Source organism: Passer domesticus, chromosome W (genome assembly GCF_036417665.1).
Source record: "Passer domesticus isolate bPasDom1 chromosome W, bPasDom1.hap1, whole genome shotgun sequence".
In the NCBI taxonomy this organism is placed as follows: domain Eukaryota; kingdom Metazoa; phylum Chordata; class Aves; order Passeriformes; family Passeridae; genus Passer; species Passer domesticus.
The window spans coordinates 43,368,566-43,440,654 of NC_087511.1; the positions used below are offsets into that span (position 1 = coordinate 43,368,566).

The 72,089-nt window shown below is 46.0% G+C and overlaps 1 protein-coding gene across 1 annotated transcript; it reads right to left on the reverse strand.

Moving 5' to 3' along the window:
• Positions 1–7,059: 7,059 nt before the first annotated feature.
• Positions 7,060–51,049, reverse strand: LOC135289060 (uncharacterized). The gene is made up of 3 exons (XM_064402428.1): positions 51,010–51,049; positions 44,368–46,148; positions 7,060–7,320 (listed from the first exon to the last, which is right to left on the reverse strand). Exons 1-3 carry the CDS (start codon positions 51,047–51,049, stop codon positions 7,060–7,062), a joined length of 2,082 nt encoding a protein of 693 aa, XP_064258498.1.
• Between the last annotated feature and the right edge of the window lie 21,040 nt (positions 51,050–72,089).

Consider the following 72,089-nt stretch of genomic DNA (forward strand, 5'->3'; position numbering starts at 1 on the left):
GCCATCTGTTGGGGGTTAGGCAGTTTTTCTTATCTCTTTCAAGAACAATGACACTGCCTGGAAGATAATCTCCTGCTAATGGGCTATATAATGTCCTGGCTTGTAAAATAAGCATGTATTCTTTTTTGCCATCTGTTGGGGGTTAGGCAGTTTTTCTTATCTCTTTCAAGAACAATGACACTGCCAGGAAGACAATGTCCTGCTAATGGCCTATTGAATTACTCACTGTGGCTGGTAAGATTAGTTACATCATCCCATTGGGAGATGCTCCACCCAGAGGGAGGAGCCAAGCATCCCTGCCACCATAAAACAAGCACTTCTGAGACCACAGACAGCCTTCTTCGCTGGATTTCCCAGAGGAATCAGGAACCAAGGCCCAGCTGCTCCTTCGCTGCATTTTCGGAAGGGATCTACACCCTTCTGCGGATCGCCGCTCCAGGAGGAGCAGCCACCTTTTGGCTGGACTGCTATCAGCACCCTGACTTCTCAGGGTGTCAGGTTTTTTTCTCACTCTGCCAGTGGTTGTTTTGCTTGTGTTAAATTACATTGTTATTTAGTTTTTTTCTTCCTAGTAAAGAACTGTTATTCCCGTTCCCATATCTTTGCCTGAGAGCCCTTTTTAATTCTGAAGTTGTGATAATTCGGAGGGAGGGGGTTTACCTTCTCCATTTCACAGGAGGCTTTTGCCTTCCTTCACAGGCTCCTGTCTTTTCAACCCAAGACAGACTTTGGCGCCCAACGTGGGGCTCGAGGGCATTGAGGAAAAAAAAGGGGATTAACAGTTCTTAGGTAGCTTAATTTGTAAGTACCACCATGTGGTCCAGTTTTCCCTGGTTTGGGTGGCATGTGGTCGCAAGTGTATACTTCCCATTTACAGGCCCTTATCTAAATATGGGTCCTATAACTAAGGCCACTGTGTCTGTTATCAAGTTTGTCCTCTGGGTGAAGGATTCATGGATCTTTAATTTCCTCTGGATGGCAGGTACATGGATTCAGAGCTATCACACACTAACTGCATGTTTTTGGAGTTACTTTAATAATGGTACCTACTGTGAGGAAATGACACGGGGGGAAACTTTCTCCCAACCTTTTAACCATCTTTTTGGGTCTGCACCACCAGTTTTCGAAGGGTTAAGATCCACTTTAAGTGCTAATGATATCATACAATGGGTGGTGTTGCTGATATGCCTGTTATGTTTAGCACTCAGAGATAAGAGAAGATTAACCTGGATAACTACCCTGACACCTACACCAGAGACTAGGGGTGCTGCTGCAGAGCCTGACACTACCCCAGAGACTGGAGATGCTGCTGCTCCAGAGCCTGCCCCTGCCCCACAGCCTGCCTCAGAAACGAACCACCCAGATTGGGTGAGGGTGCTGGTTAAGGAGATGCAGGAGATGCAAGAGATGCTGAAGGAGTGCATTTCACCAGCTGGTGAGAAGCCTGCCTTTTGCCTTGAAGAGGGACAGTCTAATAGTACAGCTGTGGAACCCACAAATGTTACAACTGTCCAGGTTCCAACTGAACCACAAAGGCAGTCACAGCCAGCAGCAGTTGCCCCGGTAGAAACAAGGAGGTCTAAGATGAAAGCAGAGCACCCAGATAGAGATAGGAATGGAGGAACCTCACAACCCACAGGGGAGCCAGAAGTTGCGATCATCACCGAGTCCCTGACGTACGAAAGTCTCCGTAATCTGCACAAAGACATTGTGCGACGAGGGCGTGAGGCTTATACTACTTGGCTACTCCGGGTCTGGGACCTTATGGGTACAGGCGTGCAGCTGGACGGTGGTGAGGCAAGGAACTTGGGACCCTTAATCCAGGACTCAGGTATGAATCAGATTTTTGTAAGGGAGCCAGGATCCCTTTCTCTCTGGGAGCGGCTTTTAATGAGTGTCAGAGAGAGGTTTGTCCACAGGGAGAGAATGCAGGAGCACCACCATAGAATGCGTTGGAAGACCCTGGAGGAAGGGATCCAACAGTTAAGGGAAGTGGCAGTATTAGAGGTACTCTTTGGGAGGGATGGACAACATAATAATGACCCCGACAAGGTCAGGTGCACAGGGCAAATGCTGTGGAGTCTGGCAAATCTGGGGCCATCTCAGTACATCACTTTCATTGCAACAATTGATGCTGACACTAACCGAGAGACAGTGGGCTCTGTTGCCAACAAACTTAGGAATTATGAGAGTATGATTAATGGCCCAATGCAGGCTCATATCTCAGCTGTGATTAAGGAGTTCAAAGAAGAGATGAGGAAGGAAATGAGGAAGGTTAATGCAGCACCCATACGAGTCACAGGCCCCAAAGTCAGAGCCCAACATTCCCCAGCTAGAGAGAGAGGGTACACCCCAAGGGCTAATCTGTGGTTCTTCCTGCGTGACCACGGGGAAGACATGGGGAGGTGGGATGGGAAACCCACTTCTGTCCTGGCAGCACGGGTCCGTCAACTCAAGGAGGGAAACTCTAACCGGGGGAGTTCCACCAAGGTGAAGGTAGCCTCAACCTCCCATGACCAAGCTTTTGGGTACGATCTGTCAGATCCCCTTGAAGGGACCTCTAGTATGTATACCCAGGAGAGGAATAATAACCAGTGTTAGAGGGGCCCTGCCTCTAGCCAGGGAGAGGCACGGGAAAACCGGATCTTCTGGACGGTGTGGATCCGATGGCCTGGCACATCAGAGCCACAAAAATACGATGTCCTAGTTGATACTGGTGCGCAGTGTACCCTGATACCATCGGGACATGTGGGGGCAGAGCCTGTTTCTATTGCTGGTGTGACAGGGGGATCACAGCAATTGACCCTGGTGGAAGCCGAGGTGAGCCTGACTGGGAAGGAGTGGCAGAAACATCCTATAGTGACTGGCCCAGAGGCCCCGTGTATTCTGGGCATAGACTTCCTCCGGAACGGCTATTACAAAGATCCAAAGGGACTCAGGTGGGCTTTTGGCATTGCTGCTGTAGAGGCAGGGGACATTAAGCAATTGAACACCTTGCCTGGACTGTCAGAAAACCCGTCTGCAGTAGGACTCCTGAGGGTGGAAGAGCAACTCGTGCCAATTGCGACCTCGACAGTGCACCGCCGGCAGTATCGGACGGATCGAGATGCCGTGATCCCCATCCACAGAATGATTCGAGAGCTGGAGAGCCAAGGGGTGGTCAGCAAAACCCACTCACCTTTCAACAGCCCCATCTGGCCTGTGCGCAAATCTGACGGAGAATGGAGATTGACTGTGGACTATCGTGCCTTGAATGAAGTGACTCCACCGCTGAGCGCCGCTGTACCGGATATGCTGGAACTCCAGTACGAGCTGGAGTCCAAGGCAGCGAAGTGGTATGCCACTATTGATATTGCTAATGCGTTTTTCTCCATTCCTCTGGCAGCAGAATGCAGGCCTCAGTTTGCTTTCACCTGGAGGGGCGTGCAGTACACCTGGAACCGACTGCCCCAGGGGTGGAAACACAGTCCCACTATCTGCCATGGACTGATCCAGACTGCACTAGAAAAGGGTGAGGCTCCAGAACACCTGCAGTACATCGATGACATCATTGTGTGGGGGAACACAGCGGCAGAAGTGTTTGAGAAAGGTAAGAGGATCATCCAGATACTGCTAGAATCTGGCTTCGCCATCAAGAAGAGCAAAGTCAAGGGACCTGCCCGAGAAATCCAGTTCCTGGGAGTGAAATGGCAAGACGGACGGCGCCAGATTCCCACTGAAGTCATTAACAAGATCACCGCTATGTCCCCACCAACCAGCAAGAAGGAAACACAAGCTTTCCTAGGTGCCATAGGTTTTTGGAGGATGCACATTCCCGAGTATAGCCAGATTGTGAGCCCTCTTTACCTGGTTACCCGCAAAAAGAACGATTTCCACTGGGGCCCTGAGCAGCAACAAGCCTTCACCCAGATCAAGCAGGAGATCGCTCATGCTGTAGCCCTTGGCCCAGTCAGAACGGGACCAGAAGTCAAAAATGTGCTCTACTCTGCAGCCGGGAACAATGGTTTGTCCTGGAGCCTTTGGCAGAAGGTGCCTGGTGAGACTCGAGGTCGACCATTGGGATTCTGGAGCCGAAGTTTCAAAGGGTCCGAGGCCAACTACACCCCAACAGAGAAGGAAATCTTGGCTGCCTATGAAGGAGTTCAAGCCGCCTCGGAGGTGATTGGCACGGAAGCACAACTCCTCCTGGCACCCCGACTACCAGTGCTGGGGTGGATGTTCAAAGGAAAGGTTCCTACTACCCACCACGCCACCGACGCCACATGGAGCAAGTGGATTGCCCTCATCACCCAGCGCGCCCGTATTGGAAACCTGAATCGCCCTGGGATTTTAGAGATAATTATGAACTGGCCAGAAGGTGAAAACTGTAGTCTCACTGACGATGAGGAGCAGGTACAAGCGACAAGAGCTGAAGAAGCTCCACCCTATAACCAACTACCAGCAGAGGAAACACGTTACGCTCTTTTCACTGACGGTTCTTGTCGCATCGTAGGGATGAACCGGAAGTGGAAAGCAGCCGTATGGAGCCCCACACGACAGGTTGCACAAGCTACCGAAGGAGAAGGTGGATCGAGCCAACTTGCTGAACTCAAGGCCGTTCAGCTGGCCCTGGACATTGCTGAAAGGGAGAGGTGGCCAAAGCTCTACCTTTATACTGATTCATGGATGGTAGCCAAGGCTCTATGGGGCTGGCTGGGAAGGTGGAGAAAAGCCAACTGGCAACGTAAAGGAAAACCAATCTGGGCTGCTGATATATGGAAAGACATTGCCTCTCGGGTGGAGAAACTAACGGTGAAAGTCCGTCATGTAGATGCCCATGTCCCCAAAAGTCGGGCTAATGAGGAACACCGAAACAACGAGCAGGTAGATCAGGCAGCGAGAATAGAAGTGTCAAAGATAGACTTAGATTGGCACCATAAGGGGGAGTTGTTCCTGGCTCGATGGGCTCACGATGCCTCGGGTCATCAGGGCAGAGATGCCACCTACAAGTGGGCACGAGACCGAGGGGTGGATCTAACCATGGACAGTATTTCTCAGGTTATCCACGACTGTGAGACGTGTGCTGCCATCAAACAGGCCAAGCGGGTGAAGCCCCTGTGGTATGGGGGGCGGTGGTCCAAGTACAAGTATGGGGAGGCCTGGCAGATTGACTACATCACACTGCCCCAGACACGCCAAGGCAAGCGCTACGTGCTGACCATGGTGGAAGCCACCACTGGATGGCTAGAGACCTACCCTGTACCTCATGCCACTGCCCGGAACACCATCTTAGGCCTGGAAAAGCAAGTCCTATGGAGACATGGCACACCTGAAAGGATTGAATCTGACAACTGCACCCATTTCAAGAACGGCCTTATCAACACCTGGGCCAGAGAACATGGTATCGAATGGATATATCATATCCCCTATCATGCTCCAGCTGCTGGCAAAGTTGAACGGTGCAACGGACTCCTTAAGACTACCCTGAAAGCACTTGGTGGGGGAACATTTAGAAACTGGGAAAATAACCTGGCAAAAGCAACCTGGATGGTCAACACCCGAGGGTCCATCAATCAAGCTGGCCCTGCCCAGTCTGAACCCTTGCACACAATAGATGGAGATAAAGTCCCTGTGGTACATATGAAGGGTATTTTAGGGAAAGTTGTCTGGATTAATCCCACCTCAGGCAGAGACAAACCCATCCATGGGATTGTTTTTGCTCAAGGACCTGGTTACACTTGGTGGGTAATGCAGAAAGATGGGGAAACCCGTTGTGTACCACAAGGAAACCTGGTCTTAAGTGAAAACTGAGTATAAGATTTCATTGTGACACAGATGGAAATAGAATAAGGGGTGGATAATGTCCTGGCTTGTAAAATAAGCATGTATTCTATTTTGCCATCTGTTGGGGGTTAGGCAGTTTTTCTTATCTCTTTCAGGAACAATGACACTGCCAGGAAGATAATCTCCTGCTAATGGGCTATATAATGTCCTGGCTTGTAAAATAAGCATGTATTCTTTTTTGCCATCTGTTGGGGGTTAGGCAGTTTTTCTTATCTCTTTCAAGAACAATGACACTGCCAGGAAGACAATGTCCTGCTAATGGGCTATTGAATCACTCACTGTGGCTGGTAAGATTAGTTACATCATCCCATTGGGAGATGCTCCACCCAGAGGGAGGAGCCAAGCATCCCTGCCACCATAAAACAAGCACTTCTGAGACCACAGACAGCCTTCTTCGCTGGATTTCCGAGAGGAATCAGGAACCGAGGCCCAGCTGCTCCTTCGCTGCATTTTCGGAAGGGATCTACACCCTTCTGCAGATCGCCGCTCCAGGAGGAGCAGCCACCATTTGGCTGGACTGCTATCAGCACCCTGACTTCTCAGGGTGTCAGGTTTTTCTCACTCTGCCAGTGGTTGTTTTGCTTGTGTTAAATTACATTGTTATTTAGTTTTTGGTTTTTTTTCTTCCAGTAAAGAACTGTTATTCCCGTTTCCCATATCTTTGCCTGAGAGCCTTTTTTAATTCTGAAGTTGTGATAATTCGGAGGGAGGGGGTTTACCTTCTCCATTTCACAGGAGGCTTTTGCCTTCCTTCACAGGCTCCTGTCTTTTCAACCCAAGACAGCAGACTGGCGGGGGACATGAGGACCCCCCGCGGAACCTATTTCTCATCTAGAGATTATGTTCCGCCAAAATATCCTCATCCCTATAACTCTGTGAGGCCGACGTCTCCTCCTCCTGCAAAACTGACACCACCAAGAGCCATAGCCACGGCTCAGCCATGCCCAGGGGATGGCCCCTCCCCGTTTGCACCGCTTTCGGCCCCTCCATCACCACTGACAGCACTGGAACTATCGCCGCCGCAGTCAGTGGATCGGTTTTCCTCTGCCCTGCGAAGAGTAGCTGGTGAGCCGCTGTGACAGCTACTGGTGATGCCCACTTCCATTTGGCAGGGAGCGGGGGGGGGTCTTGCACTGCCCCACAGGCCACTTGGCCCTGCCAGCTGGCCCTGCCTTCACCCCCCCTGCAAGTCGGGGACCAACTCTTTCATGGTCAGCAGGAGCTGCAGTTCCTGGCTCAAGATGCCCCCCCTACATCACTGGTGAGGGCAAAGCCATCTCCGCCGTCGACGGTCGCCACAGCCAGACTGGTCGCTCCATCGGCTCCCTTGTCATCAGCCACAGAGCCTGCGCAGATGTACTGGCCATGCCCATCGTCAGCGCCTGCCAGCGGGCATTTCTTCCAGCCAATGTCACATCCCCTGCTGGCTTCCCCCTCCTTTTCCATGGCGCTTGTGCAGACGACAGTGGCTGTGATCACCGCATCAGCAGTGTCTCTCTGAAAGGTAAATTGCACAACAGGAGCTGTGTTCCCTTTCTCCCCCCCACCTTTAGTTGTGGAACGACTGCCTTCTCCTCCTCCCTGTGTGGTGGCTAACTTGGTTGACTTAATGTCTTTTGCAGCTTTCCCATTGCAGCGCCCCTGGCCGCGACTGCACCGCCCGCCCCTGCACCTCCAGCCGTGCCATCCGCGTCTGGACCCCCAACCATGGCACAGCTGGTGGCCGGCTCCCCTGCATCTGAGCTTGTAACCAGCCCCTTGGCTTTGCAGTCTGCAGTCAGTCCCTCGACTTCAGAGCCTTCAGCCAACCCACCACCCCCTGCTGTCCCCTGGATGGGGACAGCAACAGCCATGAATGCAAATGGCCAGGCTACCAGTGTGGGCATGCCTTGACGGCAGAACGCCGGCACCAACAGGCGGCGTCATCCTCCCTGAGTAATCTCTGGACTTTGCCACCCTGTTGGGTGACTGTGTGCCCCAAGAACCCTCACCACTTTTGGGAAGCAGTTAAGATGCAAACTTCAGAAGCTGGGGATTGGAACCTGGTAGAAAGGGTGGGAATGCCACAGTGTGAAGCTAACACCACACTGGATCAGAGGGAAAGGGCCACAGATGTCAAACAGTTAATCCAGCATCTGTGGAGGAGACACAGGTGGTTCAGCAACACAATGTTCCACCCCAAGGAGAGATTAGAGCTTTTCCCATGTATAAAGCTGTCTCAAATTCAGGACACGCTGACAGGCATGATGTGATTGCCTGGTGGGTAGTCCAAAATTTGCAAGATAAGGTTGCAAAATATGGCCTTGGCTCCATGCAAGTTATGCAAGTTCTCAGAGTGCTAAACACAAACCAATGTAAGTCTAAATATTATGCTAATGGCCAATCTTTAGTAGGCCTGGGAAACGGGAGGATGAGCGCACAGGGGAATTGCACTCTGACACAAGTGATTCCTCAGGGCATGACGCCAGCTCAGCCCTGCCCAGCCAGCTTGGAGGCAGCACCCATGGCTCCACCAGGATGGATGTATGTACTGCAACCATGGTCATCTTAGAATCCTGTCATGAACATAAGGTTCCTTTGGATGTGTTCGGACCTTTGGGACAAGGACTAAGCACACTGCTCGTAGGAAGATCTAGTATAACCCACCAAGGAATCTTTGTTCACCCAGGTGTCAGTGACTCTGGCTTTTCAGGTCAAATTTGTGCTATGCTTTCCACGCCCACCCCCCCCACCCCCCCCCCCCCCCATCACTATTCTGGCAGGGACTCAGATTGCTCAACTTGTGCCTTTTCAGTCATGTGTCCCCAGGACTGGCCAGCGGATTTGTGGGAATGGTGGCTTCAAATCCACGGGACTGCCACAAATCTTCTGGTCTGCAGATATTTCTGCTCAGCGACCCCAGCTGATGACCCTACCAGGTGCCTGCCTGCCAAAGATCAAGCTTTGAGGTTTGATTGACACAGGGGCAGATGTGACAGTCGTCTCCTGTGGAGACAGATGGGCATGCCAGTTCTCTCCCTTGGAGAGGTATCCCTTGAATGGGCTATGGTAAGATCTTCTCAAACTCTCCTGGATTGGGAAATCCTCCTTGGCCATGGTAAGTTCCCAGCATGTTTTGGAACCCCATGTAGATTTGTTGGGACTGATTGGTTTTTCCCCCTTTGTACCATCCCCACTTTTCCCCATAAAAAGCCTAGTTTCTTCCCTGTTTAGGAGGGAGCTGCCATCACTGGCGTCCTTTGCAGGGTGCTGGAATAAAGGCTACCTCTGTGGAACAACCACATGGTGCACCTCTCTCTTTGTCCCTGTGTTGGCCAGGGTACACCTCGCAAGGCAGGGCTGAAATCACTAAGAGCTGAAATCACTGCTAAGAGCTGAGATGCCTGCCCCTTGCAGAGGTTACCCTGTGGCTGAAGGACTGCCTAAGACTCCTACAAAATTGTCTCTTGTGGGACCTGTCTCTGGGAAGGTTGTGGTGTCCAGGTCAAGCCATCAGACCCCCGACCAGCCGCTTCCAACAGTCTCTTTCTCTGCGTGGCCTCCTATGTGGCCTTTGGCTCCCATAGGGTCGGCCATCAAAGGGGTAGTGGGTGCAGCACATACCTTGGTAAGACAATGGTCTGTGCTGATCAGTAAGGTGAGTGGTCAGACAGCTGCAGTTCAGCCCTATGTCACTCCAGCTCCGATCAGTCTTTGAGGGCGGGATGTATTGGCTGCCTGGGGGGTACGAATTGGGATGGATTTTGAATTGGGGCCACTGTGTTGAAGGGCGGAAGATGTCCTATGCTGCCTTTACGGTGACTGGTGGACAAACCCATTTGAATACACCAGTGGCCCCTGACAAAATAAAAATTGGTTGCCCATTGTGAATTGCTTCAGGAACAACTTCAACGGGGACACATTGAGCCATGTACAAGTCCCTAGAATACTCCTGTCTTAGTGATAAGGAAAAAATCTTGGAAATGGAGCCCCTTACAGGACCTCTGAAAAATTAATGCGGTGATGGAAAGCATGGGGGCACTGCAGCCTGGTATGCTCTCACCCACCATGCTCCCTGCAGGATGGGAAATCTTGATCATTGATTTGAAGGATTTTTTTTCAACAATTCCTTTGCATCCTATTGACAAACCAAAGTTTGCCTTCATAGTGCCTTCAATCAACAATGCCAAAACTGTGCGGAGATATCAATGGAAGGTTTTGCCACAGGGCTGTCGCAATAGCCCAACTATCTGTGAGTGGTATGTGGCTCAGGCCTTGTCTGGAGTTTGTGATCATTCCTGACGTGTGTTGTTATCATTGCATGGGCGACATCCTGGTGGCAGCACCCAGCCAGGATGAGTTGCTGAGGATTCGGCCTCAGCTGTTTGCAGCTCTGCATTCTTATGGGCTGCAGGTGGCTCCGGAGAAGGTTCAAGAGCACGCTCCTTGGAAATACCTGGGAGTCTAAATTCCTGACCGAACTATTCAGCATCAGGAGGTGCAATTCTCGGATTCTATTAAGACCTTGAACGATGCCCAGAAATTGTTGGGTGTCATCAGTTGGCTGCGTCCTTACTTGGAACTAACCAACAAACAACTGTCTCTGTTGTATGATATTCTAAAGGGGGACTCTGACCTGAGATCACCTCAGAAATTGACTCCTGAGGTGCAACAAGCTCTGGGGGAGGTCCAAAAGGCTGTTTCTGCTTGTCATGTTCATCGAGTAGACCTTTCCATTGATATCACTGTCTTCATTACCAATCCAGATTTTTATCCTATGGGTATCATCGGCCAATGGAGTGACAAATGGTTTGAGCCTTTGCACATTTTGGAATGGGTCTTCTTGCCCCATCAACCAAAAAAGATGACACCCTCATTATTTGAGCTGATTGCTCATTTGATAATCAAATGCCGTCAATGGTGTTTGCAATTGACGGCAGCTGATCCTGCAACAATCATTGTTCCAGTAGAACGGGAAGACTTTGAATGGAGCTTTGCTAACAGTGCCCCTTTGAAAAGTGCTCTGCAGAACTTTTCAGGACAGATATGCCCAGTCACAAGTTATTGCAGTTGGCAAAAAAGACCAATCTGTTGTTGCGGCCAAAAAGTAGCCGAGTGCCAGTGCAAGGGCCCACCGTCTTCACTGACGATTCTGGAAAAACAGGGAAAGATGAATCTGGATGGCAAATGCTGGAAGGCCATGAGTCAGGCTCAGCCCAACTGGTTGAGTTAAAAGCCATTGCCGTGGCATTCCAGAAATTTTCTCAGGTGCCTCTGAACTTGGTCACTGATTCTGCCTATGTTGCAGACATAACCAAGTGTTTGGATTGTTCACTTCTGAAGGAAGGCAATAGCACAGTTTTGTTTCAGTTATTGAGAGCCTTGTGGAGTGCAATTCAGGACTGAGTTCATTCCTATTACATCTTGCACATTCGGAGTCACACCAAGTTGCCAGGTTTCATAGCACAAGGTAATGCCAGGGCTGACAGGTTGGCTAACCCTGCATGAGTAGCACCTCAGCCTGACAACATTGCACAAGCCAAAGCATTGCATGATTTTTTTCCATCAAAGTGCACATACCCTGCAAAAAAATTTTCACTTGATGCCAACTGAGGCTCTTGACATTGTCAGTTCTTGTGCTGACTGTCATGGACTTGCTGCACCTTTACCAGTGGGGGTGAACCCCAGAGGCCTAAAAGCCTTGCAGCTTTGGCAAACAGATATCACTCAAATCGCTGAATTTGGTCAACTCAAGTATGTGCACGTGTCTATTGACACCTTCTCCTCTGCCATGTGGGCCTCTGCTCACACTGGAGAAAAGGGTCCCGACGTGATTGCCCATTGGAGGATGGCTTTTGCAATCTTGGGAATACCTTCTTCTGTGAAAACTGACAATGGCCCCACCTATGTCTCGCAGAAGACGCAGCAGTTTTTACGTTTATGGGGAGTGTCACACAAACTTGGTATCTCGCACTCTCTTACGGGCCAGGCCATTGCTGAACATGTTCATGGTACCTTAAAGCATGTTCTGGACAAACAAAAAAAGGGAATGTCTGGGGAAACCCCACACAGTCGATTGGAAAAAGCTCTGTACACAATCAATCATCTTACAGTGACACAGAATTCAGAGAATCCTGTCATTCTAAATAATTTTTTCTCATTGCACTCTTCAGGTGAGGCGCACCTGCCTCGAGTGAAGGTTCGGACATGGGACCTATCCACTAATAAGTGGGAGGGCCCATACGACCTTATCACTTGGGGCTGCGGGTATGCATGTGTTTCCAGAGATACTGGAGAACAATGGGTACCTGCAAGGTGTGTCCGCCCTGATTTGCGACAGCAAAAACACAATGTGGCCAACAGGCAACCTCCGAACGATGATCAAGATGTCAGCCATCAATCAGATAGCCCCTCCATGAGTGGGGAGTGAAAATTCCATTTTTTCTTTGTTTCTGAAAAAGGACCGTTGACAGGCTAGACTGTCAGTTCTTTGAACAAATTAATGATAAGTTGTTATATTAGACTTAGTATTGAGATTGTATTAGAATAGGTAACTGATTTTAAGATTAATAGTGTATTTCTGGTAAGAGGGAATCACAAGATTTGATCTCTCCGACCATTTCAAAATGGCAGCCAATTGAGGTTCCGACTGATAATTAGCAACTGCTAGAGGAACCTCTGGAGCTGTGTTTAGTCTCCTTTCTGCAAGGGACCCCGCAGAGGATTACAAACACCATCTCCTCCTTTAAACAAAAAGGGGGACCTGTGGATGTGACAGCCTGGTCAGAAAGCAAGAAAACTAGTCAAGTGTTCCCAGAATCAGCCTAAGACACTTTAGGGAGTTGAAGATAAACAATGATAGCTTATTATCATAAACAACCTGCAGGTGGTGTTTTCCTACTCTCTGTTTTCTTGTTTTTCTCAAAGATTGTTTATAAGAAAGGCATCTTGTTAATTAGCCAATCAGGTGAAATGTATTGATTAATTGACCAACCAAGTCTATCTGTATCGGAACAATGTATAAAAGAGGATCCGAAGTAAAGATGTACTATGCTATGCAAACCAGCCTTCTGATGATTCTGTGTTGTTTCTTACTCATTAGCTACAAGATTGAGCCAACTTGCTGAACTCAAAGCCATCCAGTTGGCCCTGGACATTGCTGAAAGATAGAAGTGGCCAAAGCTAGACCTTTACACTGATTTGTGGATAGTAGCCAATGCTCTGTGGGGATGGCTGGAAAGGTGGAAAAAGGCCAACTGGCAACATAGGGGAAAACCAGTCTGGGCTGTTGAAGAATGGCACGACATTGCCACTCGGGTAGAGAATCTACCTGGGTGTGGATGGATAGAACGTAGGAGAATAGAGATATTGATTAAGGTAATCTCACCCCTAAGGAGTTACAGCTGCACTCATTATCAAGCATTAAGAACAGGCCTGCCTTTAATAGGCCACAGCTAAGTCAAATTAGAATGGGTATTGTAAAAGAGTAGGTTGGCTGATCGAGAAGTTAGAGTTTGTTGGCTGTGCTGTGAGGAAGAAGGAGTCAGTACTGTGAGAAGGTGCCCATGAGACACCACCGAGAAGGTATGGAGCTTTTGCAATAAGATGGCAACACCTGTGAAAGTCTGTCATGTTGATGCCCATGCCCTCAAGAGTCAGGCTACTGAGGAGCACCAAAGCAAGAAACAGGTAGATCAGGCTACAAAAATAGAGGTGTCACATATAGATTTGGACTGGCAACACACAGGAAAGTTGTTCCTAGCTTGATGGGCCCATGATGCCTCAGGCCATCAGGGCAGAAATGCCACCTCTAAATGGGCATGAGACTGAGGGATGGATCTAACCATGGACAGTAACTCCCAGGTCATCCATGATTGTGAGACATGTGCTGTGATCAAACAGGCCAAGAGGGTAAAGCACCTGTGGTATGGTGGGCAATAGTCCAAATATAAGCATGGGGAGGCTTGGCAGACTGAATACATCACATTGCCTCAAACCTGCCAAGGCAAGCATTATGTGCTCACAATGGTAGAAGCCATCTCTGGATGGTTGGAGACCTACCCTATACGTCACGCTACTGCCTGTAACACCATCCTGGGTTTTGAAAAGCAAGTCCTTTAGAGGCATGCTGTCCCTGAGAGAATTGAGTCTGACAAAGGAACTAATTTCAAGAACAACCTTATAAACACCTGAGCTAGGGAACATGACATTGAGTGGGTGTACCATATTCCTTATCATGCACAAGCTGCTGGCAAAGTGGAGCGGTGGAACCGTCTTCTAAAAACAACCTTGAAGGCACTGGGTGGAGGGACTTTCAAAAACTGGGAGCTGCATTTAGCAAAGGCTACATGGTTAGTTAATACTCAAGGTTCCACCAACTGAGCTGTCTCTGCCCAATCTGAACCTCTGCATACAACAGATGGGGATAAGATTTTGGTGATACACGAGAGGTATGCTAGGAAAAACTGTTTGGATTCATTCTACCTTGAGCAAAAGACAAACCCATCCATGGGGCTGTCTTTGCTCAGGGACCAGGTTGTACCTGGTGGGTGATGCAGAAGGATGGAGAGACACGATGTATACCTCAAGGGGACCCTGTTTTGTGGTTAACTGCCTGTCACACTGTGCCTGTATCTAGATCTAGAGATATATATGTATATAATTAGGGTAATGCATGTATGTATATAGTTTAAAAGTTTAAATTTGTTGTAACATGTTGGTATGGGAAAATATTCAGGGTGGATAATGTTGGAGATTAGGATTTTTTTTCTCTCTCTCAGGGATTTTTCTCCCATTTGTTTCTTAAGAGATTATAAAGACCAGGACTTAAGAGAACAAAAGATGAGACTGGGAGGAGGAGGGTGAAGGATGCAGCTGCCTACTCTCATAGCTTGTGGTTTTCTCTTGGGAAGGGCAGAGATACCACAAGATTTTGGCTGGGGGTGAAGGGCTGGGCTCCCCCCCTCTCTCTGGGGATCAGAGTGGAGATAGGTAGGGTTTGGTGTCGGACGACTGCTGCCCAAAGGATTTGCTGCCACTGCAGAGCTTTTGTCACAAAATCCACACAATTCACAGAATTACTAGGTTGGAAGAGACCTTAAAGATCACCGAGTCCAACCCACGCCTTAACACCTCAACTAAACCATGGCACTGAGTGCCACATCCAGTCTTTTTTGAAATATATCCAGGGATGGTGACTCCACCACCTCCCTAGGCAGACCATTCCAGAACTTTATCACCCTTTCTGTAAAAAACTTTTTCCTAATATCCAACCTATATTTCCTTTGACGTGGCTTGAGACTATGTCCTCTGGTTCTGTCAGTTGCTGCCTGGTGACAGACCAACCCCTACCTGACTACAACCACTCTTGGGAGGGATGAAAGTTTGACAAGAAAGTCTCACAGATATGTATGCTTGGCAGAAAGATTTTTGAATGTAGAATCTGAAGAAGGAATAGAAATGAAAGCAAGTTTTGATATAGAAGAATAATAGATGCTTAAATTGACAAATGCTGAGCCAGTCTTGCTGGACAACTAAGAAGGCAAAGATTATGTCAAGATGGAAAGAGGTTTTAAGACTTAGAGCAAAGGATAAGCTGACCACAAACAAAAAGATATTTTTACCAAGCAGAAAGATACCACAGGCAAACAAGACTGCCGATGCTGCAAGTAAAAAAAAAAGGTCTCGGAATTTGCCAGTGCAAGAAAACAGAAAAACAAGCTCTAGCTTAAACTGTAACACACTAACTTTTAGTGACTGGAGAATAGTAACATGAATATGGCAATTATAGTAGTTATGATAGGCTATAGGTAAAAGTGAAGGTATAGATTAGTTCTTATGTATTAAGATGCTTGGCAAAGAAAAGTATATAATGCAATATAATCAAAACTAAAGGGTCTTCAGGCTTGTCTACAGCTGGAGCTGACAGCTGTAGGTGCAGGCTCTGTCACCCATGACCCTGGAGTGCTCTAACATCTCTGATACAATAAACTGCATTTGGAAGAGCCACCTGAAGTCCCGCATCTCTCATTCAGGTGCTTACTAACCACCTTTCAGGAAGTTGTAGAGTAATAAGGTCACCTCTGAGTCTCCTTTTCTCCAGGCTAAACAACCCCAGCTCCTTCAGTTGTTCCTCATAGGGCTTGTGTTCCAAACCCCTCACCAGCCTTGTTGCCCTCCTCTGGACACGCTCAAGCATCTCAATGCCCTTCCTAAACTGAGGGGCCCAGAACTGGACACAGTATTCAAGGTGCGGCCTCACCAGTGCTGAGTATAAAAGAAGGATGACCTCCCTGATCCTGCTGTCTACACTATTCCTGATACAGGCCAGGATGCCATTGGCCTTCTTGGCCACCAGGGCACACTGCTGGATCATGTTCAGCGGCTGTCGACCAGTACCCCCAGGTCCCTTTCTGCCTGGGCACTGTCCAGCCACACCGTCCCCAGCTTATAACATTGCAGGGGGTTATTGTGGCCAAAATGCAGGACTCGGCACTTGGATTTATTAAACTTCATCCTGTCAGACTCAGCCCATCCATTCAACTGTTCCAAGACTCTCTGCAGAGCCCTCCTACCCTCCAACAGATCGACACACGATCCTAGCTTAGTGTCATCTGCAAACTTACTAATGAAAGACTCAATCCCTTCATCCATGTCATCAATAAAGATATTAAACAGAACTGGCCTGAGCGCAGACCCCTGAGGGACACCACTGCTGACTGACCACCAGCTGGATGCAGCACCATTCACCACCACTCTCTGGGCCCCGCCATCCAGCCAGTTCTTAACCCAGCAAAGAGTGCTCCTATCCAAGCCATGGGCCGCCATCTTTTCCAAGAGTATACTGTGGGAGACAGTGTCAAAGGCCTTGCTGAAGTCCAAATAGACAACATCCACAGCCTTTCCTGCATCCACCAGTCGGGTCACTTGGTCATAAAAGGAGATCAGGTTGGTCAAACACTGTGGCATTCACATTCTCTGAACAGAGGGAGAGATAATTCTTTCTCTCAGGTTTTTTCCTGGAGAAGCACAGAGAGAAGAGAAAACAATTCTTATCTCTACTTGCTGCTACTGTTGTTTTTGCACATGTGGAATGTGTTAGGAAGAGTGTTTACCTGAAGGGAGTTCCTAATTGGATTCTGGTGATGGTTGTTTATATTAATTGGCCTATTGGGTCAAAGCTGTGTCCTGGCTGTCTCGAGACAGTCACGAGTTTTCTTTAGTATGTAATTTAGTATTCTTTAGTATTCTTTGTAGTATAGTATTCTTGAATATAGTATATTATAATGTAATATAATATAGTTTTAATAAAGCAATTGTTCAGCCTTCTGAATCAATGGAATCAGATGCCAATCATTCCCTTTGTCAGGGTTGCCCTGCATTCTTCAATAAAACACGACCTACCCCTCCTAAATCCATGCTGGCTGGGTCTAATACCCTGGCCATCCTGTAAGTTCTGTGTGATGGCACTCGATATAAACTGTTCCATGACCTTACCTGGTACAGAGGTCAGGCTACCCAGCCTACAATTGCCAGGATCTTCCTTCCCACCCTTTTTATGAATGGGCGTCACATTGGCCAGTTTCCAGTCATCTGGAACCTCACCAGTGAGCCAGGACTGCTGGTAAATTATGGAGAGCGGCTTTGAAAGCTCATCTGCCAGCTCCCTCAACACCCTGGGATGAATCCCATCTGGTCCCATGGATTTATGAATATCCAAGTGGCTCAGCAGTTCTCTGACTGCCTCCTCCCGGATAATGGGGGGACCACTCTGCTCCCTAATATCATCGAGCAACTCAAGAGGACAGTTATCCTAAAGGCAAGTCTTCTCACTAAAAACTGATAAAAAGAAGGCGTTAAGCACCTCTGCCTTCTCTTCATCTGCAGTTATAAACTTCCCTTCTGCATCTAATAAAGAACAAAGGTTAGTCTTACTCTTCCTTTTACCATTAATATGTTTAAAAAAACATTTTTTGTTATCCTTTACAAAAGTCACCATTTTAAGTTCAAAGTGAGCTTTAGCCTCCCTAATTTTTTTTTCTACATACTCTAGCAGCCCTCTTAAATACTACCTGAGAAACCTGACCCTCCTTCCAAAGATGATACATCCTTTTTTTTATTCCTGAGTTCCTCCAAAACCTCCTTGCTCATCCAGGCCTCGTTGACTTTTCTTTCAGCCCACAGGGACAGTCTGTTTCTGTGCCCTGAAGATCGCCATTTTCAAGCACACCCACCTTTCCTGGACTCCTTTATTTTTAAGGACTAATTCCCAAGGAACTCTCTGAATAAGTTTCCTGAATAAGCCAAAGTCTGCCCTCTAAAAGTCCAATGTAAAAGTCCTATTAATGTTCCTCTTGACTTCACCAAATATTGAGAATTTTATAATTTCATGATCACTATGCCCCAAATGGCCTCCAACCACCACATCGCCCATGAGCCCATCTCTATTTGTAAACAACAGGTCTAACATAGTCCCTCCCCTCGTGGGCTCACCTACCAGCTGTGACAAAAAGTTGTCCTCCACAAACTCTAAAAATTTCCTAGACTGCCTCTTCTCAGCTGTATTGAGTTCCCAACAAATGTCCGGCAGGTTGAAATTGCCAACAAGAACAAGGGCTGATGATCCAGAAACATTCTCCAACTGCTTATAAAATGAATTGTCCACCACTTCTTCCTGGTTGGGTGGACGATAACAGACTCCCAGTAGGATGTCAGCCTTGTTGGCCTTCCCCTTAATTCTTATCCATAGGCATTCAACTTCATTGTCATTAGTTTTAATACCTATGGGGTTCAAAGCCTCCCTAATGTAAAGGGTGACCCCTCCACCTCTTCTCCCTTTCCCATCTGTCCTGAAGAGCTCGTAGCCATCCGGTGCAGCACTCCAGCCATGTGAGTCATCCCATCACGTTTCTGTGGTGGCAGTTGCATCATAGCTCTGCTGTTGCACCATGGCCTCCAGCTCTTCTTGTTTATTACCCATGCTGCGTCCATTAGTATACAAGCATCTCATCTGGGCTACTGATTTCACTCCTATCTCAAGCTTACCACCCTTGGGCCTGCTTCCAGACAGCCCAACTGCATCCCTTTCCCCCTTCAAACCTAGTTTAAAGCCCTCTCAACAAGGTCTGCCAGTTCACAAGCTAAAATCCTTTTGCCCTTAACAGAGAAATGGAGCCCATCTGATTCCAGTAGGCCAGGTGCTGTAAAAGTCGCCCCATGATTGTCAGAACCCAGGACACCCCTCTGGGTGCCCTGGATGACACATGCCCCTGGCAGGGGGCTGGGGAGTCCTGGCAGGAAGCCAAAGACACTTGGGATTTCAATCTTAACCCCTGGAGCAAATTACCAACCTTGTATGAAGAATCACAAGTCACAGAAGTTTAAGTGGAGTGATAATGAATTAATCATAGGGTGAAAAGTGGAATTTTGGGGATTTTACTATAGGGGTCTAGGAGGCAAGACGGAGGGATTTGGGCGTTGTCCTATTCTTCTTCCTTCTTCTTCCTAGTCTCCATCTTCTTGGTGATGGTGGCACATTTGGATTGGTTTAGAATAGAAGCAGACAGTCTAACATAGGTGATAGGTATTGGAAAATAATAATAAATAAAGTACATGTAATTAATAGTATAAAATGTAGACACCAGCCCAGGGGCGGGCAGTGTGCCCTTAACAGACCTGCAAGACAGAACTCTGCAGGTCTGAAAAAGAATGTTTTAGATAATAGACAATAAACAACCTTGTGAACCAGAGCTGAAGAATTCCGACTCTTTTTTCGACCATTGGGCTGGGGATAAAGGACTCTCGGGGTCATCCTGACAGCAGGAAACCCAAGACATGATCAAAGAATCCAAAATTCTGCTGATGGCACCAACCCTTGAGCCACTTGTTGATAATGTGAGCTCTCCTATTCCTTCCACCATTTTTCTCAGCCACTGAAGGGACTTAGGAAAAGACTACCTGTACACCTGTCCTATCAACTACTCGTCCCAGTGCCTTAAAGTCCCTTTTAATTGCCCTGACACTCCTCTTTTCAATCTCATCACTGCCAGCCTGGAGTATCAGCAGTGGGTAATAATCAGCAGGCTGAATCAGCCCAGAAAGTCTCTCAGTAATATCTCGTACCCAGGCCCTACGGAGGCAGTAGACCTCTCTGTGGGATGGTTCCGGTCGACACGTGGGGCCCTCTGTTCCCCTCAGAATGGAATCACCCACCACAATTACCCTTCTTTTCTTTTTGATGTTAGAGGTGGTAATCCTTCTCACAGATTAATCCTAATTGGGAGGCTCACTGGGCAGATAATTTTCTTCTAAATCATCTGTCTGACTCTCTGGATCCAGGGGTTCATACCTGTTCTGAAGTGACACCTAGCTTGGGCGTGGGGGTCAGGAGGAATTTTTAATATTACCTCCTTGCATAGGTACCCACTTCCACTCCCCTTTGTTACAGATAGATAATGAGATGATTTACTTTCACACTTAAGGGATGAATATTGTGTGAATATTAAGAGAAACTTTATTGATGTATAGTTATGTTATTGTAATTCAAATGTCCTCTGTTCTCCCCACAATTCCCTTCACACCCCCCTCCCCCCCCCCATATTGTTGCCATAAGGCAACCTGGGTTGTCTAGGACAGGTAGAAAGAAGGCATGCACATGTGCCCCTTACATGGGGCAGTTGAAAATGGAAAAGCTTGTTGCTGGGGGGGGAAGGGGGCGGCATGGCAACACCTGACCCTACAGTCAAGTTGGAAGAAAGCAGTCTTCACCAATAAACGGCAAAGAAGAGTTGACTAACAGACTTTGGGAGGGGCCAGGGTTGGCTGATGCAACCCCCTGGAGTATAAAAGACTAAGCATCCATCTTGAAGACGAGCCGGCCACGTGGTAGGCAGCCACGAGGGCAGCTTCCAAGCCTGTTTTTCCTTATTTAGTCCTTTTGTTGTATTTTTGTTAAGGTTTAATAAACCTTTTAAATTTTTTAAGTGAGCAGTAGTTTCTCACACCTTCATCTATCAGGTGTCCTTCTATTGTCTGACAGTGAGAGGCATAGGAGTCCTTGGACTCTTGGTGGGCCTCCCTGAAGGATGGAAGGGCTGAACTCCACCAATCTAGTCCCCTTTCACTTTCCCTGATACTCCTTAGTCTTCCACCTTCCTCTCTAAGCTTGGCCACCAGTGAAAGGAGATTGTTCACCTGTTCACACCACAGGCAGGGTCCCTGAGCAACCCCCCCTGAAACCACTGATAAGCTCAAACAGTCCACACAGGAATGGGTCCGTACAGACACATCCTTTTTGGAGGGTTCCATCTGCTTACATACACTCGTACTAACTACAGTTTTTGATTGTGTACAAACCATTACTACCAGAAATGCTAAAACCTACCAACCAACAGAAACAGCACGCACAACACACAGTAAACCTTAATAGAAAGAAACCCTACAACCCTGCCTGCTTGCCCTGCCTGTGTGAACTGTCTCACAAATAGCCATGCCACGCCCTCAGAGACGTGCCACATCCCTGTTTGCCTGCTCCTGTTTGCTGCGCTCCTTAGAGGACTCTTTTAATGAGCCTGCTATTCAGTGATGGAGGAAGCCCTGCCCCAGACCTTGTGACCCTCAAGCACAAGCAACACACCTGCTCAGCCTTCTCACAAGCAGCCACTCAGCAATGGGGGAAGCCCCACTCCAGGCTCCCACTGCTTCTCCTACCATGGGTGAGCCTTTGCTCCTAAGAGCAGCTGTTGAACTGAGACCTTATTAACACTTGACCTCACTGGAAAAGGGCCCTCACCATCTGCTCCAGTGCCCCAGAGGAAAACATGGGACCCCCTCCCTCCTACCCTCCTCCGAGGGAGCCTCACCCAGCTGCTTGTGGGAGCCTGGCTGCCACTGCCCATCCCTGCTGTCTTCTGCCGCTGCTTCAGGTTTTTTTGCTACACTTTAATGCAATACCTCATGTCTACCCAACCCCCCATGGTTCCTGCTATAGCTGTAGAATTTCTGCTACATTATGTTGGCCACCCTGGGATCTGCTTGCCTCTGCTGTTACAGCCTGCTGCTCCAAGGTTCCTGCTACAGTCCATTCTGCCATCCAGAGGGGCACTGGGATCAGCTGCCCTTGTGGGTTTGTAAAGGAAGTCACTTTTCTATCCCTCCCACCAGCTCGCCCGCCATTACGCACATGGAGACAGGTGGCTGAGCGCCCCCTGCAGCTGCAGGGGAGTCATTGCGCCTGCCCTGCCCTGCCAGGAGCCAACAGTGCCCCTGCCGGTTGTGACTATAACTACACCAAAGGGGAAAGTGCTTGACAGCCGAGAGAAGGCTGTTATTGGGTTTCTGTTTTTGCTTGTGGTTGCTGCTGTTGTTTTTGTTTGTTTGCCTTGTCATATATATATATATATATATATATATATATATATATTCTAGTAAATAACTCATTCCCTTTCCCATATCTTTGCCTGAAAGCCCCATATTTTCAAAGTTATAATAATTTCTAGGGAAGGGGGTCACATTTTCCATTCCAAGGGAGGTTCCTGCCTTCCTTGGCATGCACCTGTCTTTCAGACCAAGACAGTCTACCAGAGAAAGGTGCTGCCCTTGAGCTGAACCCCACAAAATGGCAGTCTAGCTTCCCATCCCTACGCAACTCATTCTTCTAATGCCACTCATACTGCTTTAGGAGGAGACAGTCCTCCCTGCCACTTTTTCCAATTCTAGGCAGACAGAAATAAGCTATCCACAGCTTGGTTGATCAGAAACACACACAGATTTCAGGTGATGTTGTATTATTAATAATATATACTTTAAAAAGAAAAAGTTCTCAAGAAGGAAAAGGGAAAGGAAGTAAGAAAGAAAAACATACACAAGTAAGGGAAGGGAGTAAAAAGGACAACAATTTGAGACTTTCAATGGAAATGTCCAAAAATAACACAAACAGGATCTCCCTGCCATCTTTTCTGATTCTCTCTGAATGGCTTTCTGTCTTGAGTTTCAATGTAAAGTGTAACCAAAGTATGTATTCTACCACCAGCTACATCATCTTCTGATGAACTGTTAATGGTAGGTAGTTTGTAACAGCTGCATACCCCACCTATAAGCTGGGTATAGTGTTTTTTTTTGTTTTCATGTGATAACTACACCCAGCCTAAAGGGGGTCATCTCTGCCAATGGGCCATCAAGGGCTCCCCAAAATATCCTATGACTCATTGGATTACATCATTCCATTGTGAAACTCCCCACCCTGGGGGGAAGGGGGGGGGGGTATTGAACATTCCTGCCTGGATTTGAGGGTATATAATCTCGAGGTTTAGGGATTTACAGCCACTACCACTGGACATCTGGGGAAGAACCAAACTTTCTTCAGGACTACTGCTTTCAATCACCACTTCAACAGCACTGCTACTGCTGCTTAATCAGACCGCAACTACCACCCTGACCAACCGGATATCAGGTTGTGCTCGGACTTTGTGGTTTTAAGCCAGTTTTTCTTAATTTATTGCATTTATTGTAATATTTCCATTAAATTGTAAGTCTGACTTAAACATCTCTTGCAAGGTATTTGTGTGGGGTTAATTCCTCCCACTCAGTAAGATTTAAAGGTGAGTTTTACTGAACCTAAAAGGAACAGAAGAATGTTTGTCATGTTTTTCCCTTTGTTCTTTGAATTTCCATTCTCATGTTTAAAAAAGAGACGTCTAAAGGGAATGACGGGAAACTATGCTTTTAAGTCCTTCACAACTAAATACAGTGCTGGGATTCAGAGACCTCACTGAAGGGCAAAAAACAATTTTGCTTGGGTTTTTTTTTTTTTTATTGGTTGTTTGATTTTTTTTAAAGATTCTCTCCTGACAAACCTAAGAAACAAAACCCAAATGTTTAAATCCACACTTCTTTGTTGCTCTCTGTTCCCTCTGCTACTGCTATATTTTTATGTTCCAGTAGCACACCTTTGCAAGCAGCAATGAAGGGCTTTTTTCTCTTTTTTTCTTTAAAAACATTCAAAGCCTAAATTATTTGAAGAAACAATATTTGTCCCTTCCAATCTCCTCACTGCCATCCTTGCTCCCCCCTCCTCCCCAGCAGTGCTGGGACAAAGGGGTAAGGGACTGGGGTGAGGTGGGGGACAGGCACCCAAACTGTGAAGCAAGAGATCATGGGTCATCTGCTAGGAAGGAGCCCACATGTGAGAGCTTTGGGCCACCTGCCAGCCACATGCTATGGTGGGTGGGCATTGCTGGTCTGCCTCCCCCATCAGATCTGGGAAAAGGTAACAGGGAAGACCTGTGCTGGGTTTGGCTGGGGTAGAGTTAATTTTCTTCCCAGTGGCTGGTTTGGGGCTGTGTTTTGGATTTCTGCTGAACACAGGGCTTATAATATAGAGATAAGGGTTTGTTTTTTTTATTGCTGAGGAGGGCTTACACAAAGCCAAGACCTTTTCTGCTTTTTGTACTGCCACACTGGCAAGGGGGTTGAGGGTGCATGGGAGGTTGTGAGGAGACACAGCCAGGACTAGTGACCCCAACTGACCAAAGGGATATTCCAGACCATATGACATCATGCTCAGTATATAAAGGAGGGCAAGAGGGAGGATGACATTTGAAGTGATGATGTTTGTCTTTCCAAGTAACTGTTACATGTGATGGGGCCCTGCTCCAACACACTTGACATACCTTCTGATTCCTTTCCCACTCTCAAGAACTAAATTTGGTTGCTCTGTTCATTCTTTGTGTTTATTTATTTATGGACCTTTATTCTATCTGTGCTCCTTGTTGAGTCTATTTCGGGTCAACTTTTATCTGTGTTTTCACTCAAGTGGCAAGACCACAGGCAGGCAGTGAAGATGCAGGTGAGCAAAGGAGACTTTGAGAGCATAAAGGATTTTGACTTTTTCTAAGCAGATATTACATATGGGTTTTAAACAAGGGGCCTCCCTTCCCAGCTGACAGCAGCAGCTGAAGCGTCTGATTTGCTCACAGAGTGGCAGGGAATTAAATCAAAAAGAAGAAGGATGATAGCCCTTGGGGAGTAGGAAGTAGTATATGAGCTATTCTAAAATCCCTGCAAATACTGGCTTGGTTTTAGGTCAGGTTGTCCTTTCCCCTTCTGGTCTGTGTGCTTCCCCCCTCTCCTCTCACAACAAAAGGGAAATTGGTAGTTTTAAAAAATCTTCTGAAAGACAACCCAGAAGATGGTTCTTTCCATGCTGGGGAGGGAACAAAAAGAAAACCCTGCCAGGATACACTTCACTGAGATGTGACAGATGGGTATGGTGGCTGGCCTCTGACTTGGGAAATTCACATAGGCCTATTAAACCATGTGACCAAGATGGACAGAGTCGACTTATATCTCCAGCATGCAGCTGCTGTACCCCACAGGCTCATGCTAAGTTTTATTAGATTAGGTCAGGCCAGATAGACTGAAATAAATACAGTTTCTCAATATTTCCATCCTACCTTTTCAGCACCTTAGGACAATCCCTCATGCTAACATCTTAGTAGGTAGAAGTGAAGTCCAGTGGCCAAAATCACATTGTAATAGTTAAGGGCTTCTTTAGACAGTAATTAGTAACTGTCCTACTTTAGTAAAGTCTTATGTACACATCAGTAATATGAATTTCTGTCATTGTCGAGGCGGTCACGACACAAAGCAGAGACCTCAAGCAGTCTCAGATGGCAACAGTTTATTATCGAACATGGCTGACCTTTTATACACTTTTTAATTGTTTATGCTTCTTCTACCCTAACTATTGGATACAATAAATCAACATAACACCATTGGTGAAAAGTTACAGTGACTTAACTAACTTTCTAAATATACTTCATGCAGCTGCGAAGTTCTTATCTTTCTTCAGTCCCTCAATTCTCTTGGTATCCTTGGTTACAGCCTTGGAGAGAGCTCCTTATCAGCTTCTTCTTTCTTCTCAGCTTCTTCTTGCTCCTTTAGCTAACAGGCCCGCTGTTAGCCCCTTCCACAAATTTCAGCAGATGCAGAAAGTCGAGGGTAAGTCACTGTCAGTCCTTCTATTGCACTCAAATGCTTCAGGTTAAGGATCTGGCTGTCTATCACAAGCTGCTCTCCCTTTTCTTTAAAATATCCTCTTCCCTCTGTATGACATCATAGACAAATTACCACTCCCTTCAAGGGTGCTCCAAACAGACCCAAGGACTCCACATCCCAAGTTGCCTCCAAGGATGAAACATGACTTGGCTATCTGCCACGGCTGACAAGCAAAGTACGGGGGCAGCAAAAGATGTGCTGCCCTCTTGTAGAACTGCCTTGTGCTTCACAAATTCCCACAGAGCACATTGGCAGTTGCTGTCCCTGAGTGACTAGAAGCAGCTCCTGCCCATGCCCAGAGTTGATGACCTAAGGACAGATTGATCTCTCCCCATCATGCTCTTCCCAGTTCCTCTTGTGATTAGTGTGTGTCACAAGAGGAAACAGGCTTTACTCCCCCACCACTCCCCTTCAAATGAGGAGTATAATACAAGTAATGCTATGGAATTAAGAGAGAGAAAAGGCTGGAGGGAATTAATCTTAATGATTACATAAATTATTGAAGAAAAGTATCCCATGGAAAGCAGGATGGTTTTGGGAAGAATACTCAACTGAGTGCTGGTGAATGCAACGTCAGAAAATGGGCAACACAAATTAATTATCCCCATCTAACCTGCACATATATGGGGTATAAGAAATAAAACACATCATCAATCCAGTACCATGAGTTGCCAGTGGAAGATGCAACAAAACAAGTGCCTTCAAGCTCACCACTAATACAGATTAGGAAGGAGACTGATGTAAGGACTGTCCCTGCAGCTAAAAAGACATTGGTGGGAGGCAGAAATGAGAAATTATCAAACACCTGCTAGTGCTGCTGCTCCTCACTGGAAAACTATCTGCCTCAGGTTTATTTTTCTTAGTCTTAGATTTCATCAAATTACCCACCTGAGAATACAGCAGGTACCTCCCAAGCTGTTGGAGCCCAGGATGTCTCTCTGACGGTCCTGGATGACCCAAGCCCCAGCCAGGGGGCTTTGAAGCCCTGGCAGGGGGGGACGGAGACCCTGGCATGCAGACAAAGACCCCTTCCACTTTCAGTTCGACCCATGGGACAAATTATCACCTTTATATGAAGAATTAAAGGTCACAACATTTAGATAGCATAATAGTAGTAGTTATAGGGTGAAAAGAGAAATTTTGGGGATTTTACTATAGGGGTCTAGGAGGCAAGATGGAGGGATTTGGGCGTTGTCCTGTTCTTCTTCTTCCTAGCCTCCATCTTCTTAGTGATTGTAGCATTCTGGGATTGGTGTAAAGTAGAAAGTCACTGTCTAACATAGGTGATAGGTATTGGAACATAACTGTAAATATTGAAAATGTAGTTTATAGTATAAAAGACAACGCCGGCCCTGTGGGAGGGCAGTGTGCCTCGGACTGACCTGCTGAACAGACCTTGGCAGGCCAGACAGAAAATGTTTTAGATAAGAAATAATGAACAACCTTGAGAACACGAGCTGAAGACTTCTGACTCCTTCTTCAACAGCTGGATTGGGGAAAAGAGACTTTTAATACATCTTGGGGTCAGCTTGACCAGAGGAGATCCCAAGACCGACCTATCATTTATTTAGGTGGAGCTGCCCAGGCCAGCACAATATTTTAGCATATACTGGAGTGCAGGGGAGAGTACTCAAAAAAGTCCACTTAGAAACTAGTTGTACTAGTTTGAAAGCAAATCAGTAGCAGATCCCAAGTCAGAAATACAATTTAATAGGAAAATTAAAATAAATGTAATAGTATAGAAACACTGACAGGGTCAGAATACATCCTGACACCCTGTTGGTCAGGGTGGTGGTAGCAGTGCCATTAAATGGTAGCTGCAGTCCTCTTGAAGTGATAGATGTGGTTCTGTTGATGAGGTGATCCTGTAAAAGGGTCTGGTTTTCCTCTGAATGTCCAGTGGTGGTGATGTAGCTCTTGTTCTCTGGGAATCCAGTAGGTAAGGCTGCCCGTGGTATTCCACATCTCAGATTATATCCAGGTAGGAGTGTTTGGTTCCTTCCCCTGGGCAGAGCATCTCACAATGGGATGATGTAATTTCATGAGTCATGCAGTGAGACTTGATGACCAATTAACAGAAGATATCCCACCCAGAGGGAGTTATCAGGAATGAGTCATGGAAGAGATAAAGAACACTGCCCCACCTGGATTTAACAGTTTATGGAGATGGTGATAGAATTCTTTCTTTTGGTTGCATCTTACATTGTAACCCAAGACATTAGTGTAGGCTCTACCTCAGAGGTATGAGAAGACTATTTCCTACGTGTCCTCCTGGGAAACACTTGCCAAGTGCGTTACAGAAATGCCTTTTCACTGAAGTACCAGGTGGGGAATCAGCAACATTGCTGCGCAGAGAAGCAAGGGCATGATCAGTGGTGACACATCGAACATCCACTTCTCAGCCTTCTCCTCCTCAGAGCCATCAGCAAGGACAGTGGAGCCATGGCCTCTAGTTCATTTGCTTGTGACCCTATGTTCCTCTGGAGAGCAGGAGTGTTGGGCAAGGCAAAATTACCTGTAAATCCCTTCGGGGCTGATTCTCGTCTTTGAGCAATGCAGATGGAGAGTGCCTCTCAGGAAGCTAGGATGCTGCAAAGTGCTTAAATTCCTCAGTGAACCACCCAGTTTTAAAGTGGCACAGTTGCTGTAACACAGATGTCAATTGAAGATACCATCTCTCTACAAACCTTGCCATCCAGGTGAGTCAGAGCCATGAAAAACTGATGAGAAGGTAATGAGTCCTCCAGTAGATATTCCTCATTCCACTCTTACCATACTTTAGGGTTTACAGACCATTAAGGGACTATTAAAGGCATCTAGGTTGACTAATTGAATGTTGGCCCCAAAAATTCACCCTTCTCTTCTCTGCATCCAGCCCTAACTCTTCCCTGAGATAAATTTTCTTTCAAAGCTAGCAGTGAAGATGCAGAGAGTTAGTTTTAAAACAAATTCACCAGTTTCAATGACAAATAAAACAGAATTGGCTTCCAGAAGGGCTATGGACCCAGTGCTTGAAGATCAGGCCACTACCTGGGAGACTCAGTTGTGTCATGGTAAAGCAACCACAGCTCAGTGAAAAAGGTCTGTCACCCTGGCCTGCAACAAGTTCCTTGTGTGAGTCACTTAACCTTATTATTTTATTTCACATTCTGTACTAAGAAACAAGATGGTTTCATTTCTCCTTTTGTTTCTACAATTTGTGAACTTGTTGCAGGAGGACAGGCTCTCCTGATGTCTTCATATAAGACCTAACAACAGTAAACATGGATGTACAATGAGAATGTGAGGCACCATCATAAAATGAGCCAGGTAGAGACCTATTGAGGCGGCTTCCAGCCGGGCTGTGCCCAGTGGGCTGCCTTGGTCAGGATAGCTCAGTGGGCTCAGCACAGCGTCCGAATTACCAAGCAGCTCCCAGCTGCAGGCAACCTAAGCAAGCTTAAGTGATTTCAGCTCTTAGTGATTATCAGCTCTTAGTGATTTCAGCTCTTTAGCTTGCTAGGTGCCACAGCAGCAGACGCCAGGAGAGAGAGGAGAAAGCTGTATAAGGTTCTGCAGAATTCTTTATTGGTCCACAAAGGTTCTCAATGACAGCTCTTCTGCCAAACCAGGCAGAAGTAGGGGTTTATATACTCTACAGGGGTTTTGGAAATTGTCCAATAGTAAGGGTCGGGGGAAAGTGACCTATAGGCTTACAGAGAGATAAGCAGGGTCTGAAAGGTGGAAGAGAGGGGCTTCTAAGGCCCAGTCATCATGACTTGGCATTTCCTAGCTCAGGCTTCTGACCTCCAAGGAGGCCTTGCAGGCCCTGAGCCTGCTAAAGAGACCCATGTAGTTCTGCAAACACAACTACAGTTGACTGTCCATCTTGAATGACCATGTCATCTTCAGCAATGCTACCTTCCACAGTGGCCACAGTCCAAGCCACATCTCAAATACACATTCTCATTTCTATAGTAAGACACTGTGATGGGTTGATGCTGGCCAAATGTCAGTGCACCTATGAAAATAATTTATTCATTTTCCTATGGTGTAGTTAAGCAGAGAAGGGGGAAAGAAAACCCATGGGGTGACATAAGGATTAGGAGAAAAACACTAAGGGCAAAACAGGCTTAAAACTTTAAAAGGTATAAAGAAAAATGTATTAACAGAAATAAAAGAGGATAATGAGAACTAAAAATAAACCATTAAAACACCTTCCCCCCGCAGCCCTTCTTTCCTTCCTACCTACAGTGCAGGGAGACAAAACATGGGATTTTTAATCAGTTTGTCACTTCTAGAAATCTTTCTTCAGTTCACTTAGGGAGAACAGTCTCTTTTGCTGTGCCATGGGGTCTTTCCTACAGAAAACAGCTCTCTGAACTTTTCCAATGTGTTTTTAATTTTCACGGCTAACAGTCCACCCAGAAATTGCTTGTACGTGAAGTCCCTCCCACGGCTTGCAGTCTTCCCACAACTGCTTTTTGTGGGCCATTTAGCTTATACGGTGCCGTTTTTAAGGATGAGCTGTTCTAGTATAAAAGCAAGGGTCCTCTGCTGAGAGTTTTAGTTTTTTGCAGGACAATGGACATGTACAACATATGCACAATCCAGCCTTCATAAAAACTAAGTAAGGTAACCATGTCCTTGAAGGACACGAAAGGAGAAGAACACACTCAAAAGCAGACAGTTCAGGATGCAAAGGCAGACAAGAAAACCGCAGCGAGATGCTTGAAGAAGAAAGACTAACTAAAATTAACTGAAATATTAAAATGCATGCGTAAAAGGATTTAACCAATCATGTATTAGCTTGAGGCATGAAAAATAGAAAACAGTATAAATATAGCTTGCTTTTTGAATTAAATCGGCTTCATTTGATCATATTGATCATGGCGTGATGTCCCATTAATGATCCTCCGCAATATTTTGGCACCCGAATGAGAGGGAGCCAAAGACAGCTATTTCACTGCTGTGCAGTTTCAGCAACAGCCTTCGGGAGGCAGAGAAGCCAGTTGAAAGTATCCTCACTGCCCCAGTGAGAAGAAAAGGTGGATAAAGGAGCTCCGAGTGAAGAAGAATTGATCTCGCCATGATCAGGTGAGCGGCCGGGGAGGAATGGGGTCGGACAATGAAAGAGATTGGGTCCAGAAACTCCTCCAATATATTCTCTTTAAGAGAGAACAGAAATATTATGCTTCCACTCTGAAGAGACTTATTTACTGGGCATGAGAACAAAACCTCATACCAGGAGTGCAGGTCACTTTTGAGGTATCGACATGGGAAGCCATGGGCAGCATGTGGTGGGACTGTATTGCTTCAAGAGGACGTGAGGCTAAATAGGCATCTAAATATGTTATCCTGTGGGAAAACATTGTAGAGGTATTACGGGCAATGAAGGCGGAAAAGAAAGCCGCTGCAGCAGCTTGCATTGCTGTTTCCCCAAGCCCCAATCCTGAGCCATAGGCATTTCCTGCTAGCAGGTTATTTTCAACTATGTTAGACCTTCCTTTGCGCTGCCCAGGACCCTCTAGCCCAGTTCCACTACCCAAAGAGGAACTCAAAACCTCAGAACCCTCAGATGAGAAACAGAGTCAGGAAGCAGCCTCCCTCAGAGGTTTCAGATGCTAACATGAGAATAAAAGTATTCAGGAAAAGGGAGCAGCTGATGGTGAAGTGTTAGAAATAATGCACTCATCATCTGAAGATGAGGCTGAAGAAGAAAACAATTTGGGATCTGCCTCAGTAGAGGAGGAATTAAGAGCTTTGGTAGACAATTTGCAGAAGTTAGTAATTCAACAAAGTGATCAAGTCGCTCCCCACAAGGACTATTCTTTTGAAAAGGGGGAGCTGACAGTTATTTTGAGCTCTGAAAGGGCTCTCAAGGAGCGGAGGGGAAGACGGATACCCCCCTCAACCATGGAAAATAGGCAGTTAGAGCTATATCCTGAAATAGAAAGAGCACAAAAAAGAAAGTGCAGGGGAGTTATCACTGAAGCAATAATTGAGGGGACATTCTCCCCTAGTACTATAGAAGCCTTCCCCATGGTAACCCAAGCCACAGGGCGAGGGTGGGAGCCATTTGATTGGAAGATATTAGAAAAATTGAAAAGCGCTGTCACGCAATATGGCTTGAAATCTCAATTACCACAATCATTATTACAATTCATTTTTACAGCAGATACCTTTATTCCAGCTGATGTTCAAACTCTGGTTAGATTAATCATGCCCCCTCATCAGCAGATTCAGTTTTATAAGAATTGGGAAGGGGCATGTAAAAAAGAGGAAGCAAGACCTCGGACTCAGGGGCACCCACTATTTGGAGTCACAGCACAACAGTTATTAGGAGAGGGTCCCTGGTCCACAGCAACTGCCCAAACCTGAAGTATCGATGAAGTTTTGCATTTAAGCCAACAACTTGCATACAACTCAATCCTTGCATTGCCTGATGGGCTGCATACTCAGGCTTTTACACAGATACGCCAAGGGGGAAATGAGTACTTTGATAAATTCGTAGACCGCTTGCATAGAGCTATTTATGATCACCCCGATCTGGATCTGGAAACAAAGCAGAAGCTGTTTAAGATGCTTGCCTTTGATAATGCTAATGACAAGACTTGGCAGATTTTAGGCACATTGCAAAAGGGAGAAGAGATTGTTGACATGCTAGAATTAATGACTAGAACCACAGAAAGACAAAAGGCTGACTATGTGGCTGCTGCGGTACAAGGTGCTGTAAAGCCACTACTTTCAAAATTAGAAAAAAAGGCAGAAGGGAAAAATGTCAAATATTTTGGGTGCGGGAAGGTCGGACATATACGGAGTCAATGTCAATCTGTGCCAATAAGGAAATTTTGCTCCATCTGCAAGAAGGACAATCACAACATGAGAGACTGCATATGGCCCCCGAGGGGCAGAAGCCCAGCGGGGAGGCCGGCCAGGATAGCTCAACGGGGGTCCAGGATCGCCCAGCGGGGGGCTCAGGCAACCCAGGCAAGCTATAGTGATTCGCAGCTCAGCTCTTTAGTGATTTCAGCTCTTTCAGCTTGCCTGGGGCCGTCGCCCTAGGTATCGCCGCAGCAGACGCAGAGAGAGAGGGAGCAGCGCTGTGTGGGTTCCGCAGGGTTCTTTATTGGGGTCTCCGCGAAGGGTCCAGGGACAGCTCTCCTCTGCCGAACCGGGCAGAGTGAGGGGTTTTTATACCTTACAGGGGGATTGAAAACTGTCCAATAGTAAGGGTCAGGGGAAAAGTGACCTATGGATATACAGGGAGATAACAGGGTCCGAAAGGCGGAAGAGAGGGGCTTCTAAAACCTTAGTCATGCTGACTTTGGTATTTCCTAGCTCAGGCCTCTGATCTCCAAGGCCTTGCAGGCCCTGTGCCTGCTACAACTCCACTTTCTGTATTTAGAAAAAAGGCGTTCCCTATGGTTCTTTTAAAACAGTGGACAAGGCATGAGAACATAAGTAACACGATGACAATTACAAGAAAAATCCACAACATTCCCTTAACCTAAGATGCAACCCATCCCGTTAATCCACATTGACCAAAGAGATCATTGACCCAGTCTGGGGTCTGTTCTACTTTTAAGTCCTTCACAAGTCCCTTCAGTTTCTGGATGTTGGCGTGGATGGATTCCGAGCGTGAAGAGAGATTGAAGCAGCACATCCCTTCGAAGTCCTCGCAGCCATGTCCGTGGGCAAGCAGCAGGAAGTCAATCGCTGCTCGATTTTGGAGGGAGGCATGTCTTGTGGTTTCTTCTTCCTTTAAGAGATCGCTCAGGGCAGCAGAAGTAACGTTAGCTTGCTTACTGAGCCAGCACCCAAGGTGATTTATGTCACCCAGGGCCTTAGCTGCAGCTACCCATGGTAGGAATATAGAGACCGCTATCTTTTTAGGTTTGTTCCAATCGTATAATTTGGGATCGCAATTTTCATCAAATGCTGTGTAGGACCTTTTGTGGCGTTTTAACTCGCTCTCTTTTTTCCAATCGTGCAACAAGGTGATATTTGGAGTAAGGGTGGAAAGTTTTCCTAGGGTACAGGGACCTCCCTCGAGTCGTGAGGGGATCCCAGCCCATACTCTGTCACCACAGATGAGAAACGTTCCCTTGGGTAGAACTTTGGGATGGAGAGAGGACACAGAGATCACACGAGCAGTGTAATTACACCAATCGTGAGGGTTGTAGGCTTTGTTAATTGGTGATATGTCTTTTCGGTATGTGTTTTTGTTCAGGTCAATTTCAGGCCAATTATTCTTTGGACGTCTAAAGTAAAATTTGACACAGAAGGTGGCCTTAGAGGACCCCAACAGATCCAATTCTTGAGGTTCCTCAAGAGCATTGGGCAGTATTTTTGTCCACTCGTCCCAAGTTTCTACCTGGTGGGGTCGCTTACCTGTGGTGCGGAGAAGCTCTGAATTATAGGCGGGCCAGTCATCGGCTACGAAAGGAATTCCTACTAGACATGTGGAAAGTGGGTTATCAACGCTCCCCATGGATAAGCACATGTTATCCTGTTTTAATGTTCTTGCTAAGGTTACCCAGACATTATGGCTCGGCTGTGGGCCGATCCAACCGACGGCACATGGCACGGTGAGGAACATCCAGGCAGCAGTGAGGACAGCACCAACGGAGATATTTTTCATCTTTGGGCAGGAATGGGGCTTCTGATAGGGAATATAAGCAAAACTTGTTATTTTTATGGTAGGAGGGGAGGGTTAGGGTTCCTTTCTTGTTCCTTTCCTCTGTTCCTTCCACCTCCCCCCTTTATTTTTAGTTTTTTACTGGGTTTTTTTTTTGTTTGTTTGGGGTTTTTTTTTGTTTTTTTTTTTTTTTTTTCTCTATGGTGCTAAGGGTGGGGGAGTAGGTAAAAGGTTAGAGGCTTTTGGTAAGGGTAGATAAAAGGGACAATAGGGTTTTTAGGGTACAAAGGGTAATAACATCTAATTCAGAGAACAGTTTGTTTTCAGGCTGTGTCTGTCCTAGGGCTTGATGCCACAGAATGTTTTTCAGCTTTCTGGTTTGTCTGCTGCTGTGTGATGGGACAGTCGTCTCCTCCACTTGTGGACGTTTGGCGACGTCTTCGTCTCCAGGCCGAGCTGGTCTGGTTTTGAGGAGGTCCTGGGATGGTGCGTGACTGGGTCTGGATGGCCTTTGATTTGGTGTCCTTGCGTGGGGCCCCACCACGCTCCGATGGAAGTTTCCCGGACGTGGCTGATAGTGCTGCTGATTCTGGGGCCTTTGGTAGAAATTGCGAGGGTACCTGGGAGGTGACCTCTCAGGACAGTCCTTTATAAAATGTCCAAAATCTCCACAGTGGTAGCAGCGGACCTGATCTTTAGAAGCTATTACTGCATAGGCACTAGAAACTCCTTCTGCAACACCCTTAGTAACTGCTTGGGCCACTGTGTCTTCAGTGGACAGGTGGCGTGTGCAGCTTTCCAGCATTTGCTCTATGGTAGGTTCTGTGTCTAAGGGTAAGGCTCTCAGAATTGCTTTACATTTTTCATTTGCATTACTCATGGCAAGTTTACACAACAGTTCTTTTCTTGCCTCTGTGCTCTCTATCTGTTTTTCCAGAGCATCCTTAATTCTATCCACAAATTTGATTAAGCTTTCATCTATTCCTTGTTTGATAGTAGAAAAATATTGGGTGGGTGTAGAATCATCTGGGGTAAGGAGTAAGGAGGTTTTTGCTGCTATAGCCACGTCTTGTAATGTTGCCTTAGGTAAAGTATCAGCTTGGTCAGAGGGTTTTTGCAAATCCCTTTCACCAGCCAGCTGTTCGGGTGTAAAATTTGACTTATCAGCATCTGCAGCGTAGTTATCTGATAATGTTTTTAATTGCTTTTTCCAATGCCTTTCCCAAAGCATGTACTCGGCGGGAGAAAGGAGGCACTGGGCAATATTTTTAATATCGTGGGGTACCAGAACATGTGCTGAGAATGTAGCTTCTAGGAAATTTCTGAAAATATGTGAACTTCTACCATGTTCTGTGGCTGTATTTCTTAATTGCACAAGTTCTTTATTTGTAATAGGTTCCCATGTCTTTCTAGTGGTGGCACCTCCTTTTTTTCCCTTCTTATAATCTACTGGAAAGGCAGTAATTCTCTGAGCTAATTGCCAGTCCCCTGCCTGTGTGGCTTCCATTTTTATTTTTGCCCAAGGATCCACATATTCTATTTCCAAATCAGAATCGCTGTCACTGCTGTCATCAGATGACGGCAAGTGAGGGCTAGCAGGTCGTGCCTTATGTTTCTTATGGCTGGCTGGAGCACCATTAGGCAGAGGTGTATGTGGCTGGACCGGGTATAGGGCAGCACATGGCAGGACGTGGCTACAGGGAGGCAGCTGTGCTGGAGTGGCTGTGTAATGCGTGATACAGCATGCACAGGACTGGGGGGCGTGGGGAGGGGGGGCAGAACTGAGGGAAGTCTGTGGCGTCCCGACCGGGGGCTGCGGAGCGTGGGTATGGGGTTGCGCAGCGAGGGTATGGGGGCAGGGGAGGTGCTGGATGTAGGAGGCGGCGGGACTGAGGGAGGGTGCGGCGGATACAGGATGGCTTGGGTCTGGGGCCGATACGCGGACAGGCACGATTCCGGCGGCAGGCAAAACGCGGTGGTGGGGGGGGGCGCGGGTACCCAGGGGGGCCGGTCCCATGCCGCAGCAGGGATGATGCCGGGGGCAGGGAAAGACGCGATGGTAGCGGGGGGGGGCAAGGGCGGGAGAGGGAGTGGGGGCGGGCGCGGCAGGGACAGGAGGGACGGCAAAGGGGGTGGGGGGGGCCCCCGCAGGGTCGGGGGGAGCAGGGGGAGGGGTGGGGTTTGGGTCGGTCCCGGCGGGAACTGGCGCAGATGCTCTCGGAGATAACGCAGAGCAAGGAGGCGCGCAGGGTGTGGCGGCCGAGGGGAAGGCGGGGGGGAAGAGGGGGTGGGCAGGGGCCATGGGCGCCCTGGGGTCGGAGGGTTGCGGCGCAGATGGCGGGACACTAGGACCCAGCGAAGTGCTGGAATTCAGGGTGGAGGGGGCGTTATCTCCTCCATTAGCATTTGAAATAGCCGCTTCTGTTAAGTGAGATAAGGACTTTCCGCTTCGTTCCACAGAAGCTAGCTCTGAAGTTACTATCTTTTTGTTAGTTTTTTCTACAGCTTTAGTGATAGCGTGAAACATAGGTAAAAACCGGGTTACAGAAAAGTCTTGGTTAGTTTGAAACTTATATATCGTGGTCCCAATTGTATCCCAAAAGGAGTCTAAGGTAATAGTCTGTGTATTAGTATCTGGGAAGTGGCAGAGAATCCACTTTATAAATTGTTTCAGGTTAGTTTTTGAAAGGTTACCTTTAGAAAAAGAAAAGTTGTTAGAAGATAGGATTTCTAGGATTAGGGAATATAAATCTCTCTCGTTTTGGGATCGCTTACTAAGCTTTGATCCCATTTTTCAGTTCCCACCAGCAGAAAAAAAGAGAAAAAAAAGAAAAAAACCCAAAAAAAAGGACCCAAGGAAAAAATATTTTTGCGCGCAAGAAAGGCTGTGTTAAACTTACACTTTTTCAGTCTGTTGTGGGTCAAAGTTCTGCTGGGGGTCGTCTGCTCGTCAGCCTCCGCAGACACTCGCGTGCCCAGGTGTCGGGGTGCGGGTCGGCTGACCTCCTGTCCAGAAGAGTCCTTCTAAAACGGAGAGCTTCTCCTTCCAGGATTTCTGGCGAGCGGAGGCAGTGACAATTTCACGAAGAAATGCTGCTCCTCTGAAATGCCAGGTCCGGCATTCAGTTCCGCGGCCAGGCTATCACGGCGGTCCAGATGTCGGCCCAGGGGCCCCTCGCTGTTCGGGCGTCCGCTATGTTCGGTGCGCCAGCTATGGCCCCCGAGGGGCAGAAGCCCAGCGGGGAGGCCGGCCAGGATAGCTCAACGGGGGTCCAGGATCGCCCAGCGGGGGGCTCAGGCAACCCAGGCAAGCTATAGTGATTCGCAGCTCAGCTCTTTAGTGATTTCAGCTCTTTCAGCTTGCCTGGGGCCGTCGCCCTAGGTATCGCCGCAGCAGACGCAGAGAGAGAGGGAGCAGCGCTGTGTGGGTTCCGCAGGGTTCTTTATTGGGGTCTCCGCGAAGGGTCCAGGGACAGCTCTCCTCTGCCGAACCGGGCAGAGTGAGGGGTTTTTATACCTTACAGGGGGATTGAAAACTGTCCAATAGTAAGGGTCAGGGGAAAAGTGACCTATGGATATACAGGGAGATAACAGGGTCCGAAAGGCGGAAGAGAGGGGCTTCTAAAACCTTAGTCATGCTGACTTTGGTATTTCCTAGCTCAGGCCTCTGATCTCCAAGGCCTTGCAGGCCCTGTGCCTGCTACAACTGCAGGTTCCAGGGAAACGGGCAACGGAGTGCCACCCCACGCGCGAAGACACAAGCTCGGGGAGCTGCATGGGTGGCTCAACCCCCTCTGGAGGACTTTATTCACTCCAATCTGCAACTCCTGGAAGCGCCGGAGTGGACGTGGAAACCACAGTAGACATTACCATCACTGACTCTGCAGTACATCTGGTAGAGACTAATGTAAAGGGACCTCCAGGGTGTGGGCTTAGTGCTTTCCTGTTTGGGAGGTGATTGCTAGCAAAAGAGGATTGGATGTAATTCCCAGGGTTATTAATGCAGACTAAAAAGGGGTTATCAAAATTATGGTTAGGACTTTTTCCCCTCCTGTATCTATCTCTAAAGGATCACAAATTGCTCAACTTGTTCCTTTTACGTCTTGTGTTCCCTGTACAGAATTGAAGGAGCGGGGAACAGGCGGTTTTGGTTCCACAATGTCGTAGGTTAAGAAGGAAGTGAGTTTTTTGGGAGGTTGTGATCAAACCAATCAGTGCTTGGATTTGAATATTGGCACCTGGTTTGTCCACTGAAGGTATGGACCGCCTCTGAGAACACAGGGTGTTAAAAGCAAGAACTCCCAGGAGAACTCTCTCTTGGTTATGGTCCGTGAAGGAGCTCAGACCTTCCCTGCCCAGCTGGGGCTGGGTGGGGGAGGGAAGCCATGCGGCCAGGTGAGATAGGCCGGAGCCTTGGGCAGAGGAGGGGGGTGAAGGCCTTGCAAGATGGAAGGGTGGAAGAGCCCTGAGAAGCATCGCCCCCCCACCCCCCACCCCCCCCCACCCCCTGGGAGAGAGATTGAGAGAAAGAGCCAGTGCCTGTGCTGCCTTGAAATTTGATATCATGGACTGGCAGCACGGCCAGCCAGAAGTGGGGGATAAGGCAAGAGAAGGTGCCCGGCAGCTGTGGGAGTTCTGGGCAGACAGAGGTGAAGGTTTTAACCCCTTTGTAGAATAATGGAAACCTTACAAATACTGATCCTCCTGAATCTGAATGAGGAGAGAGAGATGAGAGATGATGAAATGGGCAAGTGTGAGGAAAGTTGGTGCATGTGAGAGACGTCCAAAGAGGTGAGAAGAATCCTAGGTGGGAAGAGATGATGGAGTGGCCTTGAGCTGGACTCTTTCTTGTATGGCCATGGACAGACCCATGCTTTTCCCGTGACCCAGAGACTGTATTTAGGGGGAGGCAATGCCTCGGAGTCAAGAGTGAAGCAGTGGCGTGAACAGAGACGGCTAAGGAGGGTGTGGGATGCCCTCTGTCTCCGTGGAGAGGAAGATCTCTGTTCATGAGGCCCCTCGGCCCCAGGGGGTAAATTTGGGGGGGACTGGTGTCCCGAAGTTGAGAGACTGCTGCTTTTGAAACTGGGTGGAGCATCCTTAAACGGGGAACCCTAAAAGCAGTCCTGGCCCATGTGCAGTGGTGAGAGCACTGGACATGGGGGGGGAAGAAGTCACGAGGGCAGATGTTCTCTGGGCGGTGCCACAAGTGACACGAAAACACAAGAGGTTTCAGTTGTGTTTCTGGGGGATAGACTGTGGTGCAAGGGGGGACTCTTCTCTTCCTGATGGATTTGAGGTTTGATTATTTGAGGGGTGTTATAAATGAGCGCAATGGGCCAGTCGGGTCAATTATATAGCCAATTTATTAATACAGAAAAGAGAAAGCAAATCGCAGCGCTGGGCGGCGGGGGAGTCCTTGCTCCACCAACTGCCGCACCGAAAATTGTTCCGTTCCCCTTTTGTACCCTCCCGCGCCCCGTCGCATTTCCGGTGCTTCTCCGCGCATGTCCACCCGGTTGTTAGAGGGTCTCCTTCTGCCTCCTGGTGGTCGTCGAATAGGGCCTCTGGTACTTTTCCTCAGCGCCCCCCTCTCTGGGAACCTGGGACTGGGAACAACTTGTATCTTGATTAGCTCAGCAATGTTTAGTCTCATATGTTATCGCATGCTAGTTGGCGGTTACTTATTTACATTATGTTTCCTCCTGTTTTTAGTGAACAAGAAGGTCACATTCCCATCACAACCTTATGCTTTCTCCTGTTTTCAGTGAACAAAAAGGTCATATTCCCATCACAAACCGCCCTTTTTTTCTATGTCACTATTTTTGTTCACTGAATCTGGCAAGCTCCTTTCTGCTGAGCTCTAAGTAGTTTTCTGTGTTCCCATCGCTTAGAGGTTCATACCTCGCCTTAATGAGCATGAGGTGGGCGGCTTCCAATCTTCCCTTTACTACATTAATCAATTTATTAAATATGCAAGGCCCGAAAGTGATTGTTAGGATAAACAATATGAGAGGTCCCGCTATAGTGGACAGGAGTGTGGTGAGCCAGGGGGAGCGGTTGAACCATGATTCGTACCAGTTTTGTTGTGCTTCCCTTTCCCTTTTTCGCTTTTCCAATTGTTTTCTGAGCTCGGCCATGGTATCTATCACTATTCCAGTGTGGTCTGCATATGTGCAACATTCCTCTCGTAATGCTACGCACAACCCTCCTTGTTGTAGAAACAGTATATCCAATCCCCGTCTGTTCTGGAGTACTACTTCCGATAAAGATCTTACTGATTTGACTAGTCCATCTATCGCCTTTTCGATTCTACTTAGATCTTCATCTACTGAGGCTCTCAAGTCTTTCATACCCCTTTGCTGATTTATTAGGGCAGTTGCCCCTGTTCCTACTCCGGCTCCTCCTAAGCCCAATAGGATGGCTACTGTAAGAGCTGTGGCCGTAAAAGGTTCTCGTTTCACTAAATGATGTTCAGGAGTGATCTGATGTTCGTATACATATTCCTTTGGATGGTATATAATTCGGGGAACTATCACAACCTGTATGCAATATTCGAATGTCTCATTGAAATGAGATATAGATATACATGGAGTCACTCCCAGTGTATTGCATACCCATTTGGCATTTACTGCAGGGAGAAGCCACTTAGCCGATTTTTCAGATTTGACGGTTGTCATATCTATTTCACACAGATGTTTTTTGTCTGATGGAATTTTTCCTACGCACCTTCCTTTCCCTGTTACCTGAACTATTGATATCCCTGGGGTTCTGTCCTGGCCTCTCTTCCAAAGGCACTCCCGTGGATTGGTTCCGTTAATCCTCCTAGGTTTTGCTGTAGTTCCTAAAGCTTCATAAAAAGGCGGGTTAACAGTATAGCACAACCAGCATTCATTGGTTAAATTTGGGTTCGTAGTATTGAGAACTCTGAATGTAGCTTGCATCACTTTCCACAGCATACCATACTCCCGAGCAGGTGGAGCTGTTAGTGGCCAATCTCCCGACTGAGTCGGCTTCCTTGTGAGATTTTCTACTAATGAATAATTGCCCCTTTCTCTCTTTCTCCCTTCTTCAGTAAGTACGGGGTTCGGCCCCACAGGTTCTGGGTCATGAGGGACTGGCTCTTTTCTTATTAGAAAATGCCCCCCCCGATCCTTTCCTGGTTCCCATAATCTTGCCCCCCAGGTTTTTCCTGTGACCCAAACTGGATCGCTAATTTTGTCATTGGTCACGTTTATCTGAATGGACTGGCAGTTCCCCCCCGTTGTCACTCCACCGGCAAAATCAAATCGGGGAGGGGTACAGCCCCATGGGTACTATCCGACTCTTATATATGAGTCCCTCCCTCCTCCTGGGGTAAAGCCATGAGCTATAGTTTCACATCCCCAATATCCACAATAAAAGTGTCCAGGATAGTTGCAGTATGGTTTCCCTGGATTCGACGCTGGGCACATATAAAACCCTATCCTATTTAAACAGGGTTTAGCCTGGATAATGTCACATAGCTGACACCTAAAGGAGGGGACTCCTGAAGTTGTAGTTGTTGCTATGACTCGTTGATCTTCCCACCTAATAAGTGACCATTTGAAGGGTTCATGGCTTACGCTGTCCCCTAATGTTTCCCTGATCAATAACCATATCATCAATATTCGCATTAAAGTTGAGTAACATCCACTGCCAGTATGGGTATGAATAATCAGCCTGTCCAGTTTCACCCTTTCTTCAACTTGAGTCCCTTGGCCCTTTTGATCCCTGCCTGTAAGCTCTATTGGTGCTCCCATTTTGTGAAATTCCATCCTTCCACTAAGTATCCCTCCGCCTCGCTCGTCAACTAGTTTGCGACTAGTTACGAGGGCTGTTATCTTCTCGGCGGCAAGGATCTTCTGAGGGATGGAGTTTGCACCTCCTTCGCCTCTTAAGAGGGTTAACAGGGAGTCGCACCTGTAACTGTTGTTTCGCTTGCGAATTTTACCCTTGTAATGACCAAGAGACTGGTTAGGATACTCTAGAGTCTTTTCCCTAGTTATCCCTCCCAACGAGGTTGGCAAGTATTTTCTGGGAGCCCTCCCTCTCTGGCAGTGGACTCACCACAACCTTTTACAAAGTTTATGACAGGGACGGATTGACCCGGCTTTTCTTGATATGTAGACGTTCAAATTTAGCAATCCAATTATTTAAAGCTGTGTCTGGGTCTATGTCTTTTCCTAGGGGTCCGACTATTGAGGTCCTTAAGTGTGGTACCGTATGTCAGCACCTTGCAGTTAGAATACGGGAATTGGCGATCTGTCGGCACTTTTTCAACCAACATTTAATTTGCCACCTTGCCCATGCTAACAAAAGCTGTTCTGGGGTCTCATACACACTCCGAAATTGAGTATAAGGTATCCCGTTCTCTCTTTCTAATGCTAGAGCCCAATCTCCCCTCCTAATGTCCTTGCCTGCACACCTCCCGCACCACAAGTGATATATTAACCTTTGTTCTTTCCAATAAACCTTATTACAACCACCGCATTTAAAGGCTACCCATGCCTCACAAAGTTCTTTTCCACAGCTACAGCAGGGACTGCGTTTAAGAGGTCGGAACGAGGGTTCCTCTTGGGGTCCATAAGTTTCAATCCACCAGACCCAATTGTCTGGAGGATTTGTTAAGGCTTCTCGAGCTGCTGAGTTGAAGCGTGCTAAACTTAGTAGATACGGCTGCAAAGTTAATGACAGCTTCTGTTGGACCCTCCTTTGGTCCGCTGGTCCTAGCCTTTCCCATTGCTCAGTCATCGGGATGACGGCCCATTTCTGGTGTTTTTGGTGAATGTCAGTCTTAGGCCGTCTGGGGGTCCTTTTATTCTCCACTGACAGTTCTGTGAATGCTCAGGAAAGTCGGAAGGGTTCACTGGTCCTTTTACTCGACTGGCGTGAGTCCACCCTTTTTCGGCAGTTCTCACAGCAGTGTCTGTGGTGAGCAGGGTAAGATATGGGCCTTCCCACCTTGGGGTTAAAGGATTTTCCTTCCAACTCTTGATTAACACCCAGTCTCCTGGCTGAACCTGGTGTAATACAAGATTCAAAGGAGGTCGTTGAACCCACATTCCCTTTTCCCACAGTTTCTTTCTGTATTTTTCCAAGGTAACCAAATAACTGTTCAAACTCTTATTACTGATGTTGGGGTTTATCTGTACTTTTTCCAAGTTGTAGGGCATTCCATATAGCATCTCAAAGGGGGATAGCCCTGTGTCCGCCCGGGGTTGTGTCCTAATGTTTAGTAATGCCAGGGGTATACACTTTACCCAGGACAACTTAGTTTCTAATACTAATTTGGTTAGCTGTTTTTTTATTTCCCCGTTCATTCTTTCCACCCTTCCCGAACTCTGGGGATGATAAGGGGTATGTTGCTCCCACCTTATTCCTAGGGAGTCGGCTAGATCTTGGGTTACCTTTGAGGTGAAATGCGGCCCTTTGTCTGAGTCTATGGTTTCAGGTACTCCATATCTTGGCACTATTTCCTCTAATAGGATTCTTACTACAGTATGGGCAGTTTCTCTGGTAGTTGGGAATGCTTCTACATAATGGGTAAGGTGGTCCACCATTACCAAGAGGTATCGTGTCCGCCCTACCTTTGGAAGTTCAGTAAAGTCAATTTGTATATGTGAAAATGGTCTTTTTGCCAACGGCCGACCCCCTGGGGGCAACTTCCTCAGGTTGCTTCGATTAACCCGTAAACATGTTGGGCAACTCTTGGTAATGTATTTGGCGATATCATGTAGCCCTATAGTCATATATTGGGTTGCGAAGTGGTCTGCTAACCCTTGTGCTCCCCAATGTGTACCTTGGTGTAGTTTATACAGGACTCTTTGGGCTACGGCTTTTGGCAATATTTTCCGCTTATCCCGAGTTACCCATTCCCCATTAAGTTTAGACAGTCCCATTTTCTTCAATTTGTCCTCCTCTTCAGGAGTGAAGACCAATGCTGGATCTTCCTGACTATCCTGCTCCTTTGGTTTTTCTCTCAAGAGCATTTCTCTAGCCGCTGCTCGTTTAGCCTCTTGATCTGCTGCATTATTACCCCTAGTCTTGAGGTCTGTTCCTACTTGGTGGCCTTTCAAATGTACTACTGCTATTCTTTTTGGTCCCCTCAGGGCTTGCAGTACTTCAGTTATCAATTGTTGATGGACTAATCCCTTCCCTTGTGAGTTTACTAATCCCCTTTCTTCCCATAATTTTCCAAAGGTATGTACCACCCCAAACCCATATCTAGAATCGGTATATATCGTTCCCTCTTTCCCTTTTAAGAGCTTCAAAGCTCTTAGAATAGCGTATAGTTCACAGGCTTGTGCTGACCAGGATTTATCTAAGGCCCCTGATTCCACTACTTGTAAGTCTGTGCCCCCAATAATAGCGTATCCTGATTGGCGTTTCCCATCTACCACCCGGGAGGACCCATCTATGAACAACTTTTCTCCCTCGTCTAGCTCTTCTTCTTCCAGGTCAGGCCTAATCTTGGTTTGTTCTTCAATAGTTATTAAGCAATCATGTATTAAAGGTGCTTCTTCTACATTCCCGAACAAAAAGGTAGCCGGATTTTGAATAGCAGTTGTTTCTAAGGTAAAATTTGGTGCTTCTAGTAAAATCCCCTCATATTTCAGGAGCCTAGCATCTGATATCCATTTATCTGCTTTTTGCTGCATTACGCTCCTGATATTATGGGGGGAGAAAACCTTAAGACTACTGTTAAAGGTAATTTTCCTAGCTTCTTCAACTAATAAAGCACATCCGGCTAACATTTGTAAACACGTAGGCCATCCCCTGCTCACGGGGTCCAAAAGTTTCGATAAGTACGCTACAGGTTTCCTTTTGTCTGCCCATTCTTGGGTTAGTACTCCAAAGGCAATTCCCCCTTCTATATTAACGAATAAATAAAAGGGTCTTTTTAAGTCAGGGAGACTTAGAACTGGAGCATGCACCAAGCTTTCCTTTAATTCTTTCAGGTTTTCTGTATCCTCCTGAGTCCATTTCATCCACCCATCCTGAGTCAATTTTTGGTATAAAAACCTGGCCTTACTACTGTAATTCTCTATCCACTGTCTACAGTATCCTGTTAAACCTAAGATTTGTCTGATTTGTCTCTTGTTCCTGGGGGTTGGCAATGATAGGATAGCCTGCACCCTTTCCGGATCTATTCTTTTCTCACCTCGTCTTAGATAGTGTCCTAAGTACTTTACCTCTTCCTCTACAAACTGCAGCTTAGCCTTCGAAACCTTTAGTCCTTTAAGCCCCAGGAAATTCAAAAGTTTTATACTTTCTCTTCGTACTCCTTCCTCATCTTTCCCTGCTAACAATAGATCGTCTACATATTGTATCAGGGTTATCCCCGGTTCGGTTTGGTAATCCTCCAAAATTTGTTCCAAAGCTTGTCCAAATAAATTAGGGGATTCTGTAAAGCCCTGGGGTAACACCGTCCATCTAAGCTGTTGTTTTCTCCCTGTCTCTGGGTCTTCCCATTCGAAGGCGAAATAATCCCTGCTCACTTCATCTAAGGGGCAAGCCCAAAAGGCATCCTTCAGGTCGATTACACTGTACCAGCGGTTATCCGGGCTTAGTTTGCTCAATAATGTGTAAGGGTTAGCCACCACGGGGAACCTAGCTATCGTCCTCTTGTTTATTTCTCTCAGGTCATGTACTAAACGATAAGACCCGTTTGATTTCTTTACTGGTAAAATTGGGGTATTATAAGGGGACATACAGGGTTCTAATAATCCTTGTTTGATTAGTCTATCGATTTCCGGTTTCAACCCTTTGCTCCCTTCCAAAGACATCGGGTATTGTTTTATTCTTACTGGAATCTCCGGATTTCTAATGGTTACCTTGAAGGGGGTAATTTCTAATCTGCCGGCACTATCCGGATTATACCATACTTCAGGGTTGATTTTTCTCTCATCTTCTAATCTTAGGGGACACAACTTAATCTGAATCTCCTGTTCTACCACCTTGATTTGAATACCTAATTCTACAATCATATCTCTACCTAATAGGCTATAATCTGATTCTGGTACTAATAGAAAATCCCCAATACCCATCTTGGAGTCCGATTCTACTACTACCTCTTTTATAACTTTAACTTCGAACGGTTCCCCTTTTGCTCCCACTACTGTAACAGTTTCCCTAGATAACTTGCACCCTCTAGGTAATGACTGGAGTGTGGACCTTTCAGCTCCAGTATCAACCAGGAAGGTAATATCCTGGCCCTGGGGACCTACCTTCAATTTTACCAAGGGCTCCCTTTGATGTTTCTGGGTCCCCAAGAGATAGAGCCCCTGACCCCCCTAGTCCTCCTTAAACTCCTTCTCGTCCCGAATCCGCGTCCGACATTCCCTCTTAAAGTGTCCTCTCCGTCCGCAGTAAAAGCACACCTTCAGTTCCTGTTTATCCCGTGGGCTTTTCTGCCCACTCCGCCTCAATTCCCTTCTGTCCTGTTCGGGTCTCCTATCCGTTCCCTGGCTTTCACTCACTGCCGCCATCATTAGTCGGGCTTGTCTCTTATCTCGCTCTTCCTCTCTCCTCACATACACTCTCTGAGCTTCTCTTAGCAACTCGTCTAACCCTCTATCTTGCCAATCCTCTAATTTCTGTATTTTCCTTCTGATGTCCTCCCAGGATTTGGAAACGAAGTGTACCTTTAGCACTGCCTGTCCCATCTGTCCATCTGGATCCATTCCTGAATACAACTGAAAATTCTTCCTTAATCTTTCTAGCCATTCAGTGGGGGTCTCATCCTTTTTCTGTCTTTCGTTAAAGGCTTTATTAATATTCTGTCCTCTTGGGACAGACTCCCTGATTCCCTGCACAATTATTGTTCTGAGGTCTTGCATGTGCACTCTATGGGCCGGGTCCTGATGATCCCAATTAGGATTTTGTAGTGGCCATTTTATATCTGCTGCCGGCCCCTGCGCGTGCTGCGCATCCCAGATGCACATTCCCTCTCTTCTAATCATATTTTTTTCCTCTGCCGTGAATAGGATATTCAGTATGGATTGTAATTCCTCCCAGGTGTACATATTAGGTCCTAAGAATTGATCTACCCGCTCGGCCACTCCAAGCGGGTCCTCCAAGAGGTGTCCCATTTCTTTCTTAAATTCCCTAACATCTCCTGAGCTTAGGGGCACCGATACAAACCCTATGCCGGCCTGGGGTCCCCCCATAGGCATTTCCCTTAAGGGGTACAAGCCTTTCTTGGTTCGACTTCGAGTCATTGGCCCTGTATATTCGGGCCCATCCGAATCCGAGTCTGTCCCTGCTGGTGCATTCGGAGGAGCCTCCGCTGCCTGTGCTTGGGGTGGGAGTACATAAGGAGGGGGTGGTACCAAAGTGTCTTCTGGTTTATTCCCCTTTTTCTTACTCTTATTCCCTTTCGGTGTTTCAGAAAGTTTGAAGAGAAACACTTCGGGTTTCTCTGCCCAAACTTTAGCATAATTACTCTCCTCCTGAGCACAGGGGGGTTCTCTACTATTTACCCAGATATTTAAGGTTTGCCTTACCCAATCTTCTGAAGAGCCAAATACAGGCCAAAACACCCTCTTGGAGATTTCTTTTCCTCCCCATACTTCCATGCAATAGTGAATCATTTTAGCCTTATCCTTGTCCCGTGTGCCTGGAAAATGTCGCCAGTTTTCTATCATAAATCCTAAAGGGCTTTCCCTAGGTATTGGAGGGAGTTTCACCTCGGCAGGGGGCTTACTCTTCCCCTGTCCCATTCTTCCGGAGTGCCTTCTTTCACACAATCAACTTTCGCTTCCCCTGGTTCGTGGCCCAAGCCCTCGCGGGTCTGTGGGAAATGCACTACTAAGGGTCCACACTCACTTGGAAAGTCTGGCTGCCAGCTCTCCTCTCACGCACACACTCGCCGCACTCCGGGATCCCAACCCCGCCCGGACGGATCCCGTAATACTTACGCGTCCCGCGTCTTCGTCCGGACTTTGTGCACAAATCTTTTAAGGGGTCTCCTTGGGCCCGCAACCTCCCTTTGCTTTCTCCTTTCCTCTTTTCGGGGTTCGTCGGTCGGGGCCGGGAGCGGGTCCCTCAGGTCCCGGGGCCTCTGAATCGGAGGGGGCGCCCCCCCCCAGTATTGAGAGACCTCTCCGACGGCCACCGATCCGAGTCACGGCACCAAGTTGTTATAAATGAGCGCAATGGGCCAGTCGGGTCAATTATATAGCCAATTTATTAATACAGAAAAGAGAAAGCAAATCGCAGCGCTGGGCGGCGGGGGAGTCCTTGCTCCACCAACTGCCGTGCCGAAAATTGTTCCGTTCCCCTTTTGTACCCTCCCGCGCCCCGTCGCATTTCCGGTGCTTCTCCGCGCATGTCCACCCGGTTGTTAGAGGGTCTCCTTCTGCCTCCTGGTGGTCGTCGAATAGGGCCTCTGGTACTTTTCCTCAGCGCCCCCCTCTCTGGGAACCTGGGACTGGGAACAACTTGTATCTTGATTAGCTCAGCAATGTTTAGTCTCATATGTTATCGCATGCTAGTTGGCGGTTACTTATTTACATTATGTTTCCTCCTGTTTTTAGTGAACAAGAAGGTCACATTCCCATCACAACCTTATGCTTTCTCCTGTTTTCAGTGAACAAAAAGGTCATATTCCCATCACAAGGGGTGATGATGGACTGAAAGTTGATTATCTGAGAGATGGTGACGGGGTGGAAATCTATGGTGTTATTTCATTCTGTAGAGAAAATGGAGGAAATGGGAGGAGGAGGAATGTATTTGGAGGGTTTTCATTCTTAGTTTTGTTTGTTCCTTTTTAGATGTTGTAATTAATAAAATTTGTTTCCTTTATTCCTAAGTTGGAGCCTGCTTTGCTCTGTTCCTGATCACATCTCACAGAAGCCACTAGAGAAAGTGTATTTTCATGGAGGCACTGGCACTGTGCCAGAGTCAAACCATGACACACAAGTAAACCAGAAGTATATTGGGCAATGGACATTACAAGAGGTAAACCGGATAAGCAGGTAACATTGACACATCCCAATGGTAATTCTATTACCAAGAGACTCACAATTGATACCGGAGCAGACGTAACAATCACTTCAAGCACTATATGGCTCAAAAATTGGCCAGTAGTCAATCCTGTTTTGGGAATTGCAGGGATTGGTGGAACCCAAGCAACTCGGTTAAGCAGATGGAGTGAGTGTAACAACAAGACCCTATGTCATGCAGACTCCCAGTAATTTGTTAGGTTTAATTGGCAGGGATTTGTTAAGTCAACTGAAGGCCACAATTGTCACACAGCCTTTTCAATAGTGGCCACTGGGGGGCAGCCAATCCTCAAAATTAGCTGGACTACCGATACCCCTATATGGATTGATCAGTGGCTGCTGCCAAAGGAAAAGCTGCTCAAGGTTCAAGAGCTGGTTCAAGAACAACTTGAGGCTGGTCATATAATATCATCAACTAGCCCATGGAACATGCCTATTTTTACAATGCAAAAAAACATTGGGGAATTGAGGTTGTTGCATGATCTTAGAGCAGTCAATGCAGTAATGCAGAGTATGGGAGCATTACAACCTGGACTCCCGTCCCGTTATGTTACCTGAGTTCTGGGATTTATTGATTATTGATCTCAAAGACTGTTTTTTCACTATTCCCTTACACCCTGAGGATACCAGTCATTTTGCCTTCTCAGTCCCCTCCATCAACAAAGCAGAACCCTACAAGAGATATGAATGGGTAGTTTTGCCACAAGGGATGCGTAACTCGCCCACTATGTGCCAGGATTACGTAGCCTGGCATTAGAGACAGTCCAGCAGCAATTTCCCAACTATATCATATATCATTACATGGATGATATCTTGGTATCAGTACAGCAATTGGACTTTGAAAATGTTTTAGCAAGCATGACAACTATTCTAGAACAGAGAGGGTTGAAAATTGCCCCCAAAAAGGTACAGCGTTCAGCTCCATGGATGTATCTTGAGTGGCACATTGATCAAGATGTAGTGAAACCTCAGAAGATTACCATTACTACAGAGATAAAAACTGTACATGATGTTCAAAAATTAGTAGGAGATATACAATGGATTAGAACTATTTCTGGAATAACTAATGCAGAACTTAAACTGTTAATACAGCTGCTAGGTACCTCATCCTGGGCAGATGAGCGCCGATCCCTGGATAGGACGCAACAACAGGCCTTGGAACACATAGCCTCAAAGGTTGCCACAGCACATGCGCATCGCCTGATCGAAGGTGTTCCAGTTCAATTGATGATCATCAACCATAGCAAAGAGGGTGACCAGTATGCCAAACATCCTTTTGCATTGATTTGTCAATGGACAGAGACTCGGGTTAATCCTTTAACCATTCTGCAGTGGGTATTTTTACCTATGCGACAGCCTAGAAGTATTTACTCAATTAATCATGAAGGCCAGAGGGAGGATACAAGAAATTTGGGGACAGGAACAGTACACGATTGCAGTACCTTTAGCTAGTTGGTATTTAGAATGGGGAATTAGGCATGCAGTACCCTTACAAATAGCCCTTACTGATTATGGTGGAAGACTTCACAATACCTATCCGCGACATCGTGTGTTGTCCTTGTTAGAGCAGCAGTGGCTGGAGGACAGACCACGGTGATCTGAGTGTCTGGTACTAGGACTAACAATATTTACTGATGCAGGCAAATGGTCTAAGAGGGCTGCTTGTACGTGGCAGCAAAACGGTTTATGGAATCAGCATATAATTCTTGGGGAGGTAGGAGATACATTGCAATCCTTGGAGTTGAAGGCAGTTATTTGGGCCTTTGAGAATTGGAATGATCAGGCTATTAACATTGTTTCTGATTCACTTTACGTGGCTGGCTGTGTACAACGCCTCGAAAAGGCGGTAGTTAAGGAAGTTAATAACAAACATTTGGATTCACTTTTAAGCCGACTACTAAGAAATTTGAACCTACGCCGACAGGAGTATTTTATTATTCATGTCCGCAGTCATCAAAATCTCCCTGGTCTGTCTGAAGGTAACGCTCGAGCTGATCGGTTGTTAGCCACTGCCTGGCCAATGCCAACCTCCGATAAATTTCAACAAGCAAAAATTCTCATGCCTTTTTACATCAATCTGCAAAGATGCTAGTTAAACAATTTGGTATCTCTCTTACTGATGCCACTGGCATTGTATGATCCTGCCCAGATTGTCAAAAGGATGGCATTGGCTTAGGCACTGGTGTTAACCCAAGAGGTACCCAACCTTTGCAATTATGGCAAACGGATGTAACACATGTAGCAGAATTTGGCCAGAAGAAGTTTGTGCATGTTTGTATTGATACTTACTCTTGTCTTATATGGGCTACCCCTTTAACAGGTGAAACAGCACGTCATGTTGAGAAACATTTGTACAATTGCTTTGCAGTGTTGGGAGTCCCTTTAGCCATTAAGACTGATAATGACCCTGCTTATTGTTCTTTAAAGTTTCAACGTTTCTGCAATTTATGTGGTATTCAACATGATACCAGTATTCCACATAACCCTACAGGTCAGGCAATTATTGAGTGAGCCCATCAGACATTCAAGGGCATGCTGCAAAAACAAAAGGGGGGAATGATAGGGTTATCCCCAGAAGAAAGGACAGCTAAGGCTACCTTTGTACTTAATTATCTCAGAACAACAGGAGATAGGGACGAACCACCTATTCTTGTGCATCATGCCCTCCTACATAGGCCAAGTGAGGAACTGCCTGACAGTATTCAAGTCATGTTTAAAAGCCCTGAAACGGGGATGTGGGAAGGGCCAGCCACAGTGAAATTAATGGGAAGAGGTTACATGTGCTTACTTACAGATAAGGGAATTCACTGTATTCCGGCTAAGTGGGTGAAACCTTACCTAAAGTCATACCTGCCAGCTAATGCTCTGTCCAGAAGCAGAATGTCGGCAACAACACTGACTCCAGATGCAGCTGAACCCGATACTCCAGCACCTGACAGTTGAACAACAATTGAACTTTCTTCCACAGCTATTAACAGATGCGGGCCAACTACCTGGACCTGGGGTTACGGTAACCAGTAATGACAGCTTACCACCACTTCCAACACGGATTTTAAACCAATTTGAACAAGCTTGTTCTGTTCATGGCTATTTTTGCAAACCATGGATCAGGGTCCAGCGTGTCAAATGCAAACTGAAGTGGTGGCAACAAGTCTATCAGGAAAATAATCTTTTTCTAGCTCGCAGGAAAAAGCAAAAATTTAGCTCTACTATTTAGCTTGCAATAGATGTTTTAGTATACTTAATATGCTTAATGCTGAGCGTGCACTAGAAATATTTTTAGGGTGTAGTCATAGAAGACAACCTCCCCCTGAACCCCTTAGAGGGATATTTTTACAGTGTTGGAATTTTAACCAGGATTTAGCCCTTACTGAAACACAGGTTTGCTTTGGATTCAATTTCAATTGGCAAAACAGGCAATAGCAAATCAAATTGTATTGCAAAGTCAGATTACATCTGCAGAGTGTGGGAGAGGAATAGCAGTGCCACAACAGCATCACGTTTCTGAAAGTCAGTGGGACGAGGTCAAAGAATATTGGCTAAAGCATAGATGTGATCAGCAAAGGTGGAGACAGTGGCAATTGTCCCGCAAATAATATTGATGATAATCATTATGATAATAGGAAAAATGCAGGGATTGCATAACACTGATCAGCAAGCAAACATGTGGGTTACATGGGCTAATCAAACAGGGAAGGAATCAATTTGCCTATCATTGGCTACACCCTCTGATCCTTTTCGTACTTGTTTAATTGGAGTTTCATTAGATTCTATGGAAGAATTTGGACCTTGGACTAAAGCCACAGTGTACAAAAATTTAAATGAGGCTTGGTCAAGTTGGTGCATGATCCAATGGTGGAATATCCAGAGTGGACCAACCCTTGCAAATTGGTGCGACACTTGGGATTTCAATGAATCCCCTGGGAGCACAAGCTTTTACAATTGCCCAGGGACTGAATGTCACCAGAATGGAGCCACAGGAGCTAGACATCCTGGGTTCTATGCCAGGCAATTACTGTCTATTTTTTGGGTATTATTCTCTGGGCTCAGATTTGTTTAGCATAAAAGAGGGGCAACCAAAAAATGATAGCACTTGGATATCCCCTGGCTCCTCATGGTACTATAATACTACAGATTATTGCAACAATTGGATAAGGCCTTTACCAACAGAGCAAGGTGCAGCTAAAATGGGGTTTTCCTCATTTGTGGGGATAGGGCCTGGCCTGCAGTGCCCCAGAAAGCATTGAGAGGAGCATGTTATTTTGGCAAACTAACGTTATTCGCCCCTAACATCCACCAGATGCTTAACATCAGTCACAAGTCCCAATGCTCGAGACGTAGTGTGCATCAGTTAGGCCCTGAATGTAGAGATGAGGTACAATTATGGGACCCACCATCAGTTATATTGGCATCATTTTTCAGGCCAGGAGTAGCCTCGGCACAAGCCCTCATGCAATTAAGGCGACTAGCATGTTGGGCAGGGAAACAAATTAACATCATGTCCACAGTGCTAGATGAACTCACTACTGATGTTGATAGCATACGCCATGCTGTGTTACAAAATAGGGCTGCCATAGATTTTTTATTGCTAGCACAAGGGCATGGGTGTGAAGATTTTGAAGGGATGTGTTGCATGAACCTTTCTGATCACTCTGAATCAATTCACAAGAAACTTTTGCAACTTAAAACATGAAGAAACTTACAGTTGTTAATAACTCTTTTGATGAGTGGTTAAAATCTTGGGGCATTACTGGTTGGCTTAAAGACTTAGTTCGCTTTGGCATTATAGTTTTTTGCATTATTTTAGTGATTTTGCTTATTGTACCTTGCTTATTACAGTGTGTGCAAAGAATAACTGAACATGCTATTAATTCAGTCTGGCTTGTGCAAAAACTAGACGGGGAATAGTTGAGAGTTTTTTGCAGGACAATGGACACATACAACATATGCACAATCCAGCCTTCATAGAAACTGAGTAAGGTCATCATGCCCTTGAAGGACACGAAAGAAGAACACACTCAGAAGCAGACAGTTCAGGATGCAAAGGCAGACAAGAAAACAGCAGCGAGATGCCCGAAGGAGATTAACTAAAATTAACTGATATATTAAAATGCATGCGTAAAAGGATTTAACCAATCATGTATTAGCTTGAGGTGTGAACAATAGAAAACAGTATAAATATAGCTTGCTTTTTGTAATAAATCGGCTTCACTTGATCATATTCATTATGGCATGATGTTCTGCTAATGATCCTCCGCAATAGTCCTCTATCTCTGAAAGGAAGGGCTCGCTCGCTCTCTCTCTGTTCAAGCCTCTCAACAGATTACAGCTTTTCAGTATCCACATGCTCCAGCACAATTGCCTTTTTCTCATGGGCTGCAGGTGAATGCTGCATCCCCCCACGCACTTCATCAATTGCAGGGAAACAGTTTGTTGTATTATAGTCTTCACCATGGCTTGCAGAAGAATCACATCTCTGACGCTTGGAGCACTTCCTCCTCCCCCTCCCTCTTTTGCACCGACCTTAGTGTCACCATATTGTTCTCCTCATGTGTCATCACTTTTTCCTTTTCTCTGACTCAGGAGAGAATTGGTGTTCATAGGTCCATTTGGTCTCAAGTTCTATCAATTGAAACAGTTTTTATACAGCTCTACAGTGCTGAAAGGTTATTCTTGTCCAGGCTCTGCAATTGGGGAATCGCTCACCGTGCTTCTCTCTCTATTGGTCACATGGTCTCCACCAGCACTGCACAAGCTGTGCCTGCTGCTGGCTCTACTCCGCGCCTTTTCTTCATGCAGGATGCCGAATAAAGAAAAGCTGTCTTTCTGTCTTCAGCATGGCTGGTTAAAAGTGGCTAAGCAAATAAAGTCCATTGCAAACAATGCTGAGACAACTGCGGCCGCACAGTGCCGCCCTGGCCACACAGTTGCTTGCGGTGCCGGGATGGCTGGCAGCAGCATGGCCTGGCAGCTGTGCCAGGAAAGGGTCCAGCAGTCCTCTCTGGGAAGGGGCCCTGGCCGGCCCTGCCAGGGAGGGGGGCCCGACTAGACCCCCCACTCCTCTGTAGAGAGCAGGGGGCTAGAGAGCTTCCAGTGGGTTTTTTTTTCATTCTTAAATGTTATCATAGAGGCGTTACCAGCTTTTCGAATTGGCTTAACAGTGTGCCAATTATCAGAGCTAGCCAGCAATTGGTTTTGCCAGGCACAGAGGAAGCTGCTAACACCTCCTCACAGAGAACCACTTCCGTGGCTTTTTCCCCTTCACCAAAAATCAATTATTGCAAAACCACCAGAGACACCTTAGCTCTTACCCTGTCCTTTTCACTGCTAGTTCACAGCTCCAACAAAACAACACAAAACCACAAAACAACGAAAACTAAGAAAATAATGACAAGGTGTTTTGCTTGATACTACCCTGGAGAAGTAGTTTGCTGACCATTCTACTTGGAAGCAGTGTCATGCTACTGATGCATGTCCCATGGCTTGAGAATCCATCTTTTGATAGCAACTGCCTGCAGCTCTGGGTCCATATATAGTCCTGATGTAGAAATAGACTGGTTTCCTAAGGAAACAAGTCTAATGTCACACTGGGTTTGTGTATATGTGAATGCACATATAAGCTCCTTGCCTGCCTGCATGATTCTCTCTTCGATGTTTGTGAAAAATGCATATTTTATGATTGGCTTTTTGCAAATATTAAAATGAATATCATATGTGTTATGTTAGAAAGTTATGCTGTATTAATTTTCCTAAGTAGTGTGTTAAATATAGTTTTAGGTTATAACATAATGTTAAAATAGAAACTATGTTATGTAGGATACTTTTTTAAAGAAAGGACTTGCACTGAGATAGCAACCACAGGACACCTAAATCTTTCTGAGAAAGAGAATTTATTGCCCCATTATCAGAAGAAAATTACTTCTTCCAGCCTTGCTCAGCCCTGAAGACACCGTTAGGATTAAGAGGAAGAACTTGATGATGATCAGACAGAACCCTTTGTTTCAATGGAATTTATACATCATGTATGAAGTGTATGAATATGCAACAGGCCATTGTTCCCCCGGGCAGGTGGGGATGTGGCATAAAGTGTAGGTGACCTGCAAACAGGCCATTGTTCTCCTGGGTGTGTGGAGGGGGCCGTGGCTAAAGAGAGTGAGTGACACGCAGACAGCCTCACAGGTGAACAGGCACCAGAGGCACCAGAGCCAGGGCCCTTCCAGGATACTGAAACCCTGAGGCCAACCCCAAGGTGAGGGGGGGGCCACAGGGACCCGTGATTCTCTGGCAACAGGGATCCACTTCGTGTCCTGAGGGTGTAAAACAATACGTGAAAGTGAATGAGAAATAAAAGTGAGTGTAGACGAATGAAAGTATATGTAATGTAGATTGTGTATTTTAAGCTTCACTATATCTCCTTGGAGGGAGGTGTATTCTATTAAAAAGTAGTGTGAGAAAAAGGTTTTTATTTTTTTGCGTGTGAAGTTGAAAGAAAAATGATATTTAAGCTGTTAGCGAAAGTGAGAAACAGAGGCAGGGGATGGATAGATAAGATCTTGAAAATGGAACAGAAAACCAGTAAGTTAAATACAGGTAAAAGGGGGAATAAAAGCATGCTAGCAGAAGATACCCCAAGATAGCCCTTTGGGAGTTATGTTAGCTAACAGAAATACAACTCCTTGCAAAAGAAAAAAAAATACAGGGTATGCAGTAGTGGATGGTAAAAACATGCAAACTATGGAAAAAGAGAAATTAACCTTAAACTGGAAAGCTCAAACTTGTGAATTATATACTTTAAAAAGAGCACTAAAATATTTAGCACAAAAGAAAGGAGCTATATATACTGATTCAAAGTATGCCTTTAGACTAGTACATACCTTTAAAAAAATTTAAAAAGTGAGATTACTTAATTCAAGAGGAAAAGGATTAGTACATGAGAAACTTGTTTTAGAGGCATTAAAATTACCTAAAAGAGATAGCTATAGTACATATTAAGGGACACCAAAAGGGAAATACCCCAGAAATAAGAAGAAATAATTTGGCAGATCAGGAAGCTAAAGATGCAGCAGAAAATGGAGCTGAAACAGTTAATATTAACTCCAAATGAAGAAAAATTGGAAATTCCAAAGTTTAGGGAAACAGAGTAAAAATAATTAAACAAGATAGGTGGTGAACAAGATGAATCAGGGAAATAGAAACTTCCTGATGGAAGACAATTAATAAAATGCTTACTAGGGAATATTAGAAGACATGCATCAGAAAACCCACTGGGGTACTCAGGCTTTGTGTGATCTTTTTTTTTAAGGAACTATGGGTGCATTGGGATTTTTGGAGTAGCAAAGCAAGTAACTGAAAGATGTATAATTTGCCAAAGGATAAATAAAAAGGTGATGAGAAAAACAACATGAGGAGGTCGTGAGTTAGATCGTTTACCATTTCAAAGGATCCAAGCATAAGTTTGGATTTGTTAGGCTCTGGATTTATTTGTAAAAAACTGTTTAATCCAGAAGAAAAATAATATACTGTATGCTGGGGGGGGGGGGGGAGATCGTAAGAAAATAACATCTTTAAAACATCAAAAAACCATGAGACAAAGCAATAAAAGAAAAACGGTGAAAGAAAAGGGTTGGGATCAAAAGATTACCTCCTCCGTTCCTGTTTGTTCTCCCGCCCATTCGCGGCTGCACCCTCCCAGCCCCCGTCCCCGGCTCCGGTCTCTCTGCTCGAGGCTGCACCACTCGATCCAGCCCCTGTGCCGGCTCCGGCCCCACCAGTGAGCTCGTCTGCCCCGGTAGCAGCTGCCTGGCCCTAGCCGCTCCGTCATGCCGGGCAGGGGTGGGGGGGTCTGTCCTGCCGCGTGGTCCGTGGTCACCACACCGACCGCACCTAGAGGGGGGTCCCATCTGTCCTGTCTGTCCCATCCCTGGCTGCCCTGCCCGTGCTGGCTGCGCTGGGCACCGCCGCTGCTGCCGGGGTCTCCCGCCTGCTTTGTCTCTGCCAGGACCTGCCGGATCAGCCGCCATTAAGCCATGTGGGGACTATCCACGCTCCGACTCGGTCTCTACCGGAAGATCCCTCTCTGGCGGTTCCGGCAGCGGACCCTGCCTGCGCCTTGGAGGTCCAAGTTTCGGCGCGGATCCCTCCCCTCACCCCCCTTCCTCTGACACTAAGGCAAAACCAGTAGGTTCCCCCAGGAGATTAGAAAATGCCAATTGTGAAAAATGTGTATTTTATTATTGGCTTTTCGCAAGTATTAAAATGAATATTGTATGTGTGTTAGAAAGTTATGCTGTATTAATTTTCGTAAATATAGTTTTAGGTTATAACATTGTGAGAGGGTGGTGGCCCCTCTTTTTGCCCGTTGAATGTATAATCTACTGTGCAGGAACCGGCTGCTCAAGCATGATTAGCTGAGCTGACCATAACCACAGATGCCTGTTTTAAGCGGTATTAACCACGGGTGCCTTTTTAAGCAATATTATAGAACATAGGTCAAATAAGCCAAAGGGATACGAGCGAGGAAGACGACGAGCCTTCATCGAACGACCACCAGAAGGCAGATGAAGACCCCCTAGCAACAAGGAGAACATGCGCAGATCCACCACAGATTCACCGGAAGGATGACTTGAAACCCGGAAAAGGAGCTGTTCAAAAGGGGGAACGGGACTCAGGCTCGGGTGCGGCAGTTGGTGGAGCGGTGACTCCCCTGTCGCCCAGTGCTGTGCTTTGCTTCTTTTATCCTCTATTAAACATTTTATTGATTGGCATTATGACCCATTGTGTTCATTTCATAACAACATAATGTTAAAATAGAAACTATGCTATGCAAGATATTTGTTTAAGAAAGGACTCGCACCAGATAGGAGCCAAAGGACACCTAAATCTTTCTGAGAAAGAGAATTTATTGCCCCATTATCAGCAGAAAACTAACTTCTTCCCACCTCGCTCAGACTGGAAGACGACATAAGGATTAAGAGGAAGAACTTGATGATGACCAGACAGAATCCTGTGTTTGAATGGAATTTATGCATCACGTATGAGATGTATGAATATGCAACAGGCAATTGTTTTTAAGGGTTAATCCTCTGTTAACGGGTGTCCTTTTTCGGGCTTGTGTTGCCCTGAAAAAGGTACCCGGACGTCCGTATCTCTTTGTTTTTATTGTCTCATATTGTCCTAACCTCAAATGTTCAAATTTTATTATTTAAATTATATTACTATTTTTATACCCATTTTATTACTATTAAACTTTTAAAATTTCAAAAACAAGTGATTGGCGTTTTTCACACCAATGACACCTACTGATTGGGGTTGAAATGATGAGGAGGGGAGGAAACACTTGAATAATTATTGTAATTTCATAATCAAAGGAATAAATGAGACAGCATATCAAAGGCGAAATGCCAAAAAAAAAAAACCAAAGGTTTTTAAGGGACAGCTTTTAAGAGGGATAAGAAGAAACTCCAACTGAATGGTTAGACAGATTTAAGAGAAATATGAAAATTGTCCTAAAGCAGGCAAAAGATCTGAAAATCTTTAAAGAGATGGGCACAGAGGAGGAATAGGGAGGTCATAGGCCCTATTTCTTTTAGGGGACAAATACCATTTGGAGCCTGTGATAACTTGAAAAGTGGGTCCCCAAGAAGAAGAATTGGAATTTGTGGTAGACACAGCGGCAGAAAGAACCTGCCTGTTAAATATTCCAAAAGATTCTAGTGTGAGCAAAGATACTGTAAAAGTAATAGGGGCAAAAAGGAGAAAGTTGTACAGTTCCAGTCATTAAAGATGTGGTAATTGAGGGGGAAACTAAAATTTGGATGGGGGATGTTTTATTGGTCCCTGGAGCAGGTAGCAACTTATTGGGAAGAGACTTACAGGTGAAATTAGGAATAGGAGTTATACCAGAAGATGAGAAAATGACAGCTAGAGTTTTAAAATTAGGCCAAAAGGATGAAGAAAAATTAACAAGGAAGTTTGGGCTGGGGATGGAAATAGGGGCTCCCAGTAAAGAAGCCAAATAAAAACTATTTTTTTTGGAGAAACTGAAGTTAGAGAAGCTATTATATAACTTTTGAATTTTCTGGGGGGGAAAAAGGATTAAGGGTATCAAAAGGTGTAGTATTGCATTTTAGTTAAATGGTATGCTCTCTCTTACCCCTCCAAAATGTATGATATATTCTAAGCTTGTGGTCCTGCCCTGAACCATCATGTATCTGTAATCCCATTGGCCCAAGTCTGATTCCACGCCCACTTTCAATCTACCTCTTAAACCGTGCGAGCGAGACCAGTCGCTCTCTTAGCCTTTCTCCCCTCTTAGCCCCTTTTTCTCCCCTCTTGTCCCTCCCCTAGGCCCTTTCCCCCTCCCTCCCCCTTTCCCCTCTCCCCCTCAGTAACTACCATGCTCCTGGGGATGAGACCCCCAATAAACCCTCATGTAATTAGCACCCTCAGAAGCCGTGTGGAGTCTCCTTGCCTGCCTGCTGCTGCTAGCGAACTCACAGCCTAGGGGTCCCTCCAGGGAGATCCCGGGGTGCCCCCCCCCCACCAAACGAGCCACATCAAACAGGGAAGATGCAATTTGTAGAACCAGAGGTAAAATAATTGAGATATTGTAGATTATGGATTGAGCGGTACACACAGGCAGTAACATTTTCGTATGAAAAATTGACAGAGGGAGACAATATAAAATGGAACAAGGAAGATAATATTAAATTAGAAGAGTTGAAGTTAAAACTAGCCTAAGTACCAGCTTTAAGCTTACCCTTGTTAGAAAAGCCCTTTTCATTTTGTACATAAACGTAGAAAATGGAGTAGCTCATAAAATTTTAATTCAGGAGTGAGGAGGAGTAAAGAAACTAGTAGCTTATTTATCAAAGATGTTAGACCCAGTAAGCCACAGCTGGCCAGTATGTATTCAAGCTATAACAGCTACTGCAATCCTAGTAAAAGAAAGTTGTAAACTTCCTTTTGGAAGTAAACTAATTGTGTGTACACCTCGTACAGTCTGGGGTGTGTTGAATCAAAGAAAGGAGAAAAAGATAAGGAAAGAAAAAGAAAGTAAGAAGAGAAGAAAGAAGGAAGTTGAAGATGGTGTAGGGGTGGTTAGCAGACTCTGGGATGTTGGAATGTGGAGTGATGATGTCTTGGTGCTGGAGGAGAACACAAGTGTGAATGCGATTTCAGCACAAAGGGCAGGGAAGTGTCTTAACACATGGTTGTTAGGAGACTACTCAATGCCGAACTGGGGTCCAGAAAAGGTTTAGCAGAACGGGCCCTCCTTGAGGGGAAAAGAGGATATGTTGACTAAGGAAAGAAAAAGAATGTCAGGAGCACCTGGGGACGCCAAGTTTGGGGTTGTCAAGGTTGGGAGGTGTTTGACCGCTCCCGTATGAGTGGCAGGGTCTCAAGGGCTGCGGCAGGGACCGATTCATGGAGGTGACCCGGTGGCGGTGCTGGGCGCAGATTACACGGGTTTGCCAGCCAGGAGCGCACTGGCTCAGTGGTGGAACTGCTGGGGTGGCTCCCAGACTAGCGGGGTCCTGAGCCCAGGATGGCAGCGTTGGCCCCAGCAAGTAGGTTGAGAGAGAGAGAAAGAGAAATAAAGAGAGAAAGAGAGAGAGAGAGAGAGAGAGAAAGGGGGAGGGGGGCCAGCACTAAAAGATAAAATCAAGGCAGAGATTGCTGACTCTCCAAACCTCACAAAGTGGTTTATTTCTTTAAAGTAAGGGGTTTTTTTCCTGTTTTGTTTGCTGTTAAAAAGAGGAGGTTTTTGTTCTGAGGAATGGGTCTGTAAAGCTAAAACAGTTAAATGGAGCCCAAAAAGTAAAAAAGCAATAGATGTGATAAATCTCTCATTAAAATTGGCCTGGCCTTTCTTGTTTAACTAATTGTAGCTCACAGAAAGAAGAATTTGCCTCTGCAGCTATTAGCAGAGCTGGATACAAGAAGAAGAGGCGGCTGTGTAGAAAGCATTTAGCTAAACCCAGAAAGTTTTGAAGAAAGCTAATGGTAAAAGTTAATGCATTATTGTCTTTCTTTTATCACTGTGTTATTAAAAAGTCCTTTCCAGGTACTACTGAAGCAGCAATCCAAACCACAAAAAGAGGGTGAATTCATGCCAGCAGAATCAAAGGACTTGTGAAGGAACCTGAAGAATGGACTATCACATTTAAACCAGGTGATACCAAATTGACTTTCTGTGGTAATCAGCAGAAGAAATGCGGCACTCAATATGAGTGATCAGCAAATCTCAAAACTTTATTGATAGGCACATTTATATTATTTATATTATTTATTATATATATTATATATATTTATATTATTTATATTATTTATTATATTATTTATATTGGTGTTAATGAGGCTAATACATATTGCAAAAGGTGAGCTCATTATTGGTTAGTTACTTATCAGCTAACTACGCCTACCTTAGCATTCTTGAGGCTACTATGTTGCAGCTGTCCACATATTTTCTTCATGTTTCTAACTAACGATCCTCTCCCCCATCCTGATGTTGCACCAAGGGCACAGTGCCCTTGCCTGATTTAGACACTGACTGCTGGCTCCTATACCCATCTCCTTCATCCCTAACTAACGGTATTATGTCAGTGTGACCTTTGTTAGCTAGCCAGCTGTTCACAAAATCCTCCACACTTCCCCTGTTTTTCTGTTGCACAAGCATAGTTTGATTAGATGCAGCAAATATCATTCTTTGAACCATGTTCTGTAAGCACATGCAAAAACAAGGCAAAACTAACACTACTAACAAAGCTATAATGCCTACTATAATGATGACTCTAACAATAGAGCGCAACCATGATCCCAAGCCTAAAGATTTGAGCCACTCATCAATACCAGAGCCCGATTCTACTTGTAAGTTTCTAGTTAACCTTTGCAGCTCAGAGAGCTGGGAGTGAATGGACTGGGAATGATCAGAGAGGTTCATGCAACACATGCCCTCAAATTCTTCACAACCATGGCATTGTGCCAGTAAAAGGAAGTCAATTGCAGCTCTATTCTGAAGCGTTGCATGGCGAATAGAATCAACATCAAGCAAAAGGCTAGAAAGTGCTAAAGAGGTGGCATTAGTTTGTTTAGTAAGCCAGCATCCTAGCTTGTTTAAAATGGCATGGGCACCTGCTGCTGATACCCTTGGAGCTAAAAAGGATGCTGCCACTATGGCCCTTGGAGACCAAAATTTTACATCATCTTTGCAGTCAGCAGTAAACGCATGGGCCATTCTTTTAATTCTGTGATAGCGGCTGCTCATATTAAGGATCATGGACGTATTGGGTGTGAGTAGAGACAAGCGTCCAATTGTACATGGCCCCCCGCTCAGCATCGATGGGACACCGGGCCAAGCACGATCCCCACATATTAAAAAGTAACATGCTGGTAATTGAATAGGGTCATTTGATGAGATCGACACCCTCTTTGTGGTATAATTGCACCAGGTTGTTGCATTACGGTAAATGGCTATGCTGGAGGTTACAATAGTAGAATAGTTTTTGGCTGGCAGCTGACTTTTATGCTTAAACCTAAGGCATGCATCCGCCATCACTGAGCCTAACAGTTCTAATTCTTGGGGTTCCTGCGGTGCTATAGGAAAATGAGAAATCTATTGGTCCCAGTTATCTATACTGACCCTGGCGTCATCGGTTTTGCAGGTGGGTATTTTCGATGGGCATGGCCAGGGATCTGCCGGCAGTCCAACCAAACAGGTTGTAAATGGATTACCGGGAGAAGATAATGACAAGCAAATAGCCTCCTGGTTAGTTAAATTTGCCATGGTGATCCAGATATTAGTCTTGGGCTGAGGTGGGGCCCATGCTTGGTGGGTTCCCACTCCTTTGGCAATGTCTGGGCTGTCTATTAAGAGGGCAAATACGAGTAAAACAGCAGCATAAGTCTGCCACATCACCCTGATTTTCCTGGGCGCTGTTTTGAACCATCCAGACATTTGGGGAATTAACAGGTTGCCCACAAACTGTTAAGAATGTCTCTTCTTTCCTCTCCCCCTTTTCTTTCTTGAGCCGCCCAGACTTAATCTTTTTAGAGCCTTTAAACAATCGTCCCATGCTTGGTTAGGATCTTGATCCCCCAGAATCGGACTTACTACATCTAACTGGGAGAGGGGAATACCCTGACCACACTTAGACTGTAAGATACATGACTGAGATTGCCCTAAAGCGCGTCTGGCAAAGTGCTGGGTTTCCCACCTAAACCATGCAAGAATTTTCTGTTCTGGGGACTCATACAACTGTAACCCTTGGCGGCCAGGTAACCCTGTAAAGGCCTGGAGTTCTGCTTGCTAGGAATCCCGTTGCCAATAAAATGCACAGCTTCTGCACTACAGCTCAGGTAATTGGGACTGATGCACCCACTTAGTTTGCTGACACCCCCCGCAAAAAAACAATATCTATGCAGCACACTGAGTATTTTGACACTTAATACAAGCTAATCTCTTAGGCCCTCTATGATAAAACGTATGAAGTGCCGGAATCAGGCTTAGTATACTGTCCAGAGATTGACACCGATCAATCGCTCGGTCAATGGCAAAGCTACACTGTCCTTTCAGCTTGAGAAGTATTGGTCGAGTGGTGATCAACAGCTTCTCCTCCACTCGCCGACGGTCCTCTTCGCTCAGTTGTCTGGGGTCTGGTTCCATCTAACACAGCTGCTCGGGTCCATTTAGCAGGTACCCAAAAGGATCCTGTAGGGGTAGAAACACAAAGATATCCGCGGCCCCAGTATAATACCTTAGCAGGACCTTGCCATTGTCCTGTCTTGGGATCTCTATATTTTACCCATACGTCCTGCTTCACACTATCTTTCTCTGTTACATAATGACGAATTACAGCAGGAACTTTGCTTTCCCCAAAAACACACAGGTGATTTAAGACAAATAGACACTTTAGCAACCTCTCTTGCGGCTCTCTAATATCTTTGTATTTACCTAGATATCTTTTCAAGGTACCATTAGCTCTTTCTATGATCACTTGTCCTGTCGGGGAATTAGGGATGCCTGTCACGTGTTCAATCCCCCACATTTGCATGAACTGTTTTATTCTTTTGCTGCAGTAGGCAGGCCCATTGTCTGTCTTAATATGTCGTGGCACTCCCATTACTGCAAAGCAGCTACTAAGATGCCTCTCCACGTGCCCTGCTTTCTCACCGGTCTGTGCTGTGGCCCATATAAAATGACTATAGGTGTCTATAGTAACATGCACATACTTTATCCTTCCAAACTCAGCAACATGTGTGACATCCATTTGCCAGGTCTCATTTGTATTCAGCCCTCTGCGGTTAACTCCTAGACCTAACCCGCAGCCCCCATTATGATGACTACATATGGGACAGGCTTTGACTATTGCCCGTGCCTCTTCCAGAGATATCTGAAATTCTCTATGGAGGCCTTTTGCATTTTGGTGAAACATGGAGTGTGCCTCTCTGGCCATAGTCTGCCTGGGAATTGGAGTCACATGTGTGATTGAGACTAGCTTATTCGCTCGTGCATTACCCTCTCCTAGACCAATATCCCACTTATGACTTCTGATATGAATGACAGAGAAAGGATACTTCTTCAGTTTAATTGCCCTCTGTAACTGTATAAACAGCTCATGTAACCTCCTGTTTTGAACTTCTTTTATAGAGGTATCTTCTATTCGCTCGCATACTCCAGCAACATACAAAGAATCTGTCACTATATTGAGGGGCCCAGAAAAATGCATCATGGCCCAAACAACAGCCAATAACTCCATCGTTTGTAAAGTATCCAACTCGGAGGCCTGGAGAATCTGATGGTGCCATTGTTCCTTTTCCTGCCAGGTTACTGCAGCAATTCTGGATTTTCTTCCCGCATCCGTGTAGGCTGTTATAGCATCCAACAGGGGTTTCTGTGACCTTTTTGGGCATTGAATCTAACCCCATTGCCCTATCCAATTCAACGGTATATTGGGGATATCATCAGTGGCAATCACACTTCCGGCTCCTAACAGTGCCTCTTGTAATTCCATACTGTTTAACAGGTACCAGGTCAATGTATCTTTCTTCATTGGTACCCGTATCTGATCAGGCTCCTTTCCCATGATCTGTAGTGTCCGTTCACGACCCTTCTTGAGCAACTCAGCCAAAATTTCAATTTTTTGAAGAAGGGTTTTATGCTGTTGAAGTGGAGGAGATATCTATTCCAAGGCCCACACCTCCCCCGTTTTTCTGTTTTGCTGAGTAAGTGCACCTAGTAAGTATTTAGTTCCACACCAAACTGTCAGCTGTATAGGGAGGTTAAGGTCTCGTCTCCGGACACTGCCCTGTGTCACACAGTCCAGTATCTGTTGTAATGTCCTAACCTGCTCAGAGGTTATATGAACAGGCTGTGCTGGATCAGTTCCTTTTAGTAAGGGTCGAAGTTTATCTAATAGCTCATTCGGGATGCCCACAATAGGACGCAGCCATTGTAGATCACCAAGTAACCTTTGGGCATCATGCAATGTATGTATTTCAATGTTTAATTGCAGTTTCTGGGGGGTAACAACCTGACCAGTAAGTGTCCATCCTAGATACTTCCAGGGTGCAGATAGTTGAATTTTTTCAGGAGCTACAACCAACCCATGTAATTTCAGAGCATCATGTATTTTTTGAATTTGTTGACCTGTAAAAGGTTGCTGCTGAGCAAATAGAATATCGTCCATATAATGATAAATGATGGTTTCGGACCAGGCTTGCCGTAAGGGTTGTAAAGCATTGTCAACATACAATTGACATAAGGTGGCGCTGTTTCTCATACCCTGTGGAAGATTAACCCATTCAAACCTCTTATCTGGCTCTTCCCTATTTAATGCCGGTAAAGTAAAAGCAAACCTTCGGGTATCTCTAGGGTGAAGAGCAATAATAAAGAAACAGTCCTTAAGATCTACAATTAACAATGGCCAGTCCTTTGGCAACATTGCTGGGTTAGGTAAACCTGGTTGTAAGGCTCCCATAGGTTCCATTTGTTCATTTACAGCCCGTAAATCATGTAGCAAGCGGTACTTTCCTGATTTCTTTTTAATGACAAAAATAGGTGTATTCCATGGGCTGGTCGACAACTGTAAATGACCTTGCTTATATTGTTCTTGTACTAGCATATGTGCTTGTTCCAGACTTTCCCTTTTTAGTGGCCATTGCTTAACCCACACTGGGACATCCGTGGTCCAGGTCAGCGGGATCGGGAAAGTCCACGCAATGGCCACTAGCCCATAGGGTGCTCATTTGTCAGCACTATTCCCAGTTGAGCCAGAATGTCCCGACCAATGAGGCACTGCACTGTAGGGGGTAAGGGTACAATTGAAAAAACATTCCGTAAAGTTTTTCCATCAATAGTTACAGACAACATAGGTGACTTTCTAGCAAGTGTCAGGCCCCCAACCCCGGTAACTGTCATTGTGGTTGGCTGTAATGGTCAGTTGTGAGGCCAGTAATCTGGACTAATAATGCTGGAGTCTGCACCAGTATCTAATAAACTTTCTAAGATTTGTCTCCCCCCCAGATGCTCTATTATTACAGTGTGCTTAGGCCGATCATTCAAATTCATTGTTAATAAAGTAAGCCCTCCAGTGGAACCAAAGCCTCGTTCTCCCCTCGACTGTAATTGACGAGGGGGCAATGTTTTAGCAATCTGCTCCAATGGAACCAATTGGGCTATCTTCTGCCCTTTCTCGATTCGTATCGGTGGAAAAGGAGTATGTACCATGACATAAATTTCCCCCGTATAATCAGCATCTATTACTCTAGTTAAAACAAATAATCTTATCATGGTGGCCGACGATCGTCTCAGAAGCAAAGCTCCCATAGGTTGTCCATCAATGATGATTGGTCTCTTTATTCTAGTCGGCACCTTTTCTGGTTGGGTGGTCATCAGTGTTACTGCTACTGAGGCTGCCACGTCCAGCTCGAGGCTCCCGGCAGTGGCTGGCTGGAGTGCAGCTGGGCTGAGGTGTGGGCAGCGGCTACTTGTGTCTGGGCGCGGCGGCTGTTGAACGCGCTCGTCTTTATGTTTCCCGAGCGGTGTCGGCAAGCTCTGGTGCTGTGGGTATCCGAGCGACAACTCTGGCACCAGACGCCAGCTGTCTGACAGTCTCGTCGTGTATGTCCCATGCCTCCACACCGGTAACATTTAAATCGGCCAGTAGATGGAGCCTGTGACTTATTTGTAGCAGCCGCTTGTAGGGGTGCAAGAGCAGCTAATACCTGACTCTGCGAAGCTGCCGCTTGTTTTTGTAATCTTACTCCTAATTCCTTAATAGCTTCTACTAACATCACTTGATTCCCTATGGGCATATTTGCCAATCGTTCTAACGCTTCCTCTATAGACTAATTAGCTCCTAAGGTATTTAATACGTTCTTCGTAGCCTGGTTACTATTCTGGAGTGCACATTGTTTCAGTAAAGCACCTGTCATAAAATCAGGGACTCCCACCCCTTCGATAGCAGCGGCTGCCTTATCTATAAAAGATCCAAATGATTAATCTCTTCTTTGCTTTATTCCCATATAAGAGGGGACCCCGCCTGGCTCTTTTACCCTGTCTATCACCATTCGTACTAAGCGCATAGCCTCCTGACATTTTTCAGGACCAATTAATGCCTGCTGCTCTGTACGAAGAAAAGGTCCTGAACCCATTAGCTCATCCAGGGTTATTCCGTGTAACGGGTCGCCTTGCTGCCGTTGTGTCGTTACACATTCCTGGCAAAGTGCCTGCCAGTGTGCATTAAACAAGAGCTGCTGATGCTGAGTGAAGATAAGCTTCGCTACTCCTTTGCAATCAGCCGGCAGTAATACCTGAGTCCCCCAGATGCAATCAAGTATCTGTTTTGTGGGCTCACCGGTCACTCCAAACTGACTAACTGTGGACCATAATTGTGACAGCAGCTTCCAGTCCAGCGCTGTAATTGTGGCTTCATATCTGTTCCCCTCCAAAGGCGAAAATACCACCGGACAAGCAACCTCCATCGCTGCAGCTATAGCTCCACTATTCCCCGAATCCAAGATTTCTTTTGCTACCGCCGCCCACACTTTCCTTCTCTCCCTTGCGATGGCCCCCGCTAGGTTACTTTTTGCCCCAGGGATCGGCTCATTACAAGGAGGAGGAGACGGAGGGTCTGGCCACGGCACAGGCGGTGCGGACGGTGCTGTTACAGCATCCGCGGGGGGTGAGCTGCTGCTTGAAGGAGGAGCTGATGTTGGTGGCAAAATGACTGTAGATGTGGTAGGGGGTAACGGACAGTCATAGCAGTCCCCATGACTCTTATTCTTATCATATGCTACGCTAGCTTGCTGCGCAGCTTTCTTTTCTACCTGATGTTGTAATAATTCATTGTGCACGACTCGCCATAGCTTTCCTAACTTCCTTGCAGTTTTATCCTCATCTATAGCTGCCTCCCACAGCTTGTCTCTGAGCTTACGCCACTCTGTTAATTCATGCACTGTATGGGGATTTTGAAAAACTCCTTGTGCGTACCCGTAGGCTAACAACTGTGGGAGCTCTTTCTGCAAATCTATGCCCTTAACCTGACGCTTTTTTAAAAAGCAAGTAAATAAATCATATGCTGCTTGCCTTTCCATTTCCATTTTTGAGAACGTCAGCGCTGTTGCAGCCCTTCAAGGTCTCGGCAGCACGTATCGGCCGGGCTCTTCTATAAGGTCACCCAGGGCGCGGCACTTTTCGCTTTTTCAGCAGTGCTTATTCGCCGTTGTTGCTGCTGTAGGACCCGAACTCGTTCACCAATCCACCGTGGTTGCCGTTACCGATTTAACGTCGTTGGGGTCACCATTTGTGGTAATCGGCGGAAGAAATGCGGCACTCAATATGAGTGATCAGCAAATCTCAAAACTTTATTGATAGGCACATACATTTATATTGGTGTTAATGAGGCTAATACATATTGCAAAAGGTGAGCTCATTATTGGTTAGTTACTTATCAGCTAACTACGCCTACCTTAGCATTCTTGAGGCTACTATGTTGCAGCTGTCCACATATTTTCTTCATGTTTCTAACTAATGATCCTCTCCCCCATCCTGATGTTGCACCAAGGGCACAGTGCCCTTGCCTGATTTAGACACTGACTGCTGGCTCCTATACCCATCTCCTTCATCCCTAACTAACGGTATTATGTCAGTGTGACCTTTGTCAGCTAGCCAGCTGTTCACAAAATCCTCCACAACTTTCAAATGGGGACTGGGTGGTAATAGTTTCGGAAAACCCAAATGATCCAAGAAATGTACAAAGAATAACAATTAATAAAGAAATAAGGCAAAGCTTACATCACTGGTTTCAAGCACTGCCTGAATAAAACATCTTCTGGGGGAGGAATACTTCAGACAGAAGGATCAGAACTGTTTTAGTCAAAGAGCTCTTATATTCTAACCTTAGCCTGTGAATTGTACAGGGAAGACAGGGAATTACCATCTCCATCACTACCATACTGTAAACTTTATTTGATTCATTCTGATATTGAACGTGCTAGCTGGGTTATAAGTAAATGTTTGAATTGTGGGAATAATTAGTATTGTAGTTCACAAAATTTATGCTCTTGTTGCAAGAAGTGTTAAAGTAAGAACTTTGTTTTGCGGTTTGGAATTATTAGTGCCTGTTGAATGAGACATACCTGAGGAACAGTAGGAAATGACAGTTAAGGACTGAAAAAAATTATTTGCCTGGAAATTAGCTAAGAGAAAGTGACAAGGAAATAGAGGGCAAGACCAGATTGGCCTCTGTATTCGCCACCAAGAAGATCAAATACACCTGCTGTGGGTTGCAACCTCACAGGCATGGGAGGTGGGAGTATAAACCATACCAGACCTCTGTTATTCCTGTTTCTGTCACTCATTTGTTGTCTTTTCCCTTTCGCAATACCAGCAAGATCATGTCACAAATGCTAAAGAAAGCATCACATGGAAAGAAACCAAAGTTCCTCTTTTATTACACACACTTATGTCAACAGCCACTGTTATAACCCATCCAAATTAAGAACCTGTAGGCAAAACAGAGAAAATTATTGGATTGCAAGAAACTTAGGAACAAGTGGTAATAGACAGGAAATTGAATGTCCAAAAGGAGAGAGATGGATTTGTTTTACATTTACTCTTAAAGATACAGTTCAGGATTCGGTAAAAAACAACTAGTAAACAAAAGAGTAAAACCAGCACAGCAATCTAACTCTATATTGACCCCAAATTATATGTTGAATTTATATCGAGTCAGCACAGCCGAACAAAAACTGAAGTGTATCAGAATAGGTTGGCTTTGGACTATTTATTGGCTAAAGAAGGGGGTGTTTGTGGAAAGTTTAATATATATCAGATTGTTGAAAATTGATAACCACAGAAAGTCATTCTATAAAAAAGCAAAATATATCAGAGAAAAAAAATTATATATATATAATAACCCAGGTACCAGTCTAAAAATTAAAAAACAATGTTAAAACCTAGATAGTGGGGTAATGTATTAGAGGAAATTAAGATTTTTCCTTTTATGTGTTACAACTGTTTTGATATTTCTTCCCTGTGTAATCCCCTCTTTTATTTTGCCAGCATAGTGCAGAAGATGCAATTA

Coding starts and splice junctions, on each gene's coding strand:
- LOC135289060 (XM_064402428.1), bottom strand. CDS start 51,049: ATGTCGCGGATAGGTATTGTGAAGTCTTCCACCATAATCA. Junction 46,149..51,009: donor GAAGTCTTCCACCATAATCA/GTAAGGGCTATT, acceptor CTTATCGTTTAG/TACATGACCTGAGAGAAATA. Junction 7,321..44,367: donor CTAAACTTAATGGGGAATGG/GTAACTCGGGAT, acceptor TTTACCTTTCAG/AGAGACACTGCTGATGCGGT.